Here is a 72,089-nt window from a genome sequence, read left to right on the forward strand (position 1 = left end):
TCAAAATCTATAGCCCTATATTAAGCGCCATATGTATCAACATCCAGATTCATGTGAATTGATCCAGACTGATTACTCAGTAGAACAGCATAAAATGGTTATCTGTTGAAACTTTCGTGACATCCAAATACAGAAAAAGAACAATGAACTACTTCGTACTGTCCTGACTGTGCTATCCACAACAGCACAATGACACCAAAAAAAAAACAGAAAATTCACTATTTCATAATTCATTTTCATGAGGTTTATTTTCAGCTCACAGTATTTCAAAATGTCGCTGTACCATACTAAGGAAATAGATGATCATATTCGCCTGAATGTACATAAGCATCTACAAAGGAAAACTGAATACTGTACCAATACAGTGCCAAATATAAATATAGTCTAACAACATTGGTAGAATTTTTGAAAATTCATAGGTTAATGACAAAAAAGAATAATCAAAGGCTAATAGGAGGACTATGTAGATGGGTCTAGTTTAATTCAATAAGTGTTTGTTTGGTGAATTGAAAAAAATCGTTGAAGATGGAGTGAGAAAAAAATTAATAAAGTCATCTCCAATCTACAAGATGCAAATTTGTTATTAATTAGGCACAAAATCATATCAAACATCTTATTGCAATTTAAGCATAATAATAGGTCATTAGAGAAAAATCAATAATACAAAACAAAGATATCTGAATAAGTGCACAATTTACATAAAATGATAATAAAATATACCACACAATCTGTGCGTTATAATGATATGCCACCACTATAAATAAACAAGCAGCAAAACTTGACAAATATTAACAATCATACTCGGAAACTCCAAAGCTGAAGAACTAAGCATATTTGTTCAATGGTTAATGAGATTACAAGTAATATGGAAAATGGCTGATTTTGTGCGAAAATTTCTTACAATGTTATTTCAGTTTAACCTGCTATTAACAAAACAACCTAATGACAAAATATAACCTTCTGATATCAATATATTTTTCTTATTTTTATAACTCAAAATCCAGCAGTAGATAAACGATGAAAAAATATTTGAAATTAAACTGAACGTTAAGACTATGCTGAGCAAAAAAAACTGCTTGGCAGTTCTGCTATATCAAAAGAAAATAGAATAATAAGTTTACTGAAGGAATGCTGTATGCTTGCACAGTGAAATACAGCCGACAAACTAAAAAGATGTGTCCCAGCTTAGATTATCCATTTTAAACTATGATTAGTGCAACTGATGTAAAACAAGTCAAGATGCATATTTTTTTTTCACACGTCAATAGAAAGATGCCAAGCAGTTAAAATTTAAATTCATATAACAAAATGATGAAAAAACATATTCGTGTACTGGAAAAATGATGAAAAAAACATTTATGTACTATGTATTATTATTGGTTATACCGAATGCAGTGATATAAGATATTAAAGAGTATCATGAGCCATAAATGTACTACTTCAGATTAGTTTAGTATTTTTTAGTCAACATCAATCAAGGGGGAATGATCTTCTTCAGTTGCTGAAAATGATGCCTTAAGTTTTTTCCTGTCTGCTATCCAAACAATACTGTAAAAGATAAATTGATATAAATTATGTTGCATTATAAATATTTTATTATTATAATACTGTAATAAAAGCAAGACAATAATTATAAAAGGTGGTTTTAAACTATATCACATGATCAAGAATCAATTCCTTTAAAAAAAACAAAGAAAACGCTGGTGTATCATGATTAAGCATAGGTAAATGACTTGCCAAAATTATTCTGCCATCTTTGGTGTCAGCGAAAAATACACCTAGCCAATGCAAATACTCAATGATCAATATTTGAGTAATGGCATTAAACATGTGTCAGCACGAGTCAATTACCAAAGTTTACATTAAATAATACTGTTCTGTGCTTGAATTTTGAACGTGGTGTGTTAAATTCTACCATCCCGAGATATTTTGTTAACACTATAAAGTGATCTTCTGCATACATTTTTAGTCATTACGAACTTACGTGATCATTGTCAATGGTATTAACAGAATTGCACATGATAAGCACCACATAAAACCATGATATATTGGTAATGTAGCTGGATATAACAACAAATAAGCAACATTGGAAAACATATTGGAAAAGTTTTCAGTTCCAGAAATGAGGCTGAGAGCTGCACCTAGATTATTAACAAAAATAATACTTTAATATTATGCAACATCAACTAGTACAAAGTTATTCAACTAGAAGCTATACTTAACAGCTAATAAATTTTTAAAACTGACTATTGTTTCGGGATAAAAAGTAATACGGTACTTGTCCGTTGTCACTCTCCGTATGCCTGCATAATAAGATTTAATAATAGAGTTAGAATAATTCTTGCTAACCTTGCTCAGATATAGATGCAAGAGATGAAATCTGAGTACGCAGCACAGGAGCGGTCACTTGCATAAAAATAGTAAAACTGGATGCTGAAAATAAGAATTAAAAAAGATGTAGCAAAATAAATTCACTAGATCAAGAAAATTATTGTTTCTTTGTGTTTCACTGTTTCAAATAAATAACTTATACTTGATGTCGTTTCATTACATCATCACCTTTCTCAATTGCATCATAAATTCAACATACCTATAAACACCACATATTGTTGTTTTGCAAATGATATCATTAGATCAATTCCAATCAGAGCAACTATGCCTTGCAGTATAATAGTTACATTTGATAACCGGAGTACTCGCTTATAAAAAAGAACAAGACCAGGAGCTAGTGCAACTGAACCGAATGACAAAGCCTGCAAAAGTATTTCAAGATTTGTAGATTTCAACACTATTTGTAACAAAATAGAAAATAGATACCGTAGGTGTTTAGAATTGTGTCAAATCGACGATGTTTCGTAATACTTGAATTTTGTTAAAAATTGTTCTTTAAATAATATTGAATATTTCATAGCTTATAACACGAAACATTAATAACTAGTATACTGTAATAGATAGTAAATAACATATTGAAGTGCAGAACCATTTTTATCAAAATTTACATAACTACTTCATTCGGACTACATCGTTTAAGACGCAAGTACTAGTGACGCAAATATGAAATATCAAAAAAAATCTACATTCAAGCTCATTCAATAGTTAATACCCAACAACAACATACAAATTTATGCTGCATAGAATGTCATCATATGGCAAATATTTACATTATTTCAATACTACTCAGATTTTGAAATAAACATACCGTAATTTAAAGTTTTTTAAATCAAGAAAGCTTATCAAATATAATCAATTTCAAATGTATTTGAAAATTTTTTATTGATTTTAGACAATTGTGCATGCAGTGCAAAAATACCTTGACTGGTGTATTTTCTATCTCAATTTCATAATATAGCTCACCATTCTGATTCCAATTAATGTGGGTGAAAAGCACAGAGGATAGGATAAATAATACATAGTGTCAAATATACCAGTTCCAAATACAGGAAAAAGATATAAATTGAATGCCAGCAAGTAGAACCACATTCGCCAAACTCTACCTTTCCTAAGTCCACCACCATGTGAGCATAAGTTAATTTGATCTTTTCTGAATTCTGGAACATAATGGATTGACTACATAAGGTAAAACAAGTTTTGCAAATATGATATATGAACAATGATTTGTGATACAAAAAATATAAGAGAATCGACATTGATTATATGATACCCTTTGATTAATCTGAATTGATGCAAAAGGTAGTTCCACTAATTCAATTTTAGAACATACAAAGTAGACCAATTATATCCTGCAGAAGTAACTTATTCTACATCTGGAATGTACTGTAAATACTAACAGGTATGTTTAAAGAAGGAGAAGAATTTAGGATTAAATAGGATTTTCATTATAACCTCAAGGGGAAAGAAAGGCGATGTGATGGCTCGATCGTATGACATACCACAGTCCACAACCTCTCGTCTGGTTACCAGTCCATGTCAGGTAGTGAATATTTATTTATCCATCTTATTGTTCAAAATGCATGGATTTGATGGTGAGGAAGCAATAAATAGGAGCCAAGCAATCTTCTCACACATAATAATAGTTAGCCAATTATTAGTGGTTATGTAAAACACCCGCATAATCATCTGTCCACAAGATTAGAACCAGCGAACCAGATTATCAGCTAGTATTTCAAGGAGCAGGCTCCCCTACAACTTTGAACATTTGAAAACATTTTAATCAAATAAATTGATTTGAGTGAATTTTCAAAATTTGAATTTAAAAGCAAACATTGTATACATACCGCTGTCACATATGTTGCAAATGCTGTGTTCTGAAGTATAAACCTGCTTGATTAACTTGAAACGGGCAAAACTGGAAGATTGATGAATTTGTGCCTTAGACATATTGTCATTTATATTTGTCTTAATCTTATTCACTGCGCCTCCATTGATTTGTTGCTGTTGTTCCACCTTCAATGTTTTACTTGGCAAAAATCCAACCAGCAAAAATGAGATTAACGAGACACTAGCCGATAAATATGAACTAGGTATGAATCCATCTGCAGTTATCCAAAATCCACAAACAAAACTGATTAAACCTCCACCAAGGCCCATACTGCATTCAAGAAGAGTATATCTGAATAAAACAAAATTTTACAATAGATTTTGGAAAAGGTAAGGTTGCAAATCCATTTAAAAATTTGTAGATTGAAAAGGCTATCTAACAGATATTATTAAAGTGATCAGATGAAATATTCGACATTACCTTGCAACCCTTTGCTCCTTTGTTGTGATATCACTAATTGCAGCCATACAGATATTTAACATTCCCACAAAACCACCAAAAATGCCATATAACAGGGAACTGACTACCAGCATATACAATGGCCAACTGTAGATAAGAAAATTCATCTGATGTCATCACATTATACTTCCAACTTATTTTGAACTTCCTAATTCCACTCTATTGAATTCAATTATAGTTAATTAAACATGACCAGTGTTCACTATAAGCGCACTTTTTTTTTGAAAACTGCAAAGCTTTTTTATAGACTGTAAAATCGTCATTATTCTTTTTTTGTAGAGATAATTTCAGGTTGACAAATAACACTTGCGAGTACTTTTATAGAGCAATCACATGACTAGCGAATGACTTGGATATCACCACATTGGAAGTTACTGAATAGGCCTACACAGTCAACTGACATTACATATTCTAGCAACGAACATTACATATAGAACATCAGCAATGTAGCTTTATGAGACAATAAATGTAGAAATAGCATAATTGGATTAAATTACCTTAATAAGATCACAACAAGTTGAAGTGTGTGTGAAATTGTGAAACCAAATAATGTTAGCGCAAGTGGAATTTTTCTTCCAACTTTATCACTCCATGATGTCAAAATGATAGCAGCAAATACAGATGGAACACCACATGCAACATTAATATATATCTGCCATCTGCAAACAATAAAATTTGTGTTTGATAAAGTAACATTGTCGTAATATACAAAGTCTGACAAAAAATTTAAATAAGATGCCTTGAAATTATACCTTGATGCCTCAGCAGCAACTATGTCATCCTCCACAGAAGAAGTATTATCGTCCGCTGCACAATAATCTAATGAATTATTGGAGGTGTAGTTGTGCATCTGAGCAATCACCTTTGAGAAAAGTCTGAATTAGTAGTCATCAATTATTTTTGTGTGAAATAGATATTCATCATATGGGGCGATTAAAATAAACTTAAATAACTTTCAAAAAACAAATTCAAATATGGAAATCCAAATTGTAGAATTATGTCATCTTTAACGAATCTGCCAAGCCAATTGGATCTTTATTGAAATTCCGCACATGGATTGCATGTGAGCATATATTCACATGAATATGACATTTTACAAATGGAATAAGTTTCTTTCGAGTCCATAATCAGCATAACAGACAAAATAATTGATAAAAACTGATCCTAGAATGAGGAGAGCAAACTGAACCTGAAGTAAGTTTATAGCATACAGAATTTAAGTTTGCCAAAAGAAGTGGTAAATGTTCACTCACTTGAGAGTATTAAAATTAATGCACACACAACCGCACAGATATAAGAAAAAAGCAACAAACTAAGTAAAGTAAAATTGTTTGCCACATTCTCAACTCTCACATGTTTGCCACAACAGTTGCAGAACTGAATATAGATTTTGTGAACAAAAGTGAACAGTGAAAAATATTTGTCAAAAAAGATATCGCGAGCTGATAGTTAGATCGCCCACCGAAAGTTTGGTGCATGAAAAACTGGGCTAGCCATTTTCATTTACAAAATTATGGTTCAGATTACATCAATTATTACAGTATTAAGTGTTACTGGTAACAAAATGGGTAAAATATAATTGAATAAGGGCAGTACAACAGTATGATACAGGGATAGGCCTATGTATCGGAATATATTGGTTATCAAGGGTGTGAGCAAGTAATTTTTCCATTCAGAGACATTCAGCTCAAACAAGAATATAGGAATTAGGGTTGTTATTTCACAGGATCGCTTTTGAAACTAACAGGGAAGATTTATCTCATTCTGTCTTTGGTAATTTTTCGAAGTAGACTTCAACTTACATTGTATACATACTGGTTTCTTATCGTCAATGCAGTAAAAACTCCACCACTGCCAATAAAAACAATCAGCTCCAATAGGTATGGAAAATAGAAATATCCCATGCTGCAAACTGAACAGAACAGATTAATCTTAAACTATGTCAGCTATTTTATAATTTTGTACCCTAAAGGGCCTAAACCATGTTCTAACTTTCAATTAAACCAATACTGCAATAGCTGTAGCCATATGGTAGGGAGGGGTCTTACAACAGTACGGTACTACCTGTAGTTACTACTTACTACACATCGAACACAGCGCAGAACAGAACAAAAAAAGCGCAAAGTAGAAGAATGCCGATACAGCACAGAAGAGAGGGAAGCCTCAATAAGCACAGAACAAAGAAAAACAGCCCAGAGCAGTAGAATACTGTATCATTATCTTTGCACCTGCATACTTTTGCACCCACGGCCACGGACATTTGCACCCACATACAGATTGCATCCATGAACATTCTGACATTTGCGCACACGTACATCTGCACCCATGTACATTTGCACCCGCGTACATTTGCACCTGCTTACATTTGCACCCACATACAGATTAGATTGCATCCAAGAACATTCTGACATTTGCACACACGTACATATGCACCCATGTACCCATGTACATTTGCATCAACAGACATTTGCACCCGCGTACATTTGCAACCGCATACTTCTGTACTTTCGCACCTGCGTACATTTGCACCCATGAACAATTGTTTAACATTGACTGACATTACGGCGCAATAATACAAGTAGTAGGAAAGTGATGTAAACAACTTGTTCCATATAAATCGGAAATCCTGCTTTCGCCATGTCTAGGTCGTTTCTCGCTCTCTATTTTTCGTTTTGCTATTCTTCTTTCTCGAAGAACCTCTCTTTTGTCTTGTACAATTGATTCAACACTGACTTGGTTAATTTATGTACGGCCAGTTTTCTCCGCCATCGTCTACCAACCACCGTACATTTTTTTGCCAAATTTAAATCCATTGCCACAGGACATTCGACTACGGTTGCGTTATTTCATCAGAAGCAAATGTCCGACAAAAGTGGGAAAGGAGTATAACCTAGTAGTAGTACCGTATATATTTACGGTATAACTGGCAATGGAAGTAAAAACGTAGCGACCCTCACCCAAGAATACGGGCTACTTAAAATTTGTAATCCGTCTTCATTTCGAATATATATCTATAATTGGTAATTGAAGTTTGTCTGAAACACGTTTATTCGCGAATAAGACTGCGGGTTGCGTTCATGGGGCGATTGCATATGCGTGCAAATGTCCGTGGATGTAGATGTGCATGGGTACAAATGTACGTAGGTGCAAATGCACGTGGGTGCAAATGTACATGGGTGCAAATATCCGCGGGTGCAAATGCCTGGGGTTGCACATGTACAATGCTAAAATCTATGAGAGGAAATGTACGATTGCAAAGTTCGTGGGCAAAAGTATGCAGGTGTAAATGTCTTGGGTGCAGTTCACGGGTGCAAATGTGCTGTCACTATAGAATACAGCGAGAAACAGAAACACCGTACCCACTTTTATATAATACATTGCATGACAGTTGGTCTTTCTGCTATGATCAAATATGAAATGAATATTTGAACCCGAGTGTCCTTCAACATCTTTTTGACGCCGGATCTGTGTAACTATAATTTTTGTCTTCAAGAGTTAATAGTTTAATAAAATGATGTCCCTAGTTTTCTGGGGTTCGCAAACGTGGTCTCGGTAATTTACCTTTTTCTGCCTGTTGAATTTTTTTCGACGCATTTTTTTCTTTATTTATTTTTATAAGTACTACATAATAGTTTCTTATCGTCAACTTTGACAGGGAAACGTAACAGGTCGGGGCCCTGATGATCTTTGTCGATTTGGCAGACTGACATTCAAAATAATTGATTCTATACGTTTACTCATTTGTGTTGATTATGTAGTAAAATTTCTCTCTCTCTCGCCATGTCCGACATAGACTGGAAATCGGAAGAAATACGTGGTTTTATAGGGGAGAATGTCTCTATCCGCGTGTCCTTAATACACGTACTTTAATACAGTGGAAGTAGCTACGTTAGCGGAGTAAACCCCAACTGAGTTCTCAATAGGTCAATAATCCAACAATACATTGTAGCCTAATGCCAATGTTCGTATATTGTAAATTTGCACAATCAAATTGAATCCAAAACAGATATATTGAAATATACCCTTGAGCCTTAATATTAGTTCAGGGATGGTCAACCACTGACCCGTCGGTCACAAAGTGACCCATTCCGTTTTATTCGTGACCCGCCAAGGCACGAATGAAATAAATAAATTCTAATACATCAGTGATAAAAATTGATAAAACCGGTCCTAAATTAATCTAACAATAACTAAAATAGGACCCGAAGTTTGCGCACCAAGATAGCGCACAACCTGAACTCAGGTTGTGTACCAGGTCAGGGTTCAGGTTGTGAGACATCTTGGTGCGCATACTTCAGGAGTACCCTAAAATATTATGATGTACCGTCCGCTGGGCAGTCAGTGCTGCGATCGCTCATATTCAAATAGTTAATTGCTGGGCTGGTATGATAATTTTCAAAACCCCTACTCTTGGACACATGTCTGCACCGCTGTGTACCGTTATGCAGCTGTTGGCTCTGACCAAAGTGACTATGGCTCTAACATAACAATGCAATTGACTGTTTTTCCCACAACATATTATCTCTTTCGAAACTGCAACTGTACCTGTAGACTGATTTATGGGTTATACGAGGACTAGATGCTACTCTGCATTTTATGAGTTTCTTGCCTACAATGCCGTTGAGAAAACAAATTTTTCCAGACTTGAAAGAAAAACCGAATAATCTGAAATAACAATGGGGTGGTATAAAAGTGCCGTAATGGTAATGTGGTTGAAAATATAACACTATCAGAATGGAATTCCCTCCAAACTCTTTGGAACCGTAAAATAATTTGCTGCATCATTCTAAACATTTTTGGTAATTCATATGCGTATTTCGTACTCTAATTTCCTAAATCGGGTGCCATAAAAATTCCCTGATAGAATTGCTGCATATGTAAAGCCCAAAACTACACCAACAGAAGCTTATAAGATTAGTTTCAAAATTTTCCTATAGATACAAACATTGATTATACATATGTGACCCACTCTCTTCTATTACGCGATAAAATATAAAATATAATTTTTGACCCATTCATTGAAAAAGGTTCGCTATCCGTGTACTAGTTATACGGTTGCAATCCAAATCAGTAATAATGCAAAAACACTATATATATATATTCTCAACTCTCAAATGGAGGCCGGAAACACGCCACAGATTAGTCGATTCAAAGAACCGGCGATACAAAGAATCATTGCCAAGACTTGTCGCGATAAATCATAATCATGATATAGGGCAGATGACCAATGCATTGAATTCACACTATTAATACAAAGGGTTGATTAACACGATAAATTTCCGTTACAGTTCACACTCGCTACTGTTTGCCATATGATTAATATGGAAATTCTCCAATTCTCGAATCCAAAGCAGTAAATCACAAAACATGAAAAATCCTATATTTCAACCCTCGGACAAATGCGGAAACACACGTCATAAATTGGTCGAGACAAAGAACGCTTGAAACGAAGAAAGCTATAAGGCTTGTCACTTGTCACGATGAATCATTATCCGGGAAATAGCCAAAATGACCTATTTTCATTGAATTTAACATAACTATTAATATAAAGGGGTTAAATAACATTAAAGTCCATAGCCACAATCCATATTCGCTACACAAGTCACAAAATATGAAAACATTTTCGGGAATTAAAAGCTTGAAAATTTAGCTAAATTTGGCACCAATATACAAGTCAAACAAAGTTTTGTTTATACTTGTCTGAAACGACAATAGCCTGAGTTAAGAAAAATATTATTAGTTTTGGTCATATTTTGTCCAAATTTAGTAACAGCGTTCTATAACTTGCTCGATCTCATTAAAACTAAATAGAGAGAAAAATTGGATAATAGGGAGAGAATATATGGGACCAAACAAATAGAGAAACAATACACTGTAAGCTACGCTTGTTTTTGTTACCACCGGTTGAAGTATACAAACGAGTTTTTAAGCATGAAAATAAATTCGGAATTTAGAGTTTTTGCATTTTTGTTGGAACATTTGGTGCATTTTTGTTGGAACATGAGACGTATTTTTGGATTCTTCAATGTACTTCAGTTTTGGCGACAAAAAATTTCAGACATTACACGTTGACCAGAGTTTTGAATTTTAAGAAGAAACTAAAAATTATTAGTCATTTGATACCTCTTTAAAGACACCCCGCTGATACAATCAGGAAAAGTGACAGGGCGCAGGACAAGTGTGAGACAACATAACAAGTGTGGGACAAGCAAGCCAAACGTGGGACAAGCCATGCAAGTGTGAGACAATTAAGACAAATTTATTTCGATCAGGACGAGTGCTTGACAAACTAGACAAGTGTGAGACATACTTAGAGGCGCAGTTCTTACCACTTCATGGCAGCTCCTGCCACGAATGAACCGCGGCAGCTCTTGCCATGGTTTTATAGCGCTATTCTGTATTCAGTAATCAGTATTAACGGTATATTCACAAACTAATGTACCAAATTCTAATTGATCATGCGGAATTATATCTACTTAAACCCCAACCCTAACCCCAAATCCACCAAGACTGTATCCATAAGAAAAACGTTCCAACTTACCCAATATTTGTCACCCTAAGGGACAGCCCTGTCCTTACGGCCCACCTGCCGCGGTTACGGCAGCAAAATTTTACTTGCCATTGGTTTTTAATTTGCTGCCGCGGTAACGGCAGCTCGACATTGGTTTGTGGCAGCTAAAAAGTCAGTCGCCATAGGTTTGGCCGTAGCGGCCATGGTATGGAAATACCGCCATAGTTTTGCGGCAGCTGCAGACGCCATAGAATACTTAAAACTGCACTTGCATACTTAATTCGATTAGGACAAATGTGAGACAAGCAGAACAGGTTTGAAATAAGCGAGACAAGTTTGTTTATCAAAATGGCTGAACAGCGGAAATACGACAAAGACTTATCTCAATTTAGGCCTTCCATATCAAAAATTGATGTCATTTTTTCCATTACATCTGCTGCATTTTTTGCAGCAGTTTTTAAAAGAATGTAAAACAAAAGCCCCTATCTTTGTGATCCAGTTGGTTTATGATACCAGGGAGAACCATAACCGAATACTCGACTATTTTAAATACATCCCATGCTTCAGCAACACAGGAATTGGGCATTCATGATGCTATCATTGATTGAAATTACCATAGTTATTTTTTTGTTATGATGAAAAAGACCTAATATACATTACAGTATTTATGAATTGTGGTGCATCTTTGCTAGCGCAGAAAAAAGAACAATTAGGCATCCAGTTGAATGTTTACAATTATACAGTTAAAATCGACATTAACATCGGATTTTGAAACGGCTAATATTCGTTATAAATTCCGACTAATTACCGTCAACGTGACATCGACAGCAAAATTCCGCCACAATTATCGTTCTAGACATTTGTTGACTTTTGTGCTACTACGGGCATTCATTTTTATTTTGCTTACAGGGCTATACATTAGTTCAGAAAAAAGCGTAATGTCACATCGCGATTAGGGCTGGGCATTTTCGAATACCTTGTGATTTCAGAATCGAATCGAATAATTTTTTCGAATCGAATCTCGAATACTTGATAATATATAATTTTGAGCGACTTTATTATAGTAATTGATCCTCTCAACAAATGAATTACTGAAGACATAGAATAAATCACCCAGATAGATTACTGAGCGTTCACACGGAATAACAAACACGTTTTATCAATAACTCACTGCAGAAAATAGTCATATGTTGGAATTTCGTTGAATAAATATGACTCTAAGGAAAAAAAAATGGGAATTCACCTCGACCATTAGCGGAAAGATGAGAACAAGATGGCGGCGATTCGAAATTTAGCTCTGAACCGATTCGAATAATTTACTATTCGATTCGATTCGAAATGCCCAGCCCTAATCGCGATCATATGGTCACAATCAATTGAATAAACCGGATTCACATATTTCTATCTGTCATTAACGGAGAATCAAATCGTGTTTATTTTCAAGCCACCTCCGACATGCTTTTTTATTGCGTATAAACTAATATTACTTACTGAACTGAAAGATTTTACCATCAACGACTTCAGTTCAACAAAGAAATTTGCGATAGATATTAAATAGTATTTACGTCGGCAGTAATTTATTGCGCATCGGAAAGGGCGTCTTCAATTACGATGAAACATAACATGAAATAACGCGGACGGGGCGCTAGGACGTTTACGCAATGTTCAGTATTCTTATAAACACGAAGCACGATATTCGAGACGGTACAATTTAAAATATTAAATTAGATTTGGATATCTCTAAATGAGAACCTTGACTAATTTCAGGTTGTATTGCCAATGACGTCATAATATCCGTTTCGAAGGTCGAAACAGCGCCGTTTCGAAACGCTCAGACCTAGACATCGGTTATCTACATTTGTTCAAATCAAAGTAAGCAAGGAACAAATTTGATCCACATGAGATAAATCAGTAAGCTATTTGTGTTACGTACGTGAGGAGTGGCAGTCATTTTAAATGTTGTCCGAATAGCTATATGCTATGTTCTGCTGTTGTGTTTTTGATTTGAAAATTGTAGGTGTCCGTGGTTACATCAAAGATACATGGGGTGTCCGCAGGCACATAAAGTTTGGAAACAACTGTTCTAGTTGAATATCCTATAAATGGAGTCTAGTATTTTTTTTAAGAATGATGAATAATGGTACACGTGGCACAATTGGTTAGATACATTTAAAGCAGTTCGGAAGGAATGGGCGTTATGAGTTTTAAAAAGATAATGTATTAGTTAAATATAGTCAAAATAAATGTTGACCATGCAATGTGCAATGATTAAATTCAATAATGAAGTTTGAAACATGGTATATATTAGAAGAAGACGCACGCGCTTGCACACCACACATGCTAGGCACTTCAGAAAAAAATTTGGAATAAAATATAATATATTATTCATACTAGTTACCTTAGGTGAATATTTGATGAATGCATTTGAGTCTAGTTGTTTTATTTAAGATACATAAACTGGTACCGCCATCGATTAGGCCCCTCTTCAGTCACTTCCGTAAAGAAAAGATTTTTCCCGATGTATCTGGATAAAAATACTAGACTCAAATGCATTTATTGGATATTCACCTATAGTACTAGGACCTAGGGTAACTAGGCAATTTTTTTCCGAAGTTGCTAAATAAGTGTCTAGCATATGTGGTGGTCAAGCGTGTGCGACACCCTCATATACTACGTTTTAAACATTATTATTGGGTGCACTCATTGCACTGTACATGTTAATCATTTAACTGAACTATATTTAACTAATTCATTATATTTTTAAAAGTTTTTGCACCCATTTTCCATTTTTTCCGAAGTAACAAATAAGGGCCTAAAGAAGGGCGTAATCGATCGTGCCTACATGTTATAAATTTATCATTCTTATATAAAACTACTAGGCCGCGAGACGAAGACGTTTTTCCTTCAGTTTCGTAGCGCACATAACAGAACTACTTGGAAATAATTTTAAAATATTTCTTAGAAATTTAGTAACAAATAGTGCTGCCCATTTCCATAAGTTGCGTTTTACGAAAAGGACGCTCTTACATTGGCCAATGAAAGCAGACTTCTGCATGACGTAACAATCAAAATTATATTAGCTGTAGGCGGTCGGTTGAATTTCAGTTTGTACTGCTCGCTCTTGCGTAGAATCGGGTAGCTTATAGATACTTACCATAGATATCAATTTTATTTGAGCCCTAGCTCATATAACGTTGTTAAATAGGTACGTGTCGACGGCTCTGGTACGGCGCCGAAAATAACAACTCAGTTGGTGGACTTGAAACAAATGGAATATAAAAGATAGGAACAGTTCACACATGAAATGATGGGCAACGTAAGAATAGGATTCGAATAATGTGGAAGAAATTATCAGGCATTTAAATGGAACTACGTTGAACTTACAAGACAGTCTCCACGTTGGATTTCATTCAAAATAAAGAATTCCATGCAAAGAAATTTACAACAACAAAGCACCCACGTCGTATTTTATTCATAATAAAGAATTCCGTGCGAAGACATTTGGAATTTTTTTTAATAATTTTGCTGACACTGTTTTCACCTAACACATTACTTCGCAGTTGTTTACCTCAATCAAGTTATTGGTTTACTTTGCGGCTGATGTAAACAAATCCGGACGATAAACATAGCCACATCATATCCGCTTGAACAGTTTTATATTGGAACTCACCATGCCTGCGGTGTGTTTATGTTACACGAGTTAGACGTCCGAATGATACACGTGTTTTTTTTATCTTTTTTATATGTGTTTGTGTGTGTTAGATGGGTAAACTGGCACATGTAATTCTACATGTTCTAAACTTTATTGAAGGTTTTGCCAATTTTCCCAAACTTGCCTGTGTTTCGTTTTTTCGGGGAAATTGAAATTAAATTATACGGTGCGGTAGACCTAGGAAGATATGCTCAAAACAATACGGCATTTTCATGCTTGTATGATCAATTTAACGACTGAGTTGAGATCGCTGATAGTTACTTCAGCATGTCCTGGGTATTTAAGACGTGAACATCAGTAATACATCGGTAAACTATATTACACGGAATTATCCCTGTATTATGAGGACGTCGAGAAAAGGATTTCCTTGGTACTGTGCGAGAAGTGTGCAAAACTCCCTATTGTGTTGTGTGGTCATCTGAAACGAGAGACTAAATACAAACTAAAAATTTAATCCGCAAATCCAATTAGCGACTGAAAATGAGGAAGTGATTATTGTAAGAAAGGAGCGAAGGCATAAGATATACATATATATATATATATATATATATATATATATATATATCACAAAATATAATGCAGAACATCATAAATTTCGTTTTCAAAGCTCTATTTTTGACCTGATAAATCCCAAAAATTTCGTTATTTTTCATTAAGGATGCTAATTATGACTACTTACAAGTATTCGATTCCTAAATTTCCGATTCTCGATTCCGAATATCGATTCTTCGACATATTTCACCGAGAAAACATACCTACCTAAGCAATACCATATAAAATCAAACAAGAGAGCTATGTTCAAATATATGCACGGAAAAGAAAACCAAAACTAAGTAGTATGGGTATCTAATCTGTCACAGGAGACAAAATCGCACAAAAAAAAGAATCCCTCAGAACCCAAAGGGATTCTAGAAATAAATAAACGTAAAAAACTTCTAGCAAAATATATATATAGTGAAGTTTGCGACGTCGTAGCAACTCAACATAGCAGTAAGGCAGTTTATACATATATATATGTGAAGAAATTGCCACAAAACGTTGAACATTGTTAGCAATTCAAGTTTTGACCTCGAAAATCGATTCCAATGCATCAGAATCGATTCTAGTCGATTCCGCGAAGAATCGATTCTGTATTCGAATCCGGACTCGATTCCGCCATCCCTATTTTTCATCGGATCGGGGACTATAGCAAATCCCAGCGGTTCCCAAATATGTGTTTGTGCTACGCCATATCGCCGCATTATTTCAAAGTTGCAATTGTACTCGTGGGATTTTATGACCGACCTTGGAATTTTGCAAATGATGATTTCTTAAAAATAATCTTAAGTAGCTCAAATTAATCAAATGACCAAGATCGCTCCTTTTCTTAATATATAATTAAATTAATTATAATATATATGAAATTGATATGGCAAGACATTTTTAATTCTAGTAATAGTCTTGAACTGAATATTTTGCGCAACAGAAAAACCATCAACGGTGAAAAAGTCGGCAATTTCAACAAATGGGTAATCACGACGACTGTTGCCATTGGAATTTCCGTTTCCTATTTTGGATACAAAATAAATTCAATCAAATAACACTTGCCTCCTAAATCCCAAGTTACAGTAATTTTGTTCGTAAACGACAGGAATGCGCATCATTTATTCTCTTTGATTTGAATAATCTATTTATCAAATACGGTCATCATGACCGCAATTGTTACATTGTGCTATCTTTATTATTAACGTTATCCTAGCCCATTAGCCCAGCTGTTAAGTTTTTTTTCTATCAACTTTCTTTGCGCTGCTGCCGTAATTTGCCAGCCCCTCTAATAACGGCCCATTGATTATTGTGTCTAGGGCTTATGGTATTTGCAAATAACCGTTTCTGATCATACTGAATTTTGATCATCCGGCCCACTCAGGAAAGTAATTACCCACCCCTGGCCTACACTATACTCAAGTGTATTCATCGGATATTCACGTGGGGAAGAGATGGGCCTAACTTGGCACGCAAGCACGGCTATCCGGTACGCGAGCGAGATCTCGGAATCTTCCTCTTCAAATTTAAAAGGATCGTATTATCTGATGGAACTCTGTGTTTGTTTTTCATCTTCGTTTGTTAACAATCTGTCATTTAATTGAACTAATTAGGAAATATGTTATGACGTAGGCCTAGCAACAAGCTGAGCTCCCAACCTTTGGCACATTTTTGCCGCTCCAGGGGTATGTGTACCAATATGGAGATTACTGATTTTGTTCGCCTATTCTACATCAAATTCTGCAAAAGAACTGAAACCTATGGGCACGGGGATATTCACTTGGTCAACACAGACAGTCCCCGAACTCGTTATAGAACCATAATAAAGAAAATCGGATTAAAATTATGGCCTAACCTTAACCTGGTACGAATACTTCGGAAATACCCATATTTGTTTATTTCGGCAACAATTACAAATCAGCAATAGGTTAACAATGACGTAGAAATTGGAATCTATGGCGCCGATCAGACACTTCTTTTGATCAGTCAGATATTCGAAAATAGTTGGGAACCAAATAACTTAATTGCCTATGCCTTCCGAGGATCTTCAGTTTAGTTACAATAATCGATACCGCAAATACAAAATTGATACCGCAAACGCTGCGATAGACTAGTCTAAAATTAGCTATCAGTACCTAGGAGGGGAACAAGGTTTATTGTTTTGAATAAAAATGATAGTTTTGGACGTGTGCGCTAGTTTGTAAGAGCCAACTCTCCAAAACACTCTCAAAATTAGCATTGAAAATTTTGTAATGATAAAGTATAGTGAGAATCTTTTAAGGGTCGGGGTCGGGGAAACGTCCGGCTACATTCTTACACAGTATAATCAATTTGTCTGTGTTCGTGTTATTCATTTCTACTTGATTTATGATTATGAAGCTGTAGATCGCATGCTGAATATACTTGCTTGTTAACTTCTCGGTATGAATTGATTTTCAAATCTACATCCTGATATGGCCATGAATCGCTGTTCTCGGTTATGAACTTTTCTCGTAATAGTTTCGTAACGGTCTTACTACTTACTGAATACAGCGCGAAACACCGCAAAGAGCGCAAAACAGTGCGAAACAGCGCGAAACAGCGCAAAACAGAGGGAAACAGCGCAAAACAGTGTGGAAACAGCGCAAAACAGCGCGAAAGAGCGCAAAACAGAGGGAAACAGTGTGAAGCAGAAAAATTTTTTGCAATGAGTTCGGGGCACCTTGTTTTGAGTTGGAGTACCACGGCAGCAAATTAAAAATACAAACCAACGTATGTAGCCAGTAATGCTGTAATGGCAGGTCTGCCCCTGCTGGTGACACATTTTGGGTACCATAATTTAGAACATTTTCCATATGGATATGGTTGGCTTTAGGGTTAGGGTTAGGTAAAAAGGGACCTCCAGAAGTATGTGCACCAAGATGGCGCACAACCTGAAAATAGTATGTGTGTGTGTGTGTAGCGGATTCAGGTTGTGCGACATATTGCTGCACATACTTCTGGAGCACCAAAAAGGTAGATAAAATTTCGCATGATGACCTATAATCCGGTACATAACCTTGTGAATATGCCGGAAATAGCGCCATAAAACCATGGCGAGAGGCGCCGTGGTTCTTTCGTGGCAGGAGGTGGTAATGACTGCGTCTCCTGTTTTGCGCTGTTTCCCTCTGTTTTGCGCTGGTTTCCTTCTGTTTCGCGCTGTTTTCCTCTCTTTCGCGCTGTTTCGCGCTATTTTGCGCTGTTTCGCACTCTTTTGCGCTGTTTTGCGCTCTTTGCGGTGTTTCGCTCTGTATTCAGTAAGTAGTAAGACCCCTATTATCATGCAGGTTTTGCACTGGAAGTACCTGTACCGGTAGCAATGCATTATTTTTGAGGTGAATAAATTCAATATTAGTTATGTTTTCACTGTTTGGAGGAATTTTCATCCATTCTTCAAGATCCTTCACATATAACTTTAAAAATGCCAGTAGCTACAGTAGTGGTAGCCTATGTTATCACAAATTCGGTTGATACTGGCACGCCGGAAAATTTTGTCATTTTTGGCAAGCAAACCAATAAAAGGTTGTATGACTAACATTCTTTTATTTCATGGTCTTTTTTTGGTAACAATTCCCATTTTTTTTCTGACTTCATGAATAAGTGCCTCGCTTATGTGGTGATCAATCGCGTATCACTCCTCCAATCCTCTGTTTCAAACCACATTATTGGGTTTAGTTATTGTACCTTACATGTTCAACATTTAATTTAAATATATTTAACTAATTCATGATTCTTTTAAAAAATATTACACCCATTTTCCCTTTTTCAAAGAGCTCAATTTTCAAGTGTCCACTTTTAGTTCGTCCCCCAGTACTGCGTTAGCTTTACTTTTGTTTTTTATTTTCCTAGAGCTGCCCTGAAAGACTTTTTTTTGATTATAAAAATTTTGTATAAATTTTTAGGTTCTATTTGGTAGAATACGGTACTGCAATATGAGTTCAGGTAAAAGGAGAAATATTCGTAGGAAAAGGCAGGAGTCTAGCGATGAAGATGAAGATAAATCTGTTGTAGGCATTGTGGAAATAACTCGAGAAATGCAAAAGATTCGCAAGCGCCAGGCAGGAGTGAATGCAGTTGCTTTGGCTACTGGTGCTAAAATGACAAATGAGCAAGAACTACTGATTGAAAATGATCCATTCAAACTAGGTACTGGTGGACTTATTGACATGAGAAGAGTGAAAGATAGAAATCGAGATCGAACATATGAAGATACAGATCGTGACGTGACAAATTTGGGAACAACTTTTTCAGCGGAAACAAACAGAAGGGATGAAGATGCTGAATTGAAAATATATATTGAAAAAGAATTACAAAAGCGGAAGGGTATCACGAATGATGATGAGAATAAAACTAGCAATATCAAATCGGCTGAAGATCAATTGTTTGCCCTTCCGGATCATTTGAAAATTTCTGTAAAAAAACAATCTGAGGAAATGTTATCAAATCAAATGTTGAGCGGCATACCTGAAATAGATTTAGGAATTGAAGCGAAAATTAAAAATATTGAGCGTACAGAGGATGCAAAACAAAAGTTAATTCATGAGCAGTTAAACAGAAAGAAGGCAAATTCTACATCATTTGTTCCAACTAACATGGCTGTTAATTATGTTCAACACCGGAGATACATGTGTGAAGATAATGATTTTGCAAAAAAGAAAGAACAAAAGCAAGAACAAGAACTTGCACCACTGGTTGTTGGTAACACATCTCGCCAACCTACAGTAGAATTGACGAAAAAGCGAGAAAATAAAGATAAAGCTTCGGATGACTTTCATTATGATAAATTTAGAAAACATGCTCGGAGATTTTAAAATATTTTTTAATTTAACCCATGATACATTGTGAGATTTATAATAAACCTGTTTTTTGCTAATCGGAGTTTGCGGTGCAATTCCAGTAATATCAACCAAATTGAGTGTAACAATGGCATTTCTAAATTCATATATATTACATCTAACTGGACCCAATGAATACACTCAAAGCATACAATATATGTATGGTTATTAGGAATATCTTTTGAAGATTGATGTAATTGTCTCGTAGTATCGATTCAGTTTTAATGGGTGTTGGCTGGTATAAATAAAAAATTAGTAACATATATCATGTTTGGTCTTTATTGATCAATTTTATGTAATACCATGCTTATTTAAACCAAGGTATTCTGTTGAATTCTAAATAATTAACTCTATAATGAGAGTGATTCATTATGCCAAATTTTAGTTACAAAAAATAATTTCAATATTGTATTTATGGATGTCAAATTATTTTTGTTTAACGCTCAATAACTGCCCCAAATTATTGCTTTCTTTGTTTTACAGTTGGCAGTGCAAGTGGGGCATATTTTGTTGGTCTTGTCTTTCAAGTTATGAATAGTATCGGTGAAGATTGCACACCCTTGAAGTGGGAATACGATAAATGCTTCAATCAGTGGTTTAGGGAAAGCTATTTGAAAAATAAAAGTGTAACACATGAAGACGCATGTGGAACTCTTTTTCAGAGTTACAAAAATTGTGTTAAAAAGGCATTGAAAGAACAAGGAATTGATTTAACAGATTTAGAAAAGTCAATGTTGAAAGGAGAAGATGGAGGATTTTCATCAACCCAAAGTTAACCTTTGATATTTTAACGTAATCATGGATATATCATTACAACAGTTGCATTTATGTGCTTTTTTCATACGTATTGGACTTATTGTGTATGGTGAATGGCAAGATAAAAACTTGGAACTCAAATTCACTGATGTCGATTATCATGTTTTCACTGATGCTGCTCAATATGTCTTTAATGGAGAGTCTCCTTATAACAGACCCACATATAGATATAGTCCTCTACTCGCATGGATGTTGGTGCCTTGTCATATTATTCATATTCTGTGGGGAAAACTAGTTTTTATTTCTGCTGACTTATTAGCTGGATGGCTTATACAGAATACAATGGCAATAAATCATGATAAAGGAAAACTTACTAAAATAGCTTTATCTATATGGCTTTTTAATCCAATATCTATGACTATATCAAGTAGAGGAAATGCTGAATCGATAATGTCAGTTCTTGTTTTAGGTACATTATACCTGGTATCCAAGGAGCGATTAATTTTAGCTGGCATTTTTTTTGCCATATCTGTCCATCTCAAGATATTTCCTCTAGTTATCGCTCTGGCTGTCTATCTTTTTTTAGGGGACGGTTTTGAAGGTCGACATAATAAACTTTATGTTCATGAATTTTTAGCTATTCTGTCTCCGTGTGGTGCTGTGAATGTAATCAAAAAAGTTTTTTCAAAAGAGAGGACTCATTTTTTTCTGTCATCAGTTATTACATTTGTGCTCATTACATTTCTGTTTTATTTTTTATATGGTCATGACTTTTTGGAACATGCTTATTTTTATCATATTACCAGAAAAGATATCCGTCACAATTTTTCAATCTATTTTTACATGCTTTACACCAGCTCCGATTGGTGGCTTGGATTGATATGTTTCTTCAATCAGGTTTTAGTTACTCTATGCTTATCTGTTGCTTTTTATAAGGATCTTCCTTTCTGTACTTTTTTGCTTGTGTTTTCATTTGTTACATTCAACAAAATTTGTACATCACAATATTTTTTATGGTATTTGACAATTTTGCCACTTGTTATCCCAGGTTTGGCCAACGTAAATTTGTTTGAAATCATCGCTGCTGTTTTGCTATGGGGAGGTGGACAAGGAATTTGGCTGGCATCTGCTTATGTCCTAGAGTTTGAAGGTCAAAGGGTGTTTTTGTATGTTTGGGGAGCAAGTGTTCTGTTTTTTATCATTAATGTAATAGTTATTATTTGGTTCATGAAAAGGTATGTGGATTTTCCATCATACAGGGTTCGGGGAGTGACAAACGAACAGAAAACTTCTAAAAAAAGGATTTGAGGATTGGTACACTATTTTTTTGTCTTGATAATTATGCTGCATTTTTATGCTGCAACATTTTAAAACTCAAAGGAAAAGCTCCCTTTGTACTGTAGTAAAGTTGTATCAAGTTGAATCTCATTTGAAACATGAATTTGTCACATTTTGCAGTTTTGCTCTCAAATCAACAAAATTGTCTATTGATTATTTTGAATTGAGCAATTTCAGTTACCTTGACGTCGCAGACTTTTCGGATTGAAATTAGGGAATTGGTCGAAATTGTTTTCTTACTCTGTTAACAATTTTCTGCATGTCGTAGTTTGAAATATTGTTCATTCTCTTCATTTTTTTGTGTTAATTTCATGTAGAATAGACAGTGTGTGAATGCTTTTTAAAAATTGTGTGAAATTTGTATCAATGGAATGGTTATGCCAATGTTTCCCAAACGGAGAGGTAATATCACTTTATATTTATGGCATTTCAATTGTCGCCATCAGTTCACGGTGTCGACATGGATTCTTGGTGAGGTCATTCCGTCACACGCCTAGTTCAGCCTATATCCCACTCCGATTAATGATAGTGATTGTATTATTATCCGGAAATAGGACGGGGCGTCTGCTCTAATGACAAATCATTTCTTTTTGTCTGTCCAGTTGAGGCATCGGAATACTCGTTCACAATTTTGGAGTGTCATTCTTATTCACATTTCAATGAAATATTATATTTTACAACTGAAGTTACGACGACTCGGCAGTGTGGCGCATCGTGCTGAGCGTTAGGAATAGGTATAGGCAATATAGAATAATTTACTATTCTAGAATTGGGTCCAGAATACCGAATCCTATTCTATTTTTATACCTATTTAAATAGTGGGTATTTCCCACATTACTGGATTTAGATTTTAAATTGTAAAAACAGGCATTTCCCAGGACAATAAAATTTAGAAATATTTTAATATTTTTTGCCTCGAATTGTTCAGAATGTATGTAATGCCTGAATACTGATATGATAAATTAAGACACGCTCTATACACTTTAATGGTAAACGGTTAATTACAAAAATATATATTACACGGAATTAAATCATCAATGTTAGTGTGCAGAAGCCTGAGAGTACTGAAGCATATCCGCTGAGAATTAATTAGATGCAGGACCAGCGTGTGGCCACTGCAACCTATGAGAGTGGTGTAAAGTATTAAATTTACCAATAACAATCTAAATCTACTATTAGTCCGCGTTTTTATTATGTGCGTGCAAGACTTGTAAAACAAAGTTTGCGTAATCATGATTTCGCACTTAGTTAATAGGTAATAACATCTGAAGAAATTCGTTATATATATATATCTACCCAGACTTGGCCCTGCTTAAATTCAATAAGTTTTTAAATTTATCGTCGACTAAAATACCACAGACGCTCAATCAAACGTATGTCGATCTTGAACGATAGAAACGAACTCACCGACTTGAACAACGAAAAATATGTAATCTTTCGGGAGTGAAAAATAAATGTGACAGTTCGTCTTGTTCTGCGATATAACTTTCGTTTTTCGGAAAATAGTGTAGTAAAAGTAATAAAATTGTTCGCAAATAATATTGGATCTAAATTAATCGAAAATAATGTCATAACATTTGACGCCTGGCTTTTGGTTTACATGATTTTGTTGTGAAAAACTCGCAAGTCGCGTAAATCATTTAATGTAAATTGAAGCCTGGCACGCCTGGGAAAATTGAAGATTGTTACAATCAGTTTATCGGAATATCACCAGTCGGCACAAATAATTATTATTATGGTAGTAGATAGTAAAGCGGAAAACGCAAAAATGGTGCAATAACGACTCCTCGCCGTGAGGTGTTCATCGCCGTCCTTCTGTTCTGAATAGCCGGGTAAGACTACCTTGTTTAATGTTTACCGATCTTGCGGGTTCTTTACGGAAAAACGCAAGTATTGACGCATGGCGCTGAAGAGGCGGGAACCGAATCCCGTTATCGGATCCTGTTGAATTCGAATTCTCCGAATTCGGTATTTTATATTGCCCATCCCTAGTTAGGAATACGCTGACCATCGCACCTCTGATTACCCTGCGTGGGTTCGAATCCTGTGGGGAATTCCGGACTATTCGCCACCGTAAGGTGGTTCACGTAACCGCTGGTCGGTTATGGCTTCGCTTCCTTCACAATTGAGTCCATGCATCTGAAAACAAACAACTGGCTGTCTAATACCATAACCGACATGGACTTATCATGATCAAATAATTATTCTGTCTTGTTTCACTTGAAATAGTCTTTCTGATCATGACTTTATTTTAGTTTGGATACTGACTCAAGGGTATAATGTGCACGAGGATTAATTACATTAATGCAGTTCAATTACAAATACAATTACTCCCTTTAATGTTTAAATTACTATTACTTCGTGCAAAAAATAGCAAATTACATTTACAGTTATTATAACATTTTGGTTATTTACATTTTCACTCGCTCAAAAACTGTTGGATTGCACTTGATAAAGATTAGGCTTCGAGATATTTCTTCTTGCCGTATAAAAGTTACCCGCAATTATAAATACGCTTTCTGACGGGGCTGATGTTGCTTTTAGTCCCAAATCCTTGGCTAAAGAAGCAAGCGTGGGAAAATTCTTCTAATTTCTTCTTCCAATACATTAATGGGTCTTTATCAAATTGCCAAATTTCTCCCCCCAAATAGCTCCCTTCTTCATTTTCTGATTTCCTCGGTCTTTTCTTTTTTAAATCTTCTGCCATCGCTGGGAAGAAGAAGTTTGAAAAAATGACTTGATAGGTGGTTGGCTATGATCAACCTTAGCCTTCATCGTGTTTCCTTGTGTTTTCTCTTGAAGTTTATGTATTTAGGATATGGATGAGGAGAACATCTCTTCAAGTGCGTGATCAAGTTCGACGAAGCCTTGGTTGGGAAATTATGTTTCTTTTTGCAGTTGTTACCAGAGTTGGATCAATTGTAATTGATGTAATTAATTACAGTTTTTCATGTAACTGTAATGTAATTGAGGCATTTTCATTCTGTGTAATTGTAAATGTAATTGTATTTTGCTAACATTTTAAAATCATTTTCAGGTAGTTACCTTATGTGCGCTACGAAACTGAAAGATAAATGGCCTCGGCTCGCGGCCTAATACAAACGTCAAGCAAACATGTTCAAATAAATATTAAATGAAAGGGAATCTACGTTATTGGCCAGTTATATTGTAGCCCGCAACATCGCTTAAAAGAATCGCCGGTTTGTTGAAGGGGAATTACTCCGTTAATATATCCTGCAAGTTTTGGAAGTCATTTCTTCTGATATAAAAAGTAACTTTTTCAGCATCCGTCTTCCTAACAACAAACACAATTATGAACCTAACAAATTAAAACTTCGGTTCAGACTGACAGACAATCTTTTGAATGCGTTGTTGCAAATACAATGTAATGAATTGGAGCCACGTTTTGAATATTTGATTTCGAGCCAACCCGAATTGCATATACATCCACTAAGGCTAAGCTAACTAAACCTAACTATGTTGGCATTTCGTTTTTATATATATATGTATTATGTATAAAGCCAACAAGTTATTATATATGTACAAGCCACAAGAAGCCATTTATACCGGGCCGCATGCTAGTTCAGCAAGTAACTTAATTAGTCACTATGAGTTGCAAATTTATTGTTGAAAGTCGTGCTTGGTATTTATTCCTCGGGTATTCTATCACCTAACTAATATATTTATTAATTTTATTACATAACAAACTGCGATGCTAGGTGTATCTAAAATCAATCTTGCAGCCTATTTTATTGCCTAATCAATCTTGCAGCCTATTTTATTGTTTCAACTTTTTTTCCGGGCGCTTGAGCGCGCCCTGAACCCCAGCCGCGCCGTCGCGCCCTTCCTGCCAATCCCCTTTTCTGGCCCGCGAATATTCTTCTGCTTCAATTTTGGGTCCGCGAACAATCAACTTTTAGAACCCCCTATAGTTTGCCAAATACGTTACTAATTTTAATGATTTACAATATATTTACCACCCCCTAAATCTCCCCCCCCCCCCCCTTAAATGAAAAGCTGGGGAACATACTGCACCCACCCTTCAACAATCTCGTCACATTTGCGCACATCGTTGCCATAGTAACGAATCGGGGTAAGTTATACATTTTGAGAATTTGAATTAGATTATCCCGTTAGTCGTGCCAATAGTAGCCTATTTCAGTCTGTATATATATCAACTATCTCTCCTGAAATCGTTTTATAACAGGATCAAGTCTTGAAATTCCCAAACACAGCAAGACGTAGAAACAAATAGATATAAATGACATTTTCATAGAGTAAACTTGGCATATATATATATGTAATGAGTGGGTCCGTAATCGGGCCACTACACTCAGAGTGTCGTGGATACAGTTTTGTGATATTCTACAGGCATGGAAAGGGCACAATTTAACGTCCCCTTAATGACTGTTTTTGGGATGTAGGCCTATACTTCTTCTTAAAGCGGTATTCGTCATTTTGTGCCCTATCAATTTTACAGCCCTTGAAAAAATTGCTGAGGGTATGGAAGAAAGTGCAGACATCTGTATTGCGTGAATCCAGTATCCACGAGTCATTCTTGCTTTTCCAATGGAACTCATCAAATTGGAAGCAAATTTGGCAGGTGATGGAACCGTCAAAGAGCTTTTATTTTGTGTTACCACTCTTGTCATGTTAGTACTAACCATTCCAGGCTGTATACTCTGTACAATAATCCCTTTATTTTCGTATTCATGGCTTAATGCTATTGAAAGAGTATCGTTGAAACGTTTAGACGAAGAGTAAAGTGTCATTCCCGGAAAAATAACAGACGACAAACCAGACGAAATATTAATCACTACACCCTTGTTTCGGGAAACCATGCCTGGTAAAACGACTTCGGTTACTTTTGACATTGATGTGACATTGCAGTTAACAATATTATCGCTGAAAGTTTCTCCATAACGCCATAAGTTATTTAGAAATGGTTCGGGAATCTTGGCGGCCATTCCAACATTATTCACCAGTACACCAATTTCAAGTCCTTGAAGTTCCTTTTCTAAAACATCGTAAACGGACACACAATCCCCGTCAGACTTTATATCACATTTCGTGAAATCTAGTGCGATGCATTTTGTTTCTACTCCATATTTTGAATGAAATTCATTCGCAACAGTTTCTAGCTTCTTCGGATTCCTGCTCACGAGTACAATGTCATGTCCCCTGATCGCTAATTCCTGGGCAATGCCTTTTCCGATACCGTCTGTTGCTCCTGTTATAACAGCCCATTTTCCAAGGCTTCTATGGTCAATGGAGGAATTGGTAAAATAGACATTGTAGTACATGTACAAGTTAAACAAAAATTCTAGTAACAACCAAATGATTGTCAGCCTACCAATCACCAGTAAAACACTACTATTCTCCACTAATTCAGTCAACATTGTTAAGGTTGTATTGGATACATTGATTACTACATGCCTGCAACAATATGGTATCATATCAAGCATGTAAGTTAATCATTTACAATAATATTATCAAGGCAACCGATCACGGCAATATGATTTAGGAACAAGAAAGAGTGGCGATGTAATATGAATTATATCGTTATTCTATCGCGTATTTTCAAACGGATTGAAGTCATCGCATATTATGCCCCAAGATCTATTTGTTTAGTATATAGAACTCAATTGTCATATAAATTCATATTTGTATACATATATTTCATGCAGAAAAAGTATCTGTTTACATGATTTTGTACAATGGTACAACCACAGAGTGATAATAATATGCTAAATTGGATATATTTATGCTTTGCTTATTAACTCAAACAAAATTTCTAAAATGTAGGGATTTCAAAAACGGGGAACGTTTGTACTTCTATTGCAATCATTGATCATGAGCATCCGCACTTGTTTGCTGTATCTTCTATTGCAGAAAGATAATCTCCAAACGCAGCTTTCCATAGGCTCATATTTTCTTGGTACTCTCTGAATAAAAGCTAACGTTGAGTTGTTGAAAATATCATTAGGTTGCATTGACATTTTATATTGGTTGTACAGAAAGTAAATCTTGACAGCCTAATTAGCGATATTCTCGTTGTTCTGGCGGGATTTCATTTTTTTAACACAAATGACCTCAACTAGAGCAGGAGAATTTTTTACACGATCCCATAAATTGTTTTCTTCGTTTTGTGTGGACCATTTCTGGCCTAGTCTAAACACCCACAGTACGATAATGGTATGATTTACCGTTTCCCCACGAAGTTAGCATAACCGTCTATGTACTATCTATACAGTTTATTTCTTCACTTAGCATCGTATTTTGTATCATTTTTATTTAGACAACTGTTAATGTTTTAAAATTAAGTTATAAATTAGTCACAATACGACACTACTCAAGTGACGTTAATGCAAACGGCGCGCCAACCTATGTCAACTAACGGCAAATCATTCGGGCAATTTGTTGCTATTCTAAGATTTTGTATAGTCACATTTTCATAATATAAGCTAGTCGAGACATCATTTCATTACGAAAATCGCATTTTTTTGCGTCTGAATGCAAAACCAGCCAAATGTGTCGCAAATTTTTTCCATCCGGCACCCCCGGTAAATACCTAACAACATTCGAGACGTCACTATGATGGATTAAACTTCAATACGGAAAAATGATTATGGGTTTAAACTGATCCCAGAAGGAAGGGCTAAAAATGATGAAATCACACGGCAAGCAAAACATCGGCCATCTTTCATATATTTTTTTATGCTCATCACGGGTCTGTGCTTTTTTAAACTATTTCCGAACCTCAATCTCAGAACCGCGGAACTGGAGCACCAACTAGGATTTGAGTTTCATGACTTTCCTGACGTATTCAATAGGCTTTTTAAATGTGTCGAATAAATAATACAAGGAAATTGTTTTTGTGGAAATATTGTTTCCCGATAGCGATAAAGATAAGGTGCTCCCGAGGTATTCGTACCAAGATGGCGCACAACCTGAATATAGTATGTGTATCAGGTTAGGGTTGTTCAGGTTGTGCATCATCTTGGTACGAATATTTCCGAAGCGCCAAAATAAAATAAATTTACCTGAACGCTTCGACATATGCTTCATCGGTTATACAGTTATCAGGTAAGGGCGATGCAGTTGTACCTAAAATAGAAATGAGACTGTATGCCTTTGGCTCATAATGTTGACAACTTTGGCCTATTTTCTATTCCTCTTGACACAAATTCTGTGTTTCAGGTTGAATATTTTGAATGTAAATAAACTATATATACCAGGGGTAGTAGCAGCAGTGGAGCTGTCTTCTGTAGATACACCGGTGGTTTGGTTAGTTGGAGATGTTGTTGAGATTTCTATGAAAAAAAGATTAAAACACTGGAAGAACTTTTCAGAATTCGTAATGTTACGATAACTTAGACAAGAAACCTCACATTTATAATCTTATTTTATTATTCCTCCAGCCTTCGTACCCGGGGATTGCTAGTTGAATTAGTTATAAAATAAGGACACGTAAGTACCGGTAATCATATATTAAATGGTAATCTTCCAATTATAAAAGTTGTCGGAAATACATTTTGAATCAAGTCGTATGAGGGCTTGATTTTTTTGAAGGTAAAGTAATCGTTTTGTAGAGAGTGCTTTTTGTAGTGAACAACTTCAACTCCTTCCAAGTTGGATTCTAGATTTACCATTTTTGAGGTTATCAAATGCAAGGACTTCTTATGCGGCTGGGGCTCTGGATGTAAGTTTAGAATAATTTTTATTCAGATCGAATTTTGTATGAGAACATTTTGATCCTAATATATTCAAGGAGGCAATTGCCAATTTGCATCATTCCTAATATGGTGAAATTATGCCGGTAGTACAACGGAGCTCTTATCTTAATTTGTTGAAACTTTCAAGCAGCCAAACTTCCCTAGAATAGAAAATATGGTCCGTAACGTATAAATCCCATTAAACTCACAACATAAAACTATCAGCTTCAGGTACCCAAGATAAAGCGTCAGAAACTGATCCTGCTCATCCTGGTAATGATCGATAAGTGTCTCTTGTATTGGTCGATATGCTATCATATCGCACCTGATGCTATGTGGTTATCTAATTGCATTTTAATCGAACCTCAGATACATTATTGTAAATCAAAATCAGGTTCCATTTTGTAGGAAACTAACGTTGAATTGTGAATCGATTGAGTGGCCATTAATTTTCAATTTGTAAAATATAAGATTGCTCATTTTTCTCTGTATATCAATGGTTTTTAACTGGAATTGTTTCATGATAACATTGATTCGAATTCAGAATTTGGCTTCATATCTCGATTTTGCATTGTGCAATATTGTTAACAGTATGACCGTGAGTAAAATGAAAAACATAATAAAATGGCCAACAAAATTAAAATAAATTGAATTTCCAATTGTTAGGGGAGGCGCTAGGCAAAATCTTATAACATTTAGCATACCAGAGGATGTGGCTTCCGGAATAGCAGTCACGGTCGTTGTGCGTGACGCTGTGAAACCTGTAGTTACCGATGTTTCTTCCGATGCGTTTGCCTCTTCTTCATGTGAAGATAGAAACAAACATGTGGCCCATTTATTGAAATTATTATCAACCTTGCAAACCATTCGTAAGATATAATATCTCACAAAATGAGTTCTTACTATATATAATATTTTCACATTGCTATCATACTTGAATAGAAGGCACGTTTTGGAAACAAAGGAAAGGCTATATATATATTTGGTATTAAATATTCTATTGACTCGTCACTATGGACCTTCGAAATTAGTGTCTTCGTTTCATCTATAATATATTATAGAAATACTGATTAATGCAGAACACAAAAAAAACTTCAACGGGTTCGTGCATGTTATTGATGAATTTTTAAATAATAGGAACAGTTATTGGAACTCCAGAGGTATGTGCACCAAGATGGCACACAACCTGAACATAGTATGTGTACCAGGTTCAGGTTGTGAGCCATCTTGGTGCACATACTTCGGGAGCGCCCAATTATTGAACTAATTAATAATGGGGCTAATCTGCCTAACCAGAAAAAAAACATGTACTTTGAAAAACAATATGAACTATTTACATGAAAGTGGTTGCCAGTATGAAACCTTGTTCGAAGCAAAAGTTTGAAGCAACCTTCGTCTCAAATTGAATAGACATTTCCGAAACCATTATAGTCCAGCTAAGTCTGAAGTAATAGTAGCTTCTAACCTATTAGTGACTGTTTGTCTACAATTTATGTACAATGTATATAAATGCCAAGTCTTGCTGCCATTATTGTTTCAGTGCGTAATATTTGAACCAAATTTTGCGAGCATTTAAAATTCGGCTGGAATTTTGCTGACATCGCGGTAGTCATCTGACCTTCGTGTATATATATATATATATGCGAATTGCTCTTTTATTTAAAGTTATATTACAACGATTTTTTGACATGACGTATTTCATCGTTTTTTTTTGAGAGTATCATAATGAAATATTTTAGATCATTGCTCAAAAAATCTTGCAATAACGTCTACCGGTTACGAATGGAATAATATGCCTTTTGGCTTGTTATCTTCTTCTATGATTTCGCCAAAATCATAATTGTATTGAATGCGTTTTTTGGAATTAATTTTTTCCCGTGAAATTTTCCATATTTTTGCTTCGGCATGAAATACACATTGACCTGAAAATGCTAAAAAAGCATGACAGCGCACCTGTTGTGGCTGCCGTTGGAGTGTCTTCTTGGGTTACAGAGATTGTTGATGTTTTTTCCTGCGTGACAGTGGGCGTTACCACTTCGTAAAAGAAAAAACAAGTAAATAAGACAAAATGTAATATACGTATATCATGAGACAGCGGCAAAGATGTGTCATCTGTTGACCAAGCTTAACCAACTATAATGTAAAAATAACTTATTCTATTGTATTTTGTATTGGTGCAACAAATCATACGTTATCAATATCTTGGCATGTCGTTGGATTTGTTCATATAGTTAACGGAAGCAAGATTTAGCAAATTTAGTAGGTTTTCATCTAATTTAAAAATGGAATTTAAAGTTATCAAGAAGCATAGTGTGACGTTCGCGGCCCAGCTAAATTTCCCAATATCAAAACTATAATGAAATAAAAAAAACAGTAGAATACTGTTAAGTTTAATTGATGAATTTAAGAAACATGTTTGTGCACATACTTCTCGGAGAACAAATTTTATTAGAAAGTTTCTTTGCTTTCGGCTTGCCAATTACGGCGTTATTTTGTGAAGTTAAACGCAGCTATAATACCATGCATTGCATGAATCTCGACAACGAATTTGGGTTATTTTTAAACAGATTTATTGTCATAATATTTATATTGTACGTGGTATGTTTCTGTAACGAAAAAAACCTACTCGTTGTGTCGGTGAAATTTCGCGAGCAAAGTCCATCTTCGCATCTCATCCATTCGCTTGAGCAGGCCGTACATTCATCTCCGGACAGGTACGGCGAAACTGGTACGCCATACAAATAGCTGTAAAAAGAATATAATTTAATCCGACATAAATGTATAAAAAAAATGATATCATTCATCTTCCTTATATAGTTTTTTCTAATCATTGATAAAGAAATATCACTAAATTTAACCTAAACAAAATGAAAGAAACCCACACAAAAGATTATAGTTTAAACATTATAAAGCTATAAATTCTCCGTAGGTTTACCTGATTTATTTAAAGTCACCTATTCCTGGAATATTATACCATCTAATATATCAACGAAATTTCCATTTTTACAACTTGTGGACAAAGGACAAGCGGAATGAAAATTACAAATGAAAGAGTTATTGTTAGTTTTAACCCTTCATTTATATATATGATAGATACTAACACAATTGCGTTACTATAAAGTTTCCTCAAACGAGATATGTAAACTATCAATTAAATTTTTACTCAATACACGATGTTTATCACGCTTACACTAATTAAATCAGAAATGGTTTTTCTTACTGATTTCCAGGAGGAAAGTAACGGCAGCTGACTAAATATCCGCTTGCAAAGTTAGTATATTTGACGGAACTGAAAAGAGAAAATTACGATAATTAAGCAACCGGTTTAAACATGTGTTAATTAATAGTAAATCTGGGAGATCAAAAGCAAGATTTTAAAATATCATCAGTGTTACGAGGTTGCAACTTTTATTTACTTTTTTTGCCAAAAAGTTGCAGGTAATAAGTAGACACAAAATGAGCAAAACAAATAAATTTGTTGCTGTAAAATAAACTACTATACTTGCACATTGCAACAGCACATCCCACTTTGTATGTATTAGCCCATACAAGCTGCGTGTAGTGTGTGCACACGCCGTCACAACTTCCATCAGTGTAGTTATAAAGCTCAACCTGCAGATGGAAAAAGCTTAGGAAGTTTAAAGAGTTGACATAGATGTTCGCAATATTGTACAGATGCAGGCGAAATTAGTCCTATTTAGTACGAAAACCACCCAATACAAATACGGTTTTCGAAATTTTCTTGGTCTTGTACGAACACCGCGTTATTGTTTGCTCAAGACAAGGCTCACTTACTCAGACGCAAATTAGCTAATCTCGTAACGAAAAATGACAATAAAAGGTTGTAGTGGTAAACATCGCATTAGTGCATAACGATAAAACCAAGCTTTTTTATCAACATCTTTCGCCATTAAATGTGTTCGAGAATATTAACATCGGATGAAACAATACCCTTGAAACTCTTGTTTTGTTTCTAATGGGATTGAAAACACACATTTAAGCGCAACAATTGACCCTCTGTACAATAAAAGTTTGAAAGTGATACTACGGTTTATATCAACTTTCAAAACATGAAGATTAATTGCGACTTTAGAAGTATTCGCAAGAATGTCGTGATAAGTTAAATGTATTTATTCACTATACCTCATCATACCACAGTTTAAATGCATCTGCAATCAGACCTCCCACAGCTAAATTTTCACCGGCTCCGTTTAGATCAGCATCATGTTTGAATTCACACCGACTGGGAATTAATTAAGGAATAATTAGGAAACTTTCTCTTTAAAATTCATTTCTTTGTTTATCTACTCAATTTTATAGCGATTCATCTATTAAATGCGTATACGCTTTAATTAAGCAATATCTCACTGTTTTTCAAAAATAATGAACATGAAATCCTGATATTATGTATATAGTCGCGCAGGAACAAAAATTTCTCACTTATTTGAAATTGACTTTCAAATTATTATATTATACAGTGTTTTAAATTTTTCCAATCGGATGACAGAATAACTCAACTAATTTGACTATTTTTTAAAATATAATTATCTTGCCGGTGACGCTGTACATATTTTCTTCTAAAATTACAGGGTGCAACCCTAATTATACATTATTGACTTGTATCCGTTACGCAAAATTGCACAGCTGGTTCATATTGGTCCAAAGACGGAAATGAAGCAGTGAATATGGAACATAATGTGATAATGCTGAGAAAGTGCTGGGAATCATTTGGGCGAGGTAGTGTTGACTAGTGGTTCCAGCATGATATGGCGACCCTCCGCATATCAAATCACGCCTTTGACTGACTGGGAGAGCGATTTCAGAAAAGGTTGATCAGCAGGAAGAGTGACATTCCTTAAACAATTGGTCAATTCAAAACTGCATTTGCAACAAAAATCTCTGTAGTTGAGTGTGTGTGACAGATTTGACAATTTTGCGCAACGCGTGCAAGTCTTCTCCTAAGGCCTATGCTTTGGAGGTGATTTGGAACATATTCTAGTTTTGTGCAAAGCGTCCTAGATTCCTGAAACTTTCGGATACAATCATTTTGTAGAAGGTATTAACAAATTTATGGTTTCCGTTTTTTGAGGTGTATATTTGCGACGTTCATTTTCTTTATTAAGATCGAAATGAAATTGGGTATAAATTCACGCGCAAGTTGTGCGCCAGTTTTACTTACTCGACAAATTCTTCTGCCTGCTGCTGAAGAGTTGAATCCCACTCCATTAATTTCATATTGGACGCGTTAGGTATTTTTCTTTTCTCATTATGAATATCTACTGCATTTTCTATATCTTCATTAGTCAGAGGTAAAAGGTACAAAGCAGTCTCCCCGACTAAGAAAATATGATAGATAGCAATTTATAATTTTTTTAATTTCAATTAGCAAGTACACTTTTCCAAATTGAATGTCCATGAATGATACCAATGTTAAGTTTCTTATCACAAGTAAATAATAATATAAGTGTTTCCACAGTTTTAGCATAATTTTAGAAATAAAGATAAGTTTTGTTCAATTAGGAAAGCTAATATTGAGCCTGACTCATTTTCAGAACATGTGTACAACCACGGCAGAACAACCACGGTAGTTTTTAAAATATGAATTTTAAAATACTTTTCCATGAGTCAACATCGTAAACCTAGTAGGGAAGAAGATAACAGGAAAATGTTATCAATAACTAAATTGATGACAAGTTTATAGCAAACAAATGATTCATTTTTGGATATTCCCGTAGTATGTGAACCAGGTTTTGGTTAGCCATATTATCTTTTTTCCGGTTTTCTTTATTTTAGTTCTAGTACGAGTTCGGGGACTGTCTTTGTTATCCAAGTGAAAATACCGTTTCAGTCCCTTTACACAACTTGATGTAAAATAGGCGAACAAAATTAATTACCTCCATATTGGTACACATACTTATGGGGCGCCCATTTTTGTGCCAGGGGACCGTGGGGACCGTGAAAAGTGCCTCTTTTTAACACTTCAGGCTGCTGTGTTCCTGTCTTCGCAACCACTTTTAATTGTTTCACAAGTATTTAACATATTATATTTCTTAATAAATTTGTAAAATGTTTACTCACCACTATCTTTCCAGAATAAACAGCTTAGCAAAATAATAAAAAAGAATTTCAGCATCTTGGTCGACTTGGGTTTTCGAATATAAATTATTAATGATTAATTTCCTGCTCCGGCAGAACTTAACAAAAATAAATGCCACATTACAATGATATTTCAAATAACAACGAATTACGATTTCACTGCAATTTGTTCTCGGGATATATTCATAACCCTATGATATTAAATTGTACGGGTCCTTATGGGCGCCTCGTCGATATAAGCCCCAAAACATGCGTCACGTCTGTTCGCATAATTCCTTCCTAAATCTTCCCTTTCAATTCTGGAACATTTCAAAAAAAATCATGGCAGTCAGATCTCATGGTCTAAGACTTTGATGCACATCTTCCACATCTGTTTTCAATTTATATAAAAATTATAAATGACAAATGTTCCGTGTAGACGTTTCCTCTTATAGCACGCCGTGTGAACAACACCCCACTTAAAAGCCACTGACATGCGATACACACGTTATGTGACACCTGATTATTTTGGAAATATTGTAAAGTCATGAACATTTGTCAGAAATATCTTTAAATGAAACCTGTAAATTTGAGCAAGCAATTATACTATACAATATACTGATACACTAGACACATATATATACATTTATTTAAGGTACAAACGAATACTGTGAAATTGCCTAAATATCACAAAATTTTGTAACAGTACATCCTGCGCCAACGTGTTTTTACACTATCAAACCGTACGTGCAATGCAGCGCACTTGAAACCCCACACCGTGAACATGGGTAAATATCGCCTTTCTTATTTTTGACGAAATGAGTATGACGTCAAGTGTCTGTATATATACTTGGTTTCACTTTTAAATAAGTCATTCATCATTATTTCTTATTCAGGAAATATAGCCAATTAGTCCCATTTCCAGGAAGACATAATAATTTTTCTCCGATTCAGGATATGGTCACGTATGGCTCAGCTTGAAACATACAAATAAATAAATTGTTTCAATCTGGCTAATACTGCCAGCGTAGACTCATAGAAACGAAAATAGCACCTTGTTCTAAAAAAATAATGATTGATCGATTGCAAATTGCGATTCGGAACATCAGTTACTGTCATGGTAAATAATTAGCAGACTTTTTAGAGTGCTAATAATCTAAATCTAAACCTTTAAAAATCTTTGGAGGCAAATCGAAGTATTATATAGTTAGATGGATTCTGTATATATATATATTACAAAACATAAGATGAAGTAATCCGGTATATATCGGAATACAGACAAAGTTTTAAAATTGTCATTGAAGCATACAACAGACTTCAAAATCAATAAAAACCATTTGACAATTTTAATATTCCAAACATTTCTTCTTTCCTATTAGTCTAACTTTTTTTTCGCGACCCCATTTTTCATAAAATTGAAGACTACAGATATTCGCGACCCAACAACCAGAAACGTTCAGCTACTTTAAAAATCAGTATTTTCAATTTAATGCGCTCAATGTGCCTGTACGTCGACTGCAAGTGGACGTGGACGGAGCCCAAAAATCTTACATTATTAGGTGCCTTTTATTATGCTAGAATATATTGTTGTTTTCTGTTTAACTGTTTGGAACGCTTCAAAGTTTTGTATAAAACGTCTAAATACGATAATATTGCAGTACGAAAATGTTCACTTTCATGCGGAGGCGATGTGGACAAAACACTTAAGCTAAACTCGGCCAAGACACCGCCTGAGAATCAAAACCATACTTGTCTAACAAACAATCTAATTGAGGGTTAATCGGCAAATAAAGCAATGTAAATTGCGTTTGTGACGGATGTTTTCCCGAGAATCGATTTCCTAGTTTATTTCTGTAAAAATTACAAATCAGCAATGAGGTAACTATGATGTAACAATTCATGCCTTTGCTCAGACAGATATTCAAGCGTGGTTGTAAACATTGCCTTTTTTGTAGTTTTGCGTGTTATTTGTCAGTTTTAATTGTGTTTCCAAAAAATATCATAATTGTCATTATGTCCTACGAGGACCTTTAGTCTAGTTGCAATAATCAAAAATTGATACCGCAAACGCTGTGATAGACTAGCCTAAAATTAGCTATCAGTACTTGTAAACGGCACGTAGTTTGATGTTTTGAATAAAAATTATAGTTTTGAACATGTGAGCCAATTCAACAAGCGCCAATTTTCCAAAACACTCTGTGTGGAAACTATCAGTGACAAAGGGTAGACGGAACGTCAATTACTCGCAGTTGTAAGTAAAATTGCTGCTACGTACATTCAAAACGTGATGGTGAAACTATTTTTTGTTATGGGATCTGAAATCTTTCGAGCGGATGTATTTAACCCATTAGAAATTTTAGCAGCACGACTTAATTCGTGCGAAGTGTAATGTCCACAAAACAAACTAATTGTATCGTGACAACATGAATCGTCCCAAATTTGAATAGGGCAAAATTAATCATTAAACACCCCTTAAAATCTTCGAGTTGGTTCACAGGCAAGTGCATATTAAATCTACAAGGAAAATACGCCTCGCTTGAAAATGAAAGTTATGAACATAAATTAATAAATGCAAAACATATTTTGAAATTCTCTTTCAGAATATTAATGACAAAAATGCGTCATGCTTGAGCGCGAATAAGATTCATAATATGACACATTCGCGAAGGTCCAAATTTCAGCGGCATAGTTGTATTTATCAGGCTTTACCGAACCTCAATATCTCTTTCTAAAAGGCTAAAAACATACACGCATATACTTATTGAAGTTACTACTACAGTGTACAGGATTCATATTCGAAGACTCTAAATTTTTTTCTGTCTACTGGGCTCGGCTTCAATAATAGATTCATTCGGAAACTAATTTTTAAGTGGGTCCGAGAACGGTGACGAAAATTTGTTAGCAACGTTTATTTTGGTTCCTGTTTGAAGTTACTTATGAATCTTGGGCCCCAGCGTGCGGGAATCTTGAGGTTCTTTTTGGACACGTTTAGTGGACATAACGATCGTTTCAATATTATTGGACACGTTTAGTGGACATAACGATCGTTTCAATATTATTGGACACGTTTAGTGGACATAACGATCGTTTCAATATTATTGGACACGTTGAGTGGACATAACGATCGTTTCAATATTATTGGACACGTTTAGTGGACATAACGATCGTTTCAAAATTTTGTTGTTATTGTTATTTGTCTCCACAATTTTTAAAAAATCGCTTTTCTCTTCGAATACTAGACCAATTGCTTTGAAATTTTCTGTGGTTAAAGATAAAATTTTTCTCCAGAAGGCTATCACTTTTTTCTCTCGCTATGACGTCATCAAATTATTGCCATTGGGTGGCGCTACGTGTCCATATATTTGAGCATAGCTCTCGTTTGAAATGGCAATGCTTTTGTTTTGTCTTTGCTACACGAAACAAGTTTCGGTAAACTTTATACTTCAGAACATTTCGGTCGTGAATTAATCAGAAAAATCATTTCTGTTTTTGCACATCACACACCGAAGGTCAAATATGATTAGTTATACAAGATTATTACTGCAAATATGCAAAAACAACGTTTAGCACGGAAATAAATTGGATAAAATATTTGGAATTCCGTAAAGGTAAAAAAACAATACGTAAAACAAACATACAGAAATTCAGTTACGTAACTTCAAGTCAGTTATAACATAGGACATTTATTGCCTAGTAATTAGACTTGAACAATATATATTTTAGACAAGGATAGGTTTGCTTTAAACAACTTATGCAATTGATGTCATTGTGGGCGCAAATTAGGTGTTGAAAAGGCATAACCGAATCATAGTAATTTCGCACATCCGTGTAAATTCCGCCGATGAAGTCACCTTAATGAAACACTAGTTAAAATAATTCATTGCAGAAGTATATCGGAAATTATTATTTGCTACTTTATTTAAATACAACTAGTTTGCCCAATTGGAGGATTGGAATATCAAAAAAAAAATATAGTATACTGTATAACAGTATATTGAAATATCAGACTGGGTTCTGTCTTCATTTCTGCTTCCCATGACGGAGTGAACTAGAAAAGAGTCATGCTCGTGATATAGCTAACTATCAACTCATTTATACTCTATAACTCAATGCATGAACAACGAGAAAAAATACAAAATTGTGGCATATCCAGAACACCAAGTATTGTGTAATTTACGAGGAAATGAGTCATCCTATATTTAGCCCACACGCACAGTGCGTGCAGAAATGTTAACGCTGTGGTATCAGAAAATATGAGTAATATATAATCTTAGGACAAAGCTCATGAAAGAACAAACCCTGCCCCCATGAATGAATATCAAAACAAGTTTGCTCAAAGATGTAATTTCATTGTCACCTATGACTTGTGGAACAAAAGTAGAAATATTCATATTTTTCTGGCAGAATATTTATTGCAGGAACAGTTAAAATCGGTTAGGTTGAACTAATTCGCTCATTAACTCAACAGAATTGACTTGAAATCTATGGTTTTCTCTGATACGCATTTTATAAAACATTTCCACTTTGCTTTAGGAACATATATGACTCATACATATATGTGTGTTGTATGTTTAATTTAAAAATGTACTGAGAAATTGCCAGTTTTGTATATATTATATGGTATAGGTAAGGAGGCAACATGAAGCAAATCATTCACAATGATGAAGAATTCAAATTTGGAGGTTATATAAAAAGGATTGATGCTAATAGGACCAATGTAATAAAAATTAGAAATCTGGGCAAAAAGTCCTCAAACAATGGTGGATATGTGATGGTTGCGAATGTGGGGGGGGGAGGAAAATATTTTTCCAATGTTAATTGGGTAGACCAAGTCACGCTCGAATAATCCAAATTGTACAAGACTGGAAAAAAATGGACTGGAATATTTGGTGTATAGCATAGGAAATAAAAATATGGATTAAGACCCAAAAAAATTTAACGGATATACCATTACATTAAAATCGTTAACGATGAAAACAATTAACCATAAAATAATATTCTCATAAAAAATCCATGCAGTTTTTTTATGGTTTACAGGCAATATGACAGTCTTGTCAGACATAAGAATACCTAAATATAAGGAACAATATAAAGATTAGGAACAGTGGTGTTACTGCTGTAAGAAAGATATGCTGGCAATGCCGTAACTTATAAATTTTAGACCTAATAAATATAATGTTTCCTTCACGTCAGTGGCTGTGCGAGCTTAAATAAAAATATTGCCCGAGCATAGACACATATGCCTTGTTTCATTTACCAGACATGTAATATTAAATATTTTTCAACATATGAATAAATGAAACATCCACTGCAGTTGGAGTCAACTAAGGCAAAAATAATATTGTACATGATTGTGAAGTGCGACTTTGAAATAATAACTGAGAACGTATAATAATTGGATTACAGAAGTAAAGCACAATGTGTGAAAGAGTCTTGACTGTGAGAGAATCCTGAAAAACAGTCACTAATTTTGATATGGGTAATAATAACCACTTAAAGGTAAACGTTGTTTTATCAAAAAAAAAAATAAAATGAAGCAGGAACTACCGGTAAGTGCAGGAGTGAAAGTAGAAATACATGGTAAATATTAATGAATAATAAGTTTTAAAAGAAGTAGGAGAGTCCAAGTTAAATTTGAGATATACTCGAATCAATGCAAGGATATAATCTACTAGGAAAGAAAAAAATTTGCGACCAGCTGGTTGGTTCCCATTGCCAATGATTAACATGAAAGTCTCTTGGCTTAAAAAATAAAAATATGGGATTTTCCAATCATTTCATATTTCTCTACCCCCATTGTTTTAGTCAGCTGTCATAGGGTTTTCCACAAGAGATGAATATTTTTTCTTCTTACGACACCATGTATAAGATAATACGCAAACTGGTGCCATGCACAAGATCAGTAATCCAAGGATGACATACATAGCAATTTGCATTGTTGACGGTGATTTATTACTTTCATAGACACACGATGTAGAGTTTATATACCCGCTACCATATACCAACTTAGAGGTTGACGAGCAGTTTGACAAAGCGAATCCAACTCGGCGATTTGCTCTGTCGAATACAACATTGTATTCCTCCATCACGACAGCGCCCAAAACTGTTCCAGAAGAAGATGGACTTATACCATATTTATAACAAGCTTTTTTCATATCTGTATCATTGCCATAAAAAAGAATATAGTGCTCAGGATGCACTGATAATGTTATTGTATGATTAATTTCTATAGAGGGTAGATATATGGTGATCACAGGAAATAAACTATAAGGATCTACAGAATCATCCCAGCAGAGAAGTGAACCACCAGTCCAGAAGCTATCGTGAACAACAAGGTCTGGTAACAGAGTCCTTAAGTGCTTTTTCATTATTTCTGTCACCATAGAAAATATTTTTTGAGGAAGATGAAGATTTGTGGTTCCGCTGTCAACAATTGCTTTATCATTGTTGAATTCTTTACAGGACACTGATACTGTGGTGTTGCCAACCTTCATGCCTATCACCAGTACATCATAATACCATTCTCGTACAATTCTGGTCCAATAGATAGTACCAACTGACCGGTCATAATCTCCTAAAATAAAAGTTCCTGAAACGGAGTCGCTAAATTTTCTGACATCTGCCATGCAAAGTTGTAGACTGAAGATATCATCGATTCCTGTTTCATCAACAACACTTCGCATAAATGCTTTTGTATTTGAATGGCTAGGCCTAATCAACTCATCATAGCCCAAGCCTAGAATTCCTTGCCATCCAGATTCAGCTATGAAAAACTTCTCAGACTCTGTTATTTCAGCCATGCTAACTCTAGCTGACTTCTCCATTCCAGCAGTAGGAACAGATACCAAATCAGTCACAAGATGACCTTTCCAAAACCCTTCGGTGTATTCTATATCAATATCTTGAAGATTCATATCTCTGATTGATGTTGAGTTCTTTGCTTCAAAGTACTTTGAAATCAGTGGATTCGATTTGCTTGCGACTGCAAAATTACTGCTTCCTGTGTCAAGAAGTATATTCAGTGCTTGCGGTGGTGTACCAATAAGCATTTCAACATAGTAACCTTTTTCAATGAAGCCATTCAAGTTATTTGTTTGCCAAAGTTCATTTCCAGACCTTCTATTTCTCACATTCCATACTGGACCAGAGGATCTTGATATGATGCAGGAAAACATCCCAAAATAAACAAGGAAATGCAGTAAAGTAATCATGGTGTCAAAAATTTTATACCAAAAATGCTTTCAAAGTGAACATGTTGGTTCTCTTACGCCAGGCAGGCAAGGTATGGCATGTTTTGCTAAACTGTAACAACAAAAATAAAATGACTATATTTAAATTACTGTAGGCTAATATCAGAATTTTGGAATTTACCAACGATCTGGCAATAGAATAAGTTTATTTCGTCTCCATAATCAGCATTATAGATATAAAGTAATTAGTAAAAACAAAACTGATCAGGAGAGCAAACAAAACCTCAACTAAAGTTTGAAACATACCGTACAGATTTTAAATCTAAAAGTGTACCGGTACATGTTCGCTCACCCAAAAAGTAATAAAACTAATTACTGAATTTAGGGGCATGCACGTACACACACCACACACAATCACATTCTGACATTAAAGAAAAAAAAGTGAGACATAAAATCAATTTCTCAGTAAAAAAGAAAATATGCAAACCCATTAATTGAATAAATTTTTGCCACTCCATGTTAATTACTGGTACGGTAGTAAAGTAGGCTACCGGTACCGGAACCGGGCCGTAACATTGTAATTACCGTACAGCATTAAGTAACTACGGTACGGTACTGGTAATTTTCAACTGCAGAATTAGGTCTACCGTACCGGTAACAGATACCGTAACTAAGACATAATCCTGTACTCAGTACAGTACTGCAGTAGGCTACAGTGTGCGGTAATCAAGTAGAATTGGGTCTGATTGAGCTCAGAAAACCATACCGGTAAGATAAAACTGTATTTTATTCGTATTGCTTGTATCTGGATCGTGTTATGTCCTGACAAGGCAAGGTGACGAATGTTCGAAGTATATTACACAATATATACAAAAGAAACGGCGAACAGTAAAAGATCAAAATAACAAACAGCCAGCTACCGGTAGCTTAACAAAAAACACTAGAATGAGTAATAGACAGGGGAATCCCCCTACGTCACAATATGCTATTTTCATACTATGCGCATGAATATCTAGTAACTACCAACTCCCCTATCGACCTTTCCCCGAGCATCGACTTCCTTGTTTACTTCGTGACATTGGATAATCAGCAAGATGCAAAAAGTGACGTAACAATGCTCCCTTTTCGCATCCGCTCAGACACTTTTCTCACTCAGACAGATTTTCAAGCGTGGTCGAAAACATTACTTCGTTTTGGCGTTTTTGAACTCTATTCGTTAGTTTTCTATTGTGTTTCGGAAACTTGAATATAAATCAGATCATTCAATGATCACTCTGTCTTCCTAGGAGTTTTAATTTAATTGCTGTAATGAAAAATTAGTGTAGAAATAGCTGTGATGGACTAGGCTAAAATTCTTTACCGGTACTTTTAAAAAACAGATTGTTTTATGCGATGAATCATAATGATGGTTCGAAACACATACCCAATTTTACAGGCGCCAACTCGCAAAAGCACTCTTTTTAATAGCGCCGAAAATTTTGCAATGGTAAAGTATAGGAAGAATTTTTCGGGGGTCAAAGGTCGGGGAAAGGTCCATTTGCGACTGCATTTTAATAAATCTAGATTTGCAATGCAGTGTTCATTAGTTCTCAATAAAGCGTTGAGGTAGGCGTCCTTCTCTTGCGCTCCTCAGAGGAGCATAAAGAACGGGTAAGTCGGTCTGATCCATTCGTTGTTGTTCTGGTTCATATGTTTCAGTCATGTTCAATTCAATGAAATCTTTATTTTTTCCGATTCCCACTCTAGTCCACTTTTTGTTGTGGGCTCCTGGATTCCAACGCTGAAACCAATTTTTAGAGAAGAAAGTAGTTTGGAACGTTTGCGTAATAGATTTTGCTATACAGCCTCGCTTTCCTGGTCACATTCTTCACCAAGTTTCTGCCATTTTCCAGCAAAATACCTTTGATGTTCTGGAACGTAATGGGTGTCTAAATACAATTTGTACTGGCGAACTCGAAGGGCATCTACCGAGTATGTTGTGCCATTCTAAAAGTCCTCGCTGAAACTCTATATTTCCATTAGATTTCGATTTAGCTACGAGTGACGTCATTGCTCCAACAGCTGCCTCGACGGCTCCATCAGATTGTGAATATGTCTGCGCTGACATGATTGACGCCCCGCCCGTGAAAATTTTTTTGAATTATTCTAGGGAAAATAGCGGACAAGCATCTGTTTTCATTCGGATTGATTCACCCTCGAGACGCTACAATTCTGACAGTATATCAAGCCGTCGTCCACAATCAAATCATTTCGTATTTTCCTTCCTTCTCGTATTTTCGTTGTTTTAATCAATTCTTGTACCTAATATTTTTTTTTCTCAGAATTGGATCATGCATGGCCCAGATATGCTAATCACAGACAAAATATCACTATATTACATTTGACACACAGGCTACTTTTCTGGTCTGCATTATACAATACTAAGAAACAAAACACCAGTGTTTAATTTGGACTTCAATTGCTAAATATAAAACAAAGAGAGAGATCTCATCAATGGCACTTATTTCGGCCACCCGCTGTTATTTGATCAAGGAATTCACCGATTTTATTGATTACTTAACATGCGTGACTCCTATAATTCTACACTGATTGTTTAAATATGCATGTAACTGCTTTTCGTGTTATAGTTGAACTATGTATGTCTGAAGAAGTCTGACCTTGGTCAGACGAAACGTTACAGAAATATATTTGTGTTAGTGTGCAGCAAGACTCTTGAATCACTTAGGATTGTTATCTCTACGCTTGCTACAGCATCCTTGCAATATATGCATACGGATCCACCGGCACAAAAACATAGAAGAAGGATAAGTAGTTAGTCTCGCAGAAACCAAATAGTCATTCCAAAAGAGTTGTGCAAAAAATGGTGCTTGTTCAGATTTTGGCGGGAATCCTTCGATGACCACTCTGATCAAATTTTGGTACTGCTGATCCTTTACAACCACTTTGCGCAGACACAATTATTACCCTTATCTACGCCATCAAGTGAACGAATTTGCCAGAATTTCTTAACAAGGGTTTCCACATCTTCCTCAGCCTCTAGGTCAGGGGTCGCCAACGTACGGCCCGCGGGCCAGTTCCGGCTCACCCAGTAAAACTGTGGGCCCGCGTCGCTTCACTGAATTCTAGCGACAAAACGTCTGTTTTCGCGATTATATTTTTCACGCAACAGAATTTATCGTGAGACACGTGGTTACTAAATAATACTATAACCCTATATATATAATATATATATAGTATAACCCAACAATTTAGTGAACAGCTACTAATCAATTATAATTAGACAAATGGCAACATAACGCAGAAAAGTTGATGCCGAGTGCAGCGGGTTCAGTGGCACAGAAAATATTTAATGCAATGAAAATATAAAATATATACATATTCTATTCGAAAGAAGTATCACTGCTTGATTTTCATGAACATTATCTTCTTGAAGGGAAACTCTATCCAGATTTAACAAACCATCCGGAAAAATTCGCATCGATGTTTGCAGGTACATATGTGTGCGAACATTTATTTTCGAAAATGAATATTACAAAGAACAAGCTGAGAACTCGGATTATTGATGCCCATTTGGAATTTTTTTAAATCTTGGCTCAATCCAGCATGTCGCCTGATGTTGAAACGCTAAAAAAAAGTGTCGTTGTCATTTGGTATTTTTTTTTCCTTTAGTAAGACGAACAAGTTGAGTTCACAAGTTTTCACAGTCTTTCTTAATTTCAACTACTGATCCTTGTGAAAAAAATTGTGATTCATCGGTCATCTGTACGGTTTTTAACTTTCTAAAAATAGGTGCCAAAACTTGCAACCCTTGATTTTGGCCCGCGAGCGACAAAAGGTTGCCGATTCCTGCTCTAGGTCATCTCTCGTCGGATCATCAAATGGGGCACGCGAAAGGGCATCCGGAACCGCAAGAAGTTTCCCATTGCGCAAATTGTATAGAACACACACATATATATATGGAAAGTTGACGCTGGAGCCGAGGATTTTTGACCATGATGTCCAACGTCTGGCGATCAAGAATTGGGACTAGGGGTTGGTGGTCTACTATCAATGTGAAATGAGGTAATCCGAGCAGTAAAATTCGGCATTTGCGAACCGCCTATACAACGGCTAATAATTCTAATTTAACCATTGCATACCGTGTTTCGACGTCGCTTAAAAATCTTGAACCGCATTGCACAAGTCGCCATTTTTCTCCATGTTGTTGGAGTAAAGCATAGCCCCTTTCTGCGAGATGCATCAGTTTGTAGGACGGTCAGGATCAAAATTCGACAGTAGTGGTGTTGATGTTAAAGTCTTCTTAACGTTTTCAAATGCCTGATCATGGTTAACAGTTCAATTAAAACTGTTGCGTGTTTGTAACAGACTACGTAAAGGGTGCTAATTTCCGTTGGGAAATCACCTAATTGGTTTACCAGACCCATAAAACTACTCAATTCAGTGATATCAGTGGGAGTCAGAAATTTTGAAATTGCATGAACTTTCTTGGGGTTAGCTGAAATACTATCTCTTGAAATGATACACCCCACAAATTTTACCATGCCTGCTGCAAAGACAAATTTTTCAGGGTTCAAACTCAAAGTGCCATAGCAACATTTATAGAAAAAATCCCAATGGCCCAGACATGTTCTGGGAAAGTTTTGGAATACATGAGTACCACTCGTCACCCGTGGATGACAAGCCCATAGGAACTCGTAAAAATTTACATCTACCCCAGGGGGTCATATAAGTTGTCACGTTCTGACTACCCGAGTCTAACGGGATTTGACAATAACCGTGCTTGGCGTCCATTGTAGAAATATATACGGACTCACGCGATAATTCAGATATATATTGCATCTTTCGGTTAGCCGTTGATCTTTCGGGTTCTGTAGTGGATATATATGATGGCCGATTGGCCGGGTAACAAAATTATTGAGCTTTGGCACAATAATCATGGGATGGCACGTCACTGGTGATATTATTTTTGATTTAACCATTCTTGCAGTTGCTGATGAACTTCATATCACCATGCATATGGAATTGTTCTAGAGCAGTGGTTCCCAACCGGTGGGAAATTTAATGGTTGCTGGTGGGAAATGAACGCTCTTCTAAAAATGTACGTATAAAAACTCAAATGAAATATATTACAAAATGAAAATCTCAAAAATGACAAGGAGTGGAGAAAGATTCCCATTCTGCCACGAGTACTCAAAATTTTGATAAATCTTGTTCCATACTTCTGTGCGTTGGCTGTCGAAAGGAAAGATGTTGACTCAACTTGTGCATTTACTAACAGAGGTTGTGGAATAAAATGATCTCAAGGCAGAAATTCCTGACGAGTTGTTTCAAATTAATTTGGCGTTTCTAGCGAACAAGTTTTGTCATTTGAAAGAATTAAATGGTAAATTATAAGGAGCAGATTCAAGTATACCTGGACAAAGATACACAATTGCTGCTTTCAATCAAATATTTGGGACGAATGGTATTTGCCACGTTTCTCGAAGTGAAGCTGTCAATCACTTTACCATGCTGATTGAGGAATCCCATCGCTACTTCCCCTGTTTTGAGCATGACACCATTGTGATAGCGTTCACAAGGAATTCTTTTAAATTGCCCTTTGAAGATTTTCCCAAGGATGAGTAAGATAACCAAGAAGAATTTTTGAAACTGATTCACGATTCGTCTGCAAAGACTTTATTTCGAAGATGAAACACTTAGTATATTCTGGGCAATGTTGCAAAACGCATATCCGGAAATTGCTGCTAAGCCATTAATATTACTGACAGCCTTTCCAGGCGATGTTGCTTAAAAACAACAAAATCCTCTTATATCTATTAACAAGTAGAATGTTCAATTTCGACCAAAAGCAAATAATTTACTCTTTTGAATAGAAAGAATTTTCTAATCTAGAATATATATATTTTGAATTGGGCCATGGGCGGAAAGCTAGAATATGCCAGACAGTCGTTTGTCCTGTAGAAAATGAAAAGACTGAGATAGCGACATTTTAGTTTCCACTTCCTGAAACCAATTCTACTCATATATTGCGTCGCTGTGCACGGCCGCTGTGCGCTTGTGGGGACGTCGCAACTCACCGAAAGGCGGAGTCAAAGTTCAAAACGAATGACTGATTTTGAATATAGTAAAAGTGCAAGAGATGATTTTCCACCGTGGCCCAACTCCCTATATTAGTTACTTATCACAAACTTTTCAAATTAAAGTAGGTTTAATTTAACCAATTTCACATGTTTTCTCCATCCTGATCTCTCTCACATCTACAGAATCATTATAATCCTCTCGTAAGCATTATTTCTTTTAATTTTGGACTTGAAAAATCAAAAATTGAGAGTGAACAGTGGGTATTATATTTAAAAAAATGTATGCCTCATTTTAAGCAATAGTAAAAGTGAGTTCAAACCAGATACTATTTGGGCATTGGAACTTGAACTGAATGAGAAATAAGTTAATTGGGCTCGACCAGTATATCATGAATACGGATAAGCAATGCTAAAGTATATTGACATTAAGATAGCGTGTTCGGTCTCAGCTGACCACTAAGTTTGCTAATAAAAGATCGGCGGACAAGCGTGATAGAATGACCCATTCTCTTGGATCATATAAAATTTTATGAATTAAATACGACATTAGTATATAGAGGAAATATCAGGACCCACATGGGTTTTAAATACGATTTGTTAAAACATTTTTGCTAAGGCCTCGCGTCCCATAAAGCTTACTAAACTTGGTTTTCAGTGTATATTTTTTCACCGGTGTGTGGCATGTCCAGAGAGTTTTTGCAAAGGCGTATTAACACAAAAATTTGCGAACCGTCACTTTACGACATCTAAATTTAGCGAAAACGTCTTTTGTTACGTCATATTTTGCATATTGTTGATTAGTCAATGTTGCGGATGTAACCAAGGAAGTTGATGTTCGGGGAAACGTCAATAAATGATGATGCAACTAATGACAAAATTGCACGATTTTTCAATTCATCATCAAAGTTGATATCTCGAATTTTCAAGTTTGAAATTAGGAAATCATGGGATTTTCTAGTCCGCATCCCTGGCTGTAGAGCTACTGCACAGCACAGGTGCAGACTTCGATGACATTCAATACTACACATCATTGAAATATCTACTTATAGTAAAAACCTTATCGAATTAACTGTATTTTTATGGTTCTTATAATTGTAAAATTTTGGTGTAAGGGATTTGTTTTTGCACTGACCTGTAGGTCATTTATGAAATCGCGTAAAAAAGTACTAAATTCACTTTTTGCCAATCGAATGAATAAATCAAGTTATGTTAGTTAGGCGGATTTTTTCAAAAGTTGTTGATCAGGGGTTAAAAATCTGTGAGAATCGCGGACCGAATCAAACTTTGCAATTAGTATTAAACTTGTTATATATCTGATGTTAGCATGAAAATGCTATTCTGTCATTGGTCACAATTTATATACAACGCATCAATGCGCTTATAGTTTGTTTATATAACGGCTAGGTCTTGTGCCTTCGTAGCGACTCAATGCGCAAATCTTAGTAATCATTTAGTAACCATTCGACACTGAAAGAACGAATTTCATAAATATTGTAATTATTGAACATTGCCAGCTGCGACACTTGCCTTGTTCATTGTCAGTAGTTTGATTTGGCCATATTTTTATTTTATATGTTCAATATTCGAGTGACAAGTTTTTCTAGTCAGGTATGGACTGAACTTTAAGAAAATTGGAGCTAATTCCGACTCAATGTTGAAAAAATGCAGGCTCGCATGAAATTGAATCAACAGCGAGCTTCTAGTTCTATTGGCCTAGTGTTGTTTGATGTGGCTTGTGATCTGTCAGCGACGGCAGTGGATCTCAATTTTGAAATTATATGTTATTTTGGTATTAATATTACTATTTTATCTCATTAGGCGTGTGTTTGTCACGACAAAATGAAAACTACTTCTTGTCTGCAATACCAAATAATTATTCTCTGAAAGAGACATTCTGTTAACTACACGGGACAAAACTGCATGCGTCGGATCGGTTCCGCCTAATGGAATTAGCCTGTTTTAACGATCGAGAATACAGATGTCTCGCGTCTTTTTTCAATCGTGAGGAGACAGACCCTGTTTAAAATATAATCCGATTGTGTATTCACCATTTTGGGAAATTTGTGATTTTCACCAGGCAATGAGGTATGGAAGTTCTATAAACATAATCATATATACATATAAACATATTCGTTTTATTGCAAGGCCAAAATAAAAGCTACACTGCATCAGACGCCCAATAGAGCACATGTTCGGGGCTCACTGTGTGAGGCCGTATACTAAGGCAACAAAGACATTATGACCAACAACCAGTTTTCTATAAGTTTAGATACAGGCACCATATACATAACAGTGGTTACCGAACTCTATAGCTTCCTGCCTCTAACTTCCATAAAACATTGAAGGCAGAGAGTGGATGGTGCTATTTGGAAGATACGCTAATAGGAGAAGATGCGCTACCAGGACATCTATGTTTTGGCCATTGATAGTAGACTGGCGACAAAATCAGGAATTAAAGTTTAGCCATCAGTTTTACATTTTATTATAAAAAAAAGAACGAACTGAAACATTCATCTATTATGCAAATTAAATTTTTTGAAAAGCCATAGAGCATGGTAATTTAAATGTCTTGAAACAGTGGTTTTCAAACTTACGCTATATATCGCCTTTGCACTGAAATCCACTCGGATAAGATTAGTAGGATACATTGTATATAGAAAACACTGATAGATCATGAATGGTAAATAAATTGATGAAATGATGTCATAAAACCTCAAAACGAGACTCGGAGATTTTAAAGATCGCGTTGTGGATTCTTATTATCAAACAACAGACTCATCTCAAAGCAAATACGTGCTCGGTGAATATCGAGTCCTACTTTCGTTCAATTTGTTATCATAAATATTATGTCAATAGGAATGAATTGAGACAAAACACCGTTGGCGGAACACCGGTTGAAAATCTGTGGATCAAACTATGAAATAACATTCTCGTCATGTTGAAAGATAGAAATTTAAAACATCTTCATTGAAATTCCTAAGACTCCTCCAGTTCATGGATTACCGAGATGAAAACGGCTCGTTCGAATGAGTGTTTTCTTCTGCAGATGGTAGCGTTGTTGGAATTTCAATTTTCAACTTGGTTGATAAGAAAATGGCGATAAATTGGGAATTTTCCAACGATCGGCGCGTATTTTCGCTGTTGCCATGGGAACAAATTTTCAATCCGGATTTTAGATGAAACGCACATTACCAGGTTGACAGGATAACTCACGTGAAAAATTTCGTCCAGATAGACCCAGCCATTTAGACGCTACAGCTTCGACACACAGACAGAACGACTGATAATAACGGTCTCCTAGAGCGGAGATCCAAAAACACAAGTCCAAATACAATGAAACTAAATGTTTACTGGTGTGGGAATATTAGAAGCAACAGTGAGCCATATGGGGGTTGGGGTTTTATACGAAATCGAATCTGAAAAGCAATATACGGAAATAGCAATGGCATTTTATGCGATATCCGGGCGTTCATGAATAATGGGAACAAGTCTTCTATTCTGACAGCAATTTAGTTCGTCTTCCCGTTTTAGTTTTTTTTTATTCGAATATCTTCCTATTATGATAAGAGTGATTGATGTGTATCATGCAGCACGCCACTGATAACTACCACTGATACTGATAGTTCTTGAATGCTGAATAAATTGCTGAAATGATGTCATAAAACCTCAAAACGAGACTCGTAGATTCTATAGATCGCGTTGTGGATTCTTATTATCAAACAACAGACACATCTCAAAGCAAATACATGCTCGGTGAATATTGAGTCATACTTTTGTTCAATTTGTTATCATAAATATTATGTCAATAGGAATTAATTGAGACAAAACACCGTTTACGGAACACCGGTTAAAAATCTGTGGATCAACCTATGAAATAAAAATCTGTTGAATGATAGAAATTCAAAAGATAAGTAGGCTAATGTCCAAAAGCAAGTATAATAGAAGTTCATTGAGCAAGGGGAGAAAGTTTTATTTTTTCAAACACAATGGCTGAAGAGGTGCGGAATTCCTACTAGCCATCAAGAAATTACTCATTGGTAAACTGCCTATGATCCCAGGACCAGTGGTGAACCAATGAGGGTATTAAATTCCATAATATATAACATAAAATTTGTTTCAATTTAATAGTATGTGCTTCCACCGCAGCTTTGGTGTGTTTCTTTCTACTGTACCTTTTATTCCAATTATCCAATGTCAGGGACCAGAATGGATGTCCGCGTTATGTTGTATATATCTTGTTTATGTTTCCATTAATCCTTGACCCCTTATTCGATGTTGTTTTACTAGGTCTGACCACTGTGCTAGCGTTCGAATTTGTAATATGAGACTTCTTTCACCCATAACATATATATCTGGAACGTCTATACCTTGTCAACTCAGTGTCTATACCTCCAACCTGTAACTGCATTATAACAACTTCATTCACTTAGAAAAAGAGCGGCATTGGGGAGCAAATGACAGAGATTGACCCGGCGTCGCAGATTAGTTTCCATACATTATGTTGAATCACAGACGGTGCCTCAGCACTTGTTTGTCAGCAAGCATTTTCACAAATGCAGCGGTGCGGTTTCAAAAATAAAACTATATATATCTAAATTATAGACTACATTCAAATAGCACACTTTAGCCGGACACAAATAAAAACAATCTACGGCTGCTCAGTCCTCGGCAAATTGGCTACCAGACAGCTACTTGCTTGTTTTCTTTTCCGGGAAACTAATTAGAACAATTATAGCAATTAATTGAAGCAGCTAATAAAAGCCAAAACAAGTGGAAGGAGAAACACGAAAAATTTCATCATCTTAAAACTAAATACGGCCAGGATGTTGGTTCGGCAATCACCAGACGGAGTTTGAATGCAGTGGAATAGCAGCTCCCTTGTCAAACACTGTGTCAACCAGAGTGTAGATCCTAAAATGTCAGGAATATGATTGTGAAGTGATTCTTAATTTCTTTAAGATAATTTCAGATGCGTGGTTTTCTGCAGATATTGGGCGGCTTTCTCAGCTATCTTGTCTGCATACTCATTTCTTCAAGGAATTCTGACTATGATCTGACGAAACATTACGGAAAGTAAAGTGGGTTCTGGGACAATTCAATACACGAATGCTATTGAACAGACAAGCATCTTGTGTCGTAGATTAGATTTTGCGTCACGGTATTCTGCTAAATAGACATCATCAGTGGAAGTAATTGTGTGTGTGATTTATTAGGCTTTGTCTGTTCAGACCTGATGTTTTGTTAGGTATTTTCAGATAATACTGGAAAGTAAGTCGAAACTATATTTGCCTAACAGGGATAGCGTATCCCACGGAGTTGACTCCTCTAACGGTTTTGCGCGCGACCATTACAATTAATGTTTCAATATCACGGGCCGTAATGATTTTATTAGGAGGAAGATACATGCTAATCATATTATGTCACTTTACTTATATACGCATTGCCTCAATATGTTTTGAAACTTAGGAAATTCATCTCAACAACTCGTATATTTTTCAGGAATATTCATACGCCGCCAACATGGACATTCCTGCTTTTTCTGATCACTGCAATACCACACATAACAGTGCATGAGATTCTTATAGTACCATTAGATACATGTTTGTGCCACTGTTTTCTAAAATATTTTCACTCGGAAAAGTTTTCTGAAAATGCCTTTGCAATTCCGCCGTAGAAGTTTTAAGCGATATGGTGCGGCTTCAGATTATCAGAGCTAGCGGAGAACCTAAATTCTAAACTGACATTTAAAAGACTACAGAATCGACATTTTGATTCTTAATTAATAACGTTGGTGCAGTGTTTATCATTTTTGCAATTAGCGCCAATAAAATGTTCTGGGATCAAAACCCGCTAGATTTGATCACCTTCTTCAGCATCGAGTTGTCTGACCGAAGTCGTCCTCAAATTAAATGAACCTGAATATATGATAGGTTCTTCTTGTTAATCCCTGGGCCGATAATACGGCCTGATCCTGTGGCGTACCACAACTTCACTTCCGGTTACCACTACATTTCGGGTATGGGATCAGTTAGCCAAGTGTTTGTTTCAGATGTATGGACTTGATGATGGAAGAAACCGAAACCGACGACGGTTACTTTACGAGGAGTCCGCCCGTATGTGTCGTGACGTGAGCCGTGTTTTAAGGTCTAAAAACGAGTCGATTCCAATGTTCCCGGTGGGTGAATTAGAGGAATCAAAGCAGAGCAGCACTGAAACAGGAGGTTTTTGTTTTATATATCTTGTCGGAGTGCCGGTGTATTCAATGGTAATGTTTGATGGTTAACGTGTTTCAAGACTTATAAAGTCCATAATGATATTCAGTGACGGAATATATGAAGTACAACACTTGTACTTTGACACTTGTGAGATATTTACGATATATTATTAAGTTCCGGAAATGCGATGTTAGATTTGGTTTTGATGCAAAATGGAGAAAAAGAACAAACTTTGTATTCTGTTGTTGTATTGCCTTACTTTCTTTGTGTCTGTAAATTGGTTCATACTAGAGATGTACCGATACCACTTTTGTTGCCGATACCGATCCGATACCAGCTAAAAACGCCGATACCGATACCGATACGCCGATACTACAAAAAGGCCGATATTACCGATATTCCGATACCGATACTATGTAATTATTACTTAATTAGGTATGCTGTGTAGGGCAGACGGGTTAAAACAATGGTCTTTGAGCGTAGTTCATAGTACACATTATTTCAGATCGAAAAAAAATATATATCACATAATATGAAATTAATGTTTGGTATCCATATGCTGTAACTGATTAAGATATATTGTACAGTAACGCTAGTAATCTCGGTGTTCAATTAGAAAACTCATAAGCCGGGATGTCCAATTTGAATTTAATGTTAATATCGCGAGCTTCGAATATCGTTATTCGTGTTTAAAAGAATATTGAATATCACCCACACATTCTGGCGCCGCCGTCCGACGTTCAAATTAAAAGCATTTTACAAATATTTTATTTAGTGGCTAATCGTAATCGTCGACGCAATAAGTCAAAGCCAACATGAAAGAATATCAATCAGCATCGACAAAAAGAAGGCCCACCGATAACCGTGGAGGATGTTTTTTTACTTCACTATTTTATAATATTTTACAATTGCTATCATATATTTTGAGACAGTCTAGGGCTAGGCGGTCAAGTCAATATATCTATAAAGAAATCGTGTAGTTAAGCAAAATTAAAATTAATACCTGTATAGTGGGATAATTGTGTCGGAATTTAGTTTATCGATGTCGACGGACTAAATGACACTCGTACTTGACGACAAACAGTCAGAATTTATAACCGTGCCAAAAGTCCATGTGCCGTTAATAAGGAAGGACCCCAATTCCACTGTATGATTTAAAACTGGGCGCCTAGTTGCTTTTTGTTATGTGCTGTGTTGATATATTTCTTCATAAAAACTATGTAATATTAAAAATGCCAATATAAAAATTTGACAGCGAAAATAGCCAAATTAGTTGAGCTAGTTGAGCTGATGAATAGCTAAAAACACGTGAATCCTATTCTCTCGCGGGGGTGGGGACATTTATGGCTCATAGCTCACGATCTCTCCAGACAAAAATAAATTGCAAAGTAGTATTCCAACTTATCTTTTAAAACATTCTGGACCATATCAAAAAGGTAAATATATCGGGAATATCGGCCTTAATCTAACCGATACCGATACATGGCCGATACCGAAAAAATGGCCGATATTGCCGATACCGATACATCAGTACATCTCTAGTTCATACAAGCAACTATCCAATCGTAGTGCGAGGCGTAAACTATCGTCCGTTTATCATTCGCAGTGGAATGCAGTTTTCCTCGTGAGGTGCTGCAACGGATTCAACAAGTTTGCGGTCATGTATGTATATTCATAGATTTTATACTTGGGTGAATTCATGTATCCTCCGCTCCCTGGTAGACAAAACGTTCAGGGCTAGCCTATGAAGCAAAGCGAGGGGCGTGAACATTGGATAATACTAAAGTAAAAACATAAGGTTCGGTGTAACTAGTGTGGATAAAACTGTAGACATTATATTCTAGTCTGATTTAGGTAGTTGGAGACCTATCTCTTCATACATAGTCAATATTAAGTCATTTGTTTTATCGTAAATATATACTACTACGGTTTGATTGATTCCGGTAGCATGTCGGTGTCTTGCCTGATCTAATATTCAGATATCTTAGCATGCATTTGGATTCAAATTAATTTTATGTGAATCAGATTACTTGTCTTTCTGCCATATTTCATCATATGTATTATGGCGCGTAGCCTCCAGCGCTACTTCTGTGCAAAAAACACGACGAAGTAGATGACTGAGTTAACAGTGGTAACTTACCTTTTTTATTCATTTCAGAACTTTTGTTTCTTGTTGGACACGAATAGGACAAGGAATCGTTTTGTTATTATGTTGTTAGAAACTGGTTCCATATTAAAAATCTGTTAACAATTCAGACGTTACTCATAGTTCCAAATGTATTACCTAATAACTGTCTTGTTAGATACACCACCAGAACGTGCACCCTTAAAAACTGGTACCTAAACGCCGTTTCCGAACGGCTTTTCCTGTATGACTGTACTCAGCCAGGCCAGCCTACTGTCACTGTGCCAAGCAGGGCTGCCACTTTTGCCTGACTAAAAACATCTAGATTGACCTCGAAAAACATCTAGAAACATCCAGGTTGAAAAATAAAACATCTAGAAAATACATCTAGATATGAAGTCATTGAATTTAATGAAAAGTAACCACAATACAGTAATATTAGATGTCGAAGAAGCTAGCATCACCTAGAATTCAGTTCCCACCTGCAGAACTTACAAAAGACCCTGTTCTTATCATCTGAATGGGCAACCCATTCCTTAAGCCAATCTTTTCTAAATTTTTGCTGGTAGTGTATACACTTTAGCATTTTGAAAAGTTGATGTTTAAAGAGAGACACGTTCAATAGCGCTTATAGCAGTGTTTCTCAACCTTTTTGTCTTTGCGGACCCTTTTGGTGCTCTCAAGGCGGTCGCGAACCCCTCAAAAGTTTTTTATTTGAAATTTAGTCTATAGCTTAAACAGCAACCTAATGTTCCGTACAGATTTAACCAAGTCAAAAATAACACCAAACTAGTGGACATTTCCATTTATTTTGTCAAATCGAATACACTTAATTGGATTTCTGCTGTTGCATATCAGAAGCAAGTCTTGAAATACGTGGTCGTGTTTTTGATAACGATAGACGCATATCGCCTTCGACATTTAGTTGGTGACGAGCCTTGGATTTGATATGAACAAGAGCAGAAAATCCACTTTCATAAACGCAAGTGGAGGCGAATGGAACAATAACACGTAATCGTCTTCGACGTTTGGTTGGTGACGAGCCTTGAATTTGATATGAACGAGAGCAAAAAATGCACTTTTACAAAGGTAAGGGGAGGCGAATGGAACAATTACACGTAATGCTTCCTTCGATACTTATGGGTAAGAGTAAGACGGCAAAATGGCGCACCAAATCGGAGAAAGTGATCACTGTAGCTGCGTTCTCGTATTTATCATTGTGCTGTCATAACTTGTATTTGTCACAATAGGTCTACGGGAGATAAATCAAAATAGTTTTTGTAGGCTATTGTCATAGGCAGCAAATGTTCGAGCGTATTACAAAAAAAAACGATATTAAACTGCAAATAATTTTCTAAAATCCTAATTTAATAGCGGACCCCCGGTTGAGAACCACTGACTTATAGACTTAAATAACCTAATAATTTTAAAACCCCTTGGCAACAATATCATCGGACCAACGTCATCCTTTCTACTTAACGTTAACTAAAACGTCACAGGTTTTAAACATGTTTAATTCGTTATTCAAATATTTTAAGTACATATGGCTGTATGATACCGATGGACGAATACAATATGAATGAGTTTTATCGTAAATATATACTGTTTTATCAATCTTACATCAATACTTCTAAATAATGAAATAATGTTCATTCACCTATTACAGTATTACACACATCTCTTTATTTATTTCCCACTAAATAATATTTAGAACCTTGAAAAAATATATCTAGATTTTATAGCTAACATCTAGGCTCCAAATTTTACATCTAGATCTTGAAAAAAACATCTAGATCTAGATATAAAACATCTAGAGTGGCAGCCCTGGTGCCAAGGTGATATTCACTTTGGTCGTTGCTATGCTGTTCGCTGCCCATGGTTACCCCTCCCGTACTTGACGGTGCCCGGAGTCTCTTTTCTGTAACAAATTTGGTTTTTGTACTTTAATATTTGATATAGCAATTTATATATATATTGTTCGTCTTATTTCTATTAAACTTGTATCAAAGTTAGACTCTTATCACAGGTGTCGCTGCTCGATAACCAACTTTGGTTTTTTGCGTCACCTTTCACCATGAAATGTCATTTTCAACTTTTTTTAAGTTTATGTTCACTGTGAGTATATTTTCATTTTGGTGAAAAATAAACTACTGACTGACTGTTGTTTTTGTTATTTTTCATTTTCTTGTTAGTATTCCTCTTCATTGGAAAAATCGCTTTTCTCTTTAACTACCGGACCAATTGCTTATAAATTTCCAGTGGTTAAAGATTGTTATTGTTGTTGTCATTCATTACCAAATTTTCTCTGACTCACATGAGATTTGAAAAAAATAAATTCGTTTTGACGTTCGTGTCCATATATTTGGGCATTGCTCTCTTGTTTAATTGGAGAATACAGTCCTACCAACCAAGAGGTCGAATGTTTAGCTTATATAATCTGTAGTGCGTGGTATTAGTTGGTTAACTGCCAAAGCCACGCTTATCAATAATGACAGTACTCTAACAAATATTGTTTTTGATCTTACAAATGTTTAATTAGGTATTTCAACCTTCAGTGTCACTTTACAAACATTCTCTTCCTCACTAAATCGTGTGCTCTTTTTTGCATGCCATTTTTTTTGACCAAGGCACTGCATAATATATTGCGAGCCGACGAGACAAAACAGAGGACATCTGAGGGTAGAACGTGCAGATCTCAAGTTTTTTGTTTCATGAAGATTTGATTCGAGTAGCGAGTTTCTGATAATGATGCCCCTAACGTAATAATCCGGGTGATGAACAAATAATTTATATTGTTTTACATGAGAAAGAATATATTGAAGGTCAAGTAAAAGTGAAATGTTTGTATTATTATTAATTTCATCATCAAACTAATCAACAAACTCACATGTATAAGATCAAACTCACGCAATGACCAGACAAGCACATTGTCGGGAAAGAGCTGACTCATCATCACCACAATCAGTCCCACAGGACTATACACGTAATATCAGTTTTTAATTTAAGTAAAAACACATCGAGAAAGACTTTCCAGATTGGATCTGCTGACCCCTACAACGTGCCGCCTGTTTCAGTTGCCTCTATGGACCCTGGCCCCAGACTTTGCAGCGCTGTAATCGGCGATATAGCTTGAGCACAGTTTCGCCGATGGATGTCACCATCGAGTTACAAAAGCTTGGCGTTTTGCGCGTGTTGTTGAAATGGTAGCGCATTTCTATACCGCTTGCATTGTGCAAATTAGTTGTGTTACTACTGAAATATACAGTTAAAATAAATCTGCAAATTGCAGTATGATGTATACCTGTGCAATGCCTTCATATATGGAACAAGCAAGATCCAATAAATATCATTTGTCCGAATCAGTAATTTTCCAATACCCATCACGCCTATGCCCATTCTGCCCGTTTGCTTCAAGTTCTATATTCAATATATCCCAGCAGAGGACCCAGGGGCGTAGTTAGGAAATTTCGCAGCAGGGGGGGGGGGGGGGGGGGTCCAAAATTTCTGATTGTCAATTTAGACCGATACAGCTGGCTGGTCTGGCCGGAGGACGAAAAATTTGGGTCTTGAGGGTCTATAAAACATTTCCCGCTACCAAAAGTTGCTATGTATTTTACATTTACATTTCAAAAAGAGGGTTTCCGACCCGAACGAATTCCGAGTTTGCGTAGGTACGGACAACACTACACTGCGAAACTAAGATATTTAAGAAGTTCCGGAGGTGTTCTCGCATCCCTAATGTGCCATTTTTTTTATAATTACTGGTCTACAGTAAGAATACAATGGCCGTGGATCAATCGTGTTATAAAATCGATAATTCGCAGCTAGGTTCAACCCACGAAAACCCAGTTAAAATCGTTGACTGTGCACTTGTTCTTATGTAACTACAAGTAGAATTTCTGCCCGCGTTAGTCTGTATCTTATACTTTTGTATCTTTCTTATTACTAACTTGTCTGACTGTAACAAAATGATGACAGTTTTTTTACACACAAATACTACGTTTTTATTCATACACAATGCACGATGAGATACCTTCATAACGCAATTTTGCAAAAAATGAGAAAACTTAACATTAAGTATATTATTAGTAATAACAATGCCTATGCCTAAAATTTGCCACTGATAATAATAGGAATAATGAAATAAAAGTAATCATAATAAAAAGATAAAAGTAAAATAAGCGTAGTAACTAATACGTTATCCACTGGTAGCAACAGGAAAAATTAAAAATAACGAATAATTTTTCGAACACTGGTCATATTAAGTATAGTCAATGGGCATTGTTTTTTAAATTTGTAATGTACCCGACATTACATTTGATCAGTTATTGACGCAAACAGAACAAGGATTAAATTTTTTGTTGTTTAGCGATTGTGAGCCACATCTTTTACTGCTGTGCGTTTAAGCCTGCTTGGCGCGAATTATTTCGATGGCGTTCTGGCTGCCCCTGAGCGCTTTTCATCTTCACGCGCTGTAACGCCAAGACGATGCGGGATTAACCATAATGCCCGCTTTAGTTATTTCTAACTTCACAACACTTGAAATTTCCATGCACTGGATTGATCTTTGCTGTAGTCTCCACAATCAGCCGCGTTACCGTATCCGTTCAATCCTGCTGTTGAACTATGATGAGGATAAGCGTATGCGCTTTGTGACATAAATTGAGCATGTGGGGATGTTACTTGTGTTCCGTTGTGATGTCCTGAGTGCATATGAGCCGAGTGGTGCAAATTTGCAGCGTGGTGCTGAGATGCCATGGATGCAGCACTAACACTATGCCCTGCAGACGGAAACTGCATTGACGGAAGATAAGACGCCTCCATTGTACCAAAATACGATTGTGGTTGGTAAGCCTGTGAATATCCAGTTGAAGTTACCTGTGTGTTGCTAGACAATCCGTAAGGCGAGTGGGCGTTTCCAACATATGGACTAATTGACATACAAGATGAGCTGGAAGCCGGGGGTGCTACACCAGCCAATGACGACATTGATCCTCCATGTCCACCAGTACCATCGCTGCTTGCTCCTGGTGAGAGTGGAGCTGGACTCCATATATTATTGACGTTTCCGGTGTTAGCATGAGCGTTGGCAGCTGTGGGTGGCAGTCCCGATAATTGTCCTTGAGGAGGAGCGATATGGTTCAATGGATCAGTAGGTGATGCAACTGGTGAAGGCGAGTTCTTCGATTGTTGTAGAGGTTGTTGAAATGGTGGACTGACGCTTGTTGGGTTATGGGAAGACTGCTCTGATTCACTACCAGTAGTTGGAGTTGTAGGCGGACTTTTCTTTTTCGTTGACGAGTTGGAGCTGCTATTATTGTTGGAGTTGGATCCGGTATTACTATTGGACTTACTGCCCTGTTTTTGTTGTTGTTGCTGTTGCTGCTGCCTGCATTTTGCTCGGCGATTTTTGAACCATACCTATATTGAAGAAAGAATAAGGTTTAGAAATATGTAAAATTTGATTCAAATAAGATGTTCAAATTGTATGACATTCACGTAATGCAACCATCAGAATTACATTTCACTGACTCGATAATTTTCTTTTATACAATTCTATTTGATTTTCACGCTTGATCACGGTGCAGGTAATTAGTTTCTAGTGTGCGATTTATGATTTTCTCTGTTCGTAGCCATAATTAGTCGCTCGTTATCTCGTTCGAAAAACAAATCCTAACGCGTTAAAACAAACAAGCTATGAAAACAACAACCTGTATTTGTTCGCCTACTTTGGGAATAGTGTCATTATCTCTAATTGTCGCAATTGGGAAAAATAACATGGGTAGATGATGACAAAAATAAGAAGTCAATGTTCGAGTAATTCAAACGCTGGATAAGATACACAATCGAGTTTTTTATTTTATCCTACATATTATGAAATTTCACTTTGTTTAAAATAATTGTGAAACAACGACCGCATGTGAGATAGGCCACCTGGCATCGCGTAAAAAGTCACTATACAATGTCTACTCGATACGCTATGGCACACCGCGTGAAAAAGCGTTATGATAATTACTATTTAAATGATTTTCATAGATCGGTGTTGCACCATGCGCTGTATTAGCAGCTGCACTACGACAAAGGCACGTGCCAATTGATTATGAGCAGCGGGATGCAATTTTCAGATTATTGTATGTAACATAAACAATGCAAGAATGCATAATGGAATTTTATTTTCGAGTTTTTAAACTTCTTACACGGCCACATGGCTAAAAACAAGTTTTTGCACTAAATTTTCAACAGCCGGTATTCCTTAAAATTGATTATATAAGTCCTTACTCAGTAGTAAGCAAATTGAAAAATTGTAACTGGACCAAGAACTGACAAAAGTATTGATTTGCGGCAAAATATTATTCTGGATTTTGTGTTCGTAATCTTGGTTTAGTCGCGCGTTCTACTTGAGCCGCCACTTTTGACAGCTTCCCAATGACATGTTTGTTCCCGCGGCGATGGACAAGCTACCAGGGGCGCCGTTTTCACATCCACTGCTTTCACGCACATAAACTTAAGCGGTGGGGGGTAAACTCTTTCTCTCGAAATTAAGCAAAGTTTTACAATTAAAGACATAGTTGGGTCATATACGCAATGAACAAAGTGATTGTTACGCATGGGCTCTTGTAACTCGCTCGCCTCAGATTTAAATAGGACTTTTTCGGTCTTTGAATTTGGCAATTTAAACTGTTTTATAGAGCACAGCGTATCTGTTTAAAACACGCCGACATTACAATATTACTAAAGCGGTATTTGATAAAATGTTTCAAAATGTTTTCACATACCTGAACACGAGATTCTGGTAGATTGATTTTAAGAGCAACTTCTTCTCGCATGAAAATGTCTGGATAACGTGTTTTGGCGAAAAGAGCTTCTAACACATCAAGTTGGGCACGTGTAAATGTAGTTCGCTCTCTTCTCTGTTTTCTTGATGTACCTGAAGTAACCAAAAACATAAATTATGATAGACATAAAAATAAAACTCATTCGATTCAACTATTTATTTATGCGAAGGAGAGTAGAAACTTGATCAAAGATAAAATATTTTTTCAATTTAAATATTAGACAAAAATTGATTTAACGTTCAATGTAAGAAATAATATACTTACTGTAGACAGGAGGAGCCCCGAACGGTCCCATATTTTTGTGGCCCTGATGAACTTGGAGTCCTGAGAAATAAAATAAATCAATGGTCAATATATTTTCCCTGGTATATTTCTTTGACTGCTGATTACTTGTTTTTGTCATAAAATAATAAAAGATTATTCCACATAACCAAACATCAATAAATAATCTCGTAGATATCAGTAAAAACAAGTGTTGTGGGTTTTGATATTCGTTGTTTTCTGAATCTACATTACTAAAGACAACTAGCTCAATTTGAATATTCAAAAAAACTTACTTTGGAAATAGCATGCTGCTGGATCCTGATAAGCAACTCCAGGATGAATTAAATTCATATCATGACCGAGTCCAAGTCCGTTCATGGCGTAGTGTGGTGATTTCAAGTAAGACATTGTTGTAGTCGTATTATTGTTGATTGAATGATATTCAATTTCACCAAATTTCTGCCAAAAATAGAAAATTTTAATATTTAAAAATTTATTACGTGGGACCAAAACAAGATGATATACTTTTAGTATAAAAGTACCAAGGTGTATAATGTCAAATACTCATTCAGCATATTCCCTAATTACTACATTGGCGGAAGGGCATATGGTGGACTTCGTTCATTTGGTGTGAATACTAATTACTTTGTGAATCGGGCGCTAATGTAAACAAATCGTTTCCAGAAGTGTTTGTTAAGTAATTAATCGCTAATTTTATATTATCGCATGGTCCATTCAGAGAACAAATTGGGTGGTCATGCAAATTTAATTCCAAGAATTGTTTATGAACTATACGTTATCTTTAAATAAGAATTCAAATGATTTAGTAAATGGTGACAAAACTTTCTATAAACAAATAAGTTAGATTACACGTTTTTTTCCATTCTGTAAAGTTAAATTAACGGAGACATTAGTTTAAAAGTGTTTTTATAATATAACTTCGTCGTCAAAGTGTCTTTTTGGCTGTAAGATGTGACATAAACCTCTTACCTTGGTTTTGTAATAAGATTATTCTTTTAACTTGGGTGAAGAAAATCTTGTAGCTAACTCTTGAAATTGAATTCCCAATGAATACACAGAAATCTTATATAATTGAATGGTTGCAATAAAGCTAGTGTTAATATGTAATAATATCTGTACATAAAAAGAAGAAATTGCTTTAAACATATTCTTAAAATATCACTTTTGCTACAAATAAGGAGTGAATTTTCATCGAAAACGCTATATCTCAAATCGGATCAACTTTAAACCCCAAATTTAGGAAAACCTCGTGATACGAGACCCTAATTCAATCAATTTAAAAAATTACGTCGCGGGTCGATTTATGTGGATTACTGCCGGATAAACTACGATCATCCCAAAGCTTAAATTCCTAAAAATTCTGCTTTCTCGCTTGGCACTGAAACCTAATCCGTTTGAACATTAGGCAATTTGCCACGTGACTTCGTTGATTTAAAACTTTACTTCTTTCGCTAAACACTTTCAGCTAAATTTTTTGTACTTGAGATGATATCTAACTCATCATGTTGTATATCCAAGGTTTGAATACTACACTTGCCCATGTAACTGATGCTTACGATTACCCAGCAAATGATCGTTATGATATAATTTTGACAACTGACGATCTTATAAAGCGAAAGACTGCGGGTGGGGACGAAGTGCGAATAACGGAAAAGGAAAAAAATATACGGACCGATAAGGACGCAGCAAGAGAAAAACAACAATGAAATACTGCAAGTGCCTCCTCGCTTCGCATGTGAATATACTGGTACTAATTAGCCCCATTGATAAAACAATTGATTAGCGAAAACGCAAACGCCGCTTTGTTTGAGGGATGATGACTGAATGCAGGTGTGTGGGAATGCTAGCGACCCACTGTTTCCTTAAACCGCTCGATTGTAATGGAAATTTACTATTTTTTCATGATAGGACGATCTATAATTCCATAGAAAACGTACGGATTAAAACGATCGCGCACGTGCCCTCGCCATCCAACGACTATGACTGATTTTAACCTTTACTTTGAAAATGTAAATTAAATAGGGCTCGAGATTATTGAGGCCATTGAATGCAGCATAGCTCTCAGCAAAATAATCTTACAACTGGGTTAATCTTCTACAAGAAATTTGCTCGAGTTGAAAAAATGTCAAATTTAAAACAAAATAAAACATTTAAAGAAAAAACATGTTTCTAAAACTTTGACGACAACGGATTGTCCGCGTCCTGTTGACCAGTCTAAAAGAACAATGGTGGTCACATTTAAAATGTCTTAAATTACGTCCTTAGAGTAGATCTGTAAATTAAACCCAGTAACATTTTACACCCATTTCCTAAAAGCTGAAGATAAACTAGATAAAAAATCTCGAAAAATTCAAAAACCTCCATTTTGGTTTGAATGGCTCGTTTTTTTTGTCGTTTAAAAATTAGACATCTGGTAAATATTTATAGGTAGCCTCATTAAATCAATTAATTAGTATAAATATATATCTAATATAAAAACTTTTATAGTAACTTTTAAGTTTACTAAAAACATTTCAGGTTAAATATTGAATAACTGTCAATGTCTTCCAATCAATTCTACTTATTTAACGAATATGAGACCGACATCTCAGTTCCACTATCCTTTTAGTAATAACTAGCTATGTGTCGTAAGTGAATGCTGCTTGAATTATTAATTCTAATATATATTGCAATTGTTGAAATGCACCATATATATGCCTCGGAAAAGGGAAACGGAATACAAATGAAATTAATATTAAATTACAAATACAGACATTATTGGGTTCGGTGTTTTTTCATACATGTTCTTGCGCTTTTTGGTGTTATTTTGACAGATGTTGGAATGAGTTATTTGCGATACTGAAAATTGGACTCGAGCAGTTGAGTTTTGCAGACAGCACTGTTCAAATATAAAATCATAAAAAAACAGCGAAACAATTAATTGACTAACTCCTTTGTATGCGTATTTGTCTTCTCGCCACGATACTTCCCAACGCGCAGCGTCGCAACTAGTGTCGTATTCTGCTTCAAACAACCGCCGTTAGTAAAAAACAAACTACACGAGATGTCCCGCCGGTTAATTTGTTTCCTCTGTGTTGGTTTGTTTAAGGTTGCAGACGGACAGCTTGCCTGAAATTTCGAAAATTATGTAGTTTGCATGATATAATTGCTACGGATATCACTAATTTGTTTTGAAAATTTTTATGTACTTGTGCCAATAGATGGAGAATCGAGAATGTAATAAAAACACAGGAGGGTAATTCAATGCACGACAAAATCGGAAAACAATTTCTTGCGTTACTTGATTCTATAATCTAGTGAAGAATATAGTGATAATTCCTTCAAAATTATGTCATAATCAAAACATTTATCTGTCCAAGAAGTGGTGACAAAAACAATTCCGGTCGTTTATCGTTTATCAGTCGGAAATAACCTATATCCGCCGCAAAATATTTTATAAAATATCGACTGATTCGTCTATTTTGACGTTGTGCCACCTACCAACTGCGATTTTTCACAGTTGCGGTACACGTCGACCACTCGGACATTCTCGATAACGAATCCGCGTCGGAAACGCGTAGATTACAGTTTCTTGATAGAAAATATTTCTTATCGAAATAAACATTTCCTATTCTGATAAACCACCAATCACCGATACACCAACAGTATCTCAACATTCATATCAAATTATCTAACTGTTTCCGAAACGATAGTTTATCCCATACCTTGTTGGAACTTATCTGTCGAAGTATAATTGGAAACTAACTTCCCATAATGATAACATTATCCGAAATTGTTTATTTCATTGCAACAAATATAAAATCCAACACGCATTGCCTTTCAAAAATAATTTTGCTCAAAACAACCTTCACCAATCAATATTCGTTTAATCTTATTATAATATATAAATCTTACAAGAAGACACGAACTAAGAGTGCAATTTTGGTAATGTTTTGCATTTCGTGATTGGGTGTCTGAATGCTTAATAACAGTAAAAAATATAATCAAATGTGTTGTTGTTTATAACCCATAGAAACTATTTTGTATAGCTAACTTGTGTATATCTAAATAATGTTATTTATTAAAATAGATAAACTTTAGCTATCTTCAATCTATTTTTTTCGAGTATTGACTTATTTTAATATATTTGCGACATAATGAAGATTTATTATACACAAGAAAAGAAATAATACTTGGGCTTGTTGCTAAGAGTTTAATGTCTTCTGATGCGATTTGTGACGCTAAGCTTTATATCGAACCGATGATCTTGTCATAGCTTTTGTTTAAATTAAGATCACCGCGACACAAAACGACCGCTATCTACGGATCTGTTGCTCAAATGGCTAGATTATCCCAACTATAACGTTAAATTTGATGTAAGCATTCATGTTTTTGTAATCAGTAGATCAATGACTGATTTCTGCTAATCATGACAGAAAATAGCTGGAGAATAAGTTACAAATTACTAAACAGAAATTTTCCATCCTTAATATCTTTATACTGAACAAGACTGTAAGGTGGTTTTTCAACTTGGGCACTTGTATTTAACTTGTGTTGAATAGTTTGTGTTCAGTTTTTAATAGATGTTAGGGCAAAGGTTGCTATATTTAACATAATAACGTTTGACAATAAATAGAGGAATCAAAAAAATTAAATATTATTTGCTTTATTTAAAAACGAGAAACTCATAATTTGAGAGAAAAAAACATCTGGTAAAAATGTGTAAATTTTTGAATTGTTGTGTGTGGTCAGTTTTGTAGTGACCAGTCGTCACGCCGACAAAAGCAAAGCGATTGAAAATTCGTCCGACCATAACTTTTGACCCGTTTAATTCGAGTGGTGGAATTCGTTTAAGTAGGCTGTAGGAAACATTTCCACTTCACACGGAACCGACTGAAAATGTGCGATTTACTTGTACCGTTGTGCTAAAACGAATCAACGACACGTGATACGGTAAAGTGCTCTTGCCCGAAGCGCTTACAGACAACTAACTCAATTTTTTCGTCTAACAATGCTTTACACAAAAATGCAATTACGTGAATTTGCTTGTTGTGCGTTACAAATAACAATACATCGATGCAATAAATAGAAATCGTTATACATTGAACATGAATCATGTAAATATTTTCGGAAAGTCTTTGCAACTTTCAAGTGATATATTATAAAATATACTTGCTGTATATGTATGCAATTTCGCAGAGTAAAATATTATCAGTGCGGGAAAATGACATTACCCATATATCGTACTATTCAGTTTTTACCCAGTTGTTGTAGTGGGGTTACGTACGAACTGGCTGAAGAACGAACCTCCCGAGTTATAAATAATTCACCTTCTTGTCTAATATACATAGCGTCGAGTTTAATTAAAATGTCAAAAAACGATATACTGAATATTGAATATGTAACGTCCGATCGTGTTTCGGGACATTTCGACCTACAGAATTAAAATTGACAAGTTAGTTTTAAGACATATATCAAGTTCCGTCTCAAAACACATATTTTACGAAATTATAATTTCTTTGAAAAATTTAATGTAAATTCATGGAGCGAATAAAGTTTAAATAAAATAATAGCAAGCTTCATTAAAATAGTCGCAATTCATAGTTGGACATAAAACTAACAGCAACACGGCAATGATTTCACAGTCATAAATTTGTGAACGGACAAAAATTGTTATCAGCAGGAATTATTGAATATCACTATCATTAGTTACAACAACAGTTTGTTTGCTAAAACGATTACTCTCCCCTCGGTGTCCACTTCCCTAATTAAAAGTCCTAATCTTTATCCACGGTCAAATTCACTGTCTTTCTTCGAAGTCGTGCATTGATAAACATTAGAAATTTTGCTTTTTAATCCCCGGTTTGCCTACGTTACCTGAGAGGTTGATTTCCTTCTGCATAGGAGTGAGAGGACACGGATTATTACACGTTATCAAAGAACTTGTAATTGAAAACTATGTATGATATGGGAAGTATGAGAGTTTGCTCCGGAATATCACGTGTTGGTAATTATAAGTCGTAATAATTCAAAAAATTGGAAATCATATTAGCGCTATGGCACGTGTGCTTTGTATAAATCTGATGGCCTAACTCTATTATAACTGCTGTGTTAATACATACTATAATGAGCAATTATTGCCCACAAAACTAGTTGTTTATATTGACAGTGGTATTTTAGTAAAACCCATCGGAATCGAATGAATATAATGTATTAGAATTTACAGTTTATTATTAAGATGAGATCTACTTTTATTTTTATTTTTTTAAATTATTTGTCACAATTAAAAAACAATTTGTGATAATTTTATTGTAAAAATCACTTTCAGATAAATTAAAGACTAATTTTCAGGTAACATTTAAGCTACAAAAATCAATTGCTCTCTATTCCCTCTTTAGTATATAAACAACATATTAACATATTTAGTACCTATAAACAATCAAACCACTCGCCGTCGTTAAACTATTGCTTACCAAGTATGATCAATCGATAAGCTAGTTTTTCTTGCGTCGCAATTAAACACAGCTGATATTTAATAAATTCCAAATAAAACTGTTTTAGAGCTATCAGCAAAGTCCAATAGCAGCCGAAGGAATACAGCGATAAAGAAAAGTAAACAAAATGGCGTAATATACTTGAACGTGCTGCCTTGCTCGGCTGACTTCACGTACGAATATGCTGAGGAAACTTAATAAGACAAGGCGGAATTAAGTCATGCGTATGACACATTAAGACACATATACGATATTAAAAATAGAGTTAGATGAATAGAAAATTTGTTTTCGCAAGTTATTTTTTAAATTCCTATTGTATTGTAGAGTTGATTAATATATTGAAATGTAAAGAGCTTCATGATTTATATTATTTCTACGAGATGTTTCCACGTCCATATTCTTTCTCGAAAAAGTAAAACAAAATTCTAAATATCACTCGACTTTGACGTAAGATCGTGTTACGATTAACCTTCGACGATGAGACCACACACACATCGAAGTAATTTTCTAAAATTTCTGGTGTGATTCTACTTAAAATTGTTTTGATTTGATTTCAGTCAATAACAATATCACACACTATCATTACAAACCGATTATTTTCTTAATAATTCAGACACAATTGTAATTGCAAAATACCTAATAAAGTTCAAAAGTTATCTGCTTCC

General features: G+C 35.5%; 6 protein-coding genes and 1 pseudogene across 9 annotated transcripts; 2 read left to right on the plus strand and 5 right to left on the minus strand.

Moving 5' to 3' along the window:
* Window positions 1-221: 221 nt before the first annotated feature.
* LOC120326495 (proton-coupled folate transporter-like) lies at window positions 222-8,580 on the minus strand. Of its 3 annotated transcripts, none has more exons than XM_039392803.2 (11): window positions 8,102-8,580; window positions 6,541-6,650; window positions 5,491-5,600; window positions 5,236-5,397; window positions 4,700-4,825; window positions 4,236-4,570; window positions 3,355-3,548; window positions 2,591-2,753; window positions 2,350-2,433; window positions 1,985-2,141; window positions 222-1,548 (listed from the first exon to the last, which is right to left on the minus strand). In XM_039392803.2, the coding sequence occupies exons 2-11, from the start codon at window positions 6,640-6,642 to the stop codon at window positions 1,461-1,463; spliced, it is 1,521 nt and encodes a 506-aa protein (XP_039248737.2). In that variant the 5' UTR covers window positions 6,643-6,650; window positions 8,102-8,580; the 3' UTR covers window positions 222-1,460. The 3 variants fall into 3 exon arrangements, with proteins under 3 accessions (XP_039248737.2, XP_039248736.2, XP_039248738.2); XM_039392802.2 differs by having other exon boundaries at window positions 8,098-8,131; XM_039392804.2 differs by lacking the exon at window positions 8,102-8,580 and having other exon boundaries at window positions 5,491-5,613; window positions 6,541-7,124.
* A 10,796-nt stretch (window positions 8,581-19,376) lies between these two features.
* Window positions 19,377-20,819, plus strand: LOC120326053 (splicing factor C9orf78-like). The gene has a single exon (XM_039392260.2). It carries the CDS (start codon window positions 19,434-19,436, stop codon window positions 20,310-20,312), a length of 879 nt encoding a protein of 292 aa, XP_039248194.2. The 5' UTR covers window positions 19,377-19,433; the 3' UTR covers window positions 20,313-20,819.
* A 169-nt stretch (window positions 20,820-20,988) lies between these two features.
* On the plus strand, window positions 20,989-22,777 carry LOC120326052 (GPI alpha-1,4-mannosyltransferase I, catalytic subunit-like). The gene has a single exon (XM_039392259.2). The coding sequence runs from the start codon at window positions 21,135-21,137 to the stop codon at window positions 22,398-22,400; it is 1,266 nt and encodes a 421-aa protein (XP_039248193.2). The 5' UTR covers window positions 20,989-21,134; the 3' UTR covers window positions 22,401-22,777.
* A 3,929-nt stretch (window positions 22,778-26,706) lies between these two features.
* LOC120326401 (very-long-chain 3-oxoacyl-CoA reductase-B pseudogene) lies at window positions 26,707-27,931 on the minus strand (annotated as a pseudogene).
* Window positions 27,932-28,087: 156 nt separating this feature from the next.
* On the minus strand, window positions 28,088-36,531 carry LOC120326402 (GLIPR1-like protein 1). Of its 2 annotated transcripts, XM_039392684.2 has the most exons (11): window positions 36,224-36,528; window positions 35,325-35,481; window positions 34,289-34,388; window positions 33,648-33,757; window positions 33,366-33,434; window positions 32,772-32,890; window positions 32,099-32,179; window positions 30,850-30,945; window positions 29,666-29,743; window positions 29,474-29,537; window positions 28,088-28,375 (listed from the first exon to the last, which is right to left on the minus strand). In XM_039392684.2, exons 1-11 carry the CDS (start codon window positions 36,276-36,278, stop codon window positions 28,282-28,284), a joined length of 1,023 nt encoding a protein of 340 aa, XP_039248618.2. In that variant the 5' UTR covers window positions 36,279-36,528; the 3' UTR covers window positions 28,088-28,281. The 2 variants fall into 2 exon arrangements, with proteins under 2 accessions (XP_039248618.2, XP_077967607.1); XM_078111481.1 differs by lacking the exon at window positions 30,850-30,945 and having other exon boundaries at window positions 36,224-36,531.
* Window positions 36,532-40,612: 4,081 nt separating this feature from the next.
* LOC120326308 (beta-secretase 1-like) lies at window positions 40,613-43,722 on the minus strand. The gene has a single exon (XM_039392568.2). The coding sequence runs from the start codon at window positions 43,429-43,431 to the stop codon at window positions 42,022-42,024; it is 1,410 nt and encodes a 469-aa protein (XP_039248502.2). The 5' UTR covers window positions 43,432-43,722; the 3' UTR covers window positions 40,613-42,021.
* An 18,086-nt stretch (window positions 43,723-61,808) lies between these two features.
* On the minus strand, window positions 61,809-66,064 carry LOC120326315 (homeobox protein OTX2-like). The gene is made up of 5 exons (XM_039392577.2): window positions 65,921-66,064; window positions 65,224-65,389; window positions 64,931-64,990; window positions 64,607-64,758; window positions 61,809-63,251 (listed from the first exon to the last, which is right to left on the minus strand). The coding sequence occupies exons 2-5, from the start codon at window positions 65,336-65,338 to the stop codon at window positions 62,361-62,363; spliced, it is 1,218 nt and encodes a 405-aa protein (XP_039248511.1). The 5' UTR covers window positions 65,339-65,389; window positions 65,921-66,064; the 3' UTR covers window positions 61,809-62,360.
* Between the last annotated feature and the right edge of the window lie 6,025 nt (window positions 66,065-72,089).

This window comes from Styela clava, chromosome 4 (assembly GCF_964204865.1).
Source record: "Styela clava chromosome 4, kaStyClav1.hap1.2, whole genome shotgun sequence".
Lineage (NCBI taxonomy): Eukaryota > Metazoa > Chordata > Ascidiacea > Stolidobranchia > Styelidae > Styela > Styela clava.

What these genes read in the sequence shown, in the direction of transcription:
- LOC120326495 (XM_039392802.2), bottom strand. An exon ending in GTTGCTGCTGAGGCATCAAG is followed by an intron (nt 5,398 to 5,490) that starts GTATAATTTCAA and finishes TATTGTTTGCAG; the next exon opens with ATGGCAGATATATATTAATG. An exon ending in TTGCAACATATGTGACAGCG is followed by an intron (nt 3,549 to 4,235) that starts GTATGTATACAA and finishes ATTATGTTCCAG; the next exon opens with AATTCAGAAAAGATCAAATT.
- LOC120326053 (XM_039392260.2), top strand. Translation starts at nt 19,434, where the DNA reads ATGAGTTCAGGTAAAAGGAGAAATATTCGTAGGAAAAGGCAGGAGTCT.
- LOC120326315 (XM_039392577.2), bottom strand. Translation starts at nt 65,338, where the DNA reads ATGTCTTACTTGAAATCACCACACTACGCCATGAACGGACTTGGACTC. An exon ending in AGCAGCATGCTATTTCCAAA is followed by an intron (nt 64,991 to 65,223) that starts GTAAGTTTTTTT and finishes TTTATTTCTCAG; the next exon opens with GACTCCAAGTTCATCAGGGC. An exon ending in TACCAGAATCTCGTGTTCAG is followed by an intron (nt 63,252 to 64,606) that starts GTATGTGAAAAC and finishes TCTTCAATATAG; the next exon opens with GTATGGTTCAAAAATCGCCG.
- LOC120326308 (XM_039392568.2), bottom strand. Translation starts at nt 43,431, where the DNA reads ATGATTACTTTACTGCATTTCCTTGTTTATTTTGGGATGTTTTCCTGC.
- LOC120326052 (XM_039392259.2), top strand. Translation starts at nt 21,135, where the DNA reads ATGGATATATCATTACAACAGTTGCATTTATGTGCTTTTTTCATACGT.
- LOC120326402 (XM_039392684.2), bottom strand. Translation starts at nt 36,278, where the DNA reads ATGCTGAAATTCTTTTTTATTATTTTGCTAAGCTGTTTATTCTGGAAA. An exon ending in TTTATTCTGGAAAGATAGTG is followed by an intron (nt 35,482 to 36,223) that starts GTGAGTAAACAT and finishes ATATTTTCTTAG; the next exon opens with TCGGGGAGACTGCTTTGTAC. An exon ending in CAGGCAGAAGAATTTGTCGA is followed by an intron (nt 34,389 to 35,324) that starts GTAAGTAAAACT and finishes ATTAATTCCCAG; the next exon opens with TCGGTGTGAATTCAAACATG.